This window comes from Canis lupus, chromosome 3 (genome assembly GCF_003254725.2).
Source record: "Canis lupus dingo isolate Sandy chromosome 3, ASM325472v2, whole genome shotgun sequence".
Taxonomy (NCBI): Eukaryota; Metazoa; Chordata; class Mammalia; order Carnivora; family Canidae; genus Canis; species Canis lupus.
Window position 1 is genome coordinate 62,602,759 of NC_064245.1, and position 70,719 is coordinate 62,673,477.

Sequence of the window (70,719 nt, forward strand, 5' to 3'; positions counted from 1 at the left end):
TCTGCCTTGGTTTGTGCAAATTTAAAGCAAATGCCCAGGGGAGGTTCAAGGGCCCCTTGCTGCCCCAGAGATGGGCCTGGGGGCTACACAGGGGCTTCTCTCACTCAGGCTCAGTGAGGGGACAGCTTCCCGGAGGGAGGGCCACTGGTCTGTGCCAGAGGAGCGCCTGGACAGCCAGCTGAGGCCTGGCTCAGAGGGCTCCTGAAAGGGCCAAGCGACAGGGCCTCACCACCAGGAGGGAGAGTGCCTGCCCACACTGCATTGCCCCAGTCCGGAGCCCCCTCAGGTCAAGGTCAGCCTTCCTCCTACCAGTCCCAGCCTGAGACCTCCTCCCCCACCTCCTGTCATCTACAGAGCTCTTCCTTTGGGGGGCGGGGGAAGGAGTCCCACCTGACCCGCAGTGGGGCTGAGGTATTGTGAAGCCAGGAACTGGAGGCAGAGTGAAGGTGGAGCCAGTGGGGGCACAAATCACGGGAGGAGGACGCTGTGGCCGAAGGCTGCTCCTGCGTCTGGACCACGTGTGGATGAGCACAGGGGTGCTCAGCTGGGGGAACCCCTGGCCAGGCACCCTGCTGGCGGGGGGGGTTGTCTGGGCATCACAGGGAGGGGCTGGTTTACTCACGGGTAAACCCCAGGAGGGAGGAGAACCAAGTGCCGGTGCATCAACCCCAGCTTGATCTCCCTGCTCCTCTGCCTAACCACCTCGGCACATTTAGCATTCCCCTCACCCACAATCCAGGGAAGGGAAGGGAATGGGCTGGGAAGTCTGACCTTGGTGCTTGCCTCACTTCCACCACCACTGCCACCATTACCTCCACCACCACCACCACCACCATCACCTCCACCATCCCCATCACCTCTACCACCACCATCTCTGCCACCACCATTATCACCATCAACTCCACCATCACTTCACCGCCATCCCTTCACCATCATCCCCTTCACCATCATCACCATCACCAACACCATAATGATCACCACCATCACCTCTACCATTACCACCACCAAAACCACTACCACCACCATCACTGCCATCATTACCTCCATCATCACCTCCACCATCACCTCTACCACTATCACCACCTCCACCATTACCATCACATCACCACCATTACCATTGCCATTACCAACACCACCACCTCACCATCACCACCGTCACCTCTACCATCACCTCCATCACTATCATTACTATCACCATCACCATCATCATCACTACCACCACCACAACATCATCACCAGTGGCAGCAGCACTAACCCTTATTTGGTTTCATTCCGTGCCATGTGTAGCACTTAGAGCTGCATTTTTATCATCTCATGTAATTTTCACAACCCTGAAGTTAATGTTTTCACCATCATCATTCTATAGTCAGAGAAACTGAGACAAGGAGGGATTCAGCTGGGATTTGGACTTGGGTGTTCTAGGCTGTGGATCTCCCCATCTAGGGAAGAAGGCACTCACATAAAATGTGGGAGATGAGCCTCTGCAGGAAGCTGGGTATCATCCTGAGCCTCCCCCCTAAACTGTCCCGGCTCCTGCCCCTTGCCTGGGAACAGGAGCAGATGTAGTCAGTGCCCCCCCAATAACAGTGGGATGGCCCATCTTCCCTTGAACACATCCTCAGCCCCTGGGGAGAATTCAAGATGCCGTCCTGTACCCAGCCAGCTCCTGTACAGGCAATACCTGCATCTGTTGCCCAGAAGATCCCAATCCAGACCTGCCCCCACCCTCTGTAGATGCTCCTCTTCTACACTCTTCCTCCTCCTCAACAGGTGCCCCTCCTCTGTGGGTGACCTTCCTCTATAGATGCTACTCTTCCACAGATCCTTTTCCTCTACAGACTCTGCTCTACAGATGAGCCTTCTCTATAAGTACCCCTCCTCTGCAGGTGCTCCTCTTTTGCAGGTGAGCCTCCCTCCCTATCCCTCACTGGGGATAGTGGGGTTATTATTCTGTATCTGAAGTCCTTCCCGGCACCTTGGGGGCCCAAGTTCTCAGGCACCTCAACTGCACTTGTCAATGATGAGCCAATGAGCACTGGCATGCACTCCACCATCACTTCCACCACCATCCCTGTGTGACAGCTTCCACTTCCCTGTCCCTTAGCCCTAACTCTGCCTTCCCCCTCTGATTGCCTGCAGAGGCAGCAGGCAAGGCTTCTGTCCCCATGGAGGACAGAAGGGGCCACATTTCAGCCCTGTCTAGGCCTGAAGACAACCCAAAGGTGGTCTTGGCTATCTCAATGGACTCCTACAACAATATTCCTACACCAGGGCTTTTGTTCATCCACAGATGTCTGGCCAAGGGCTTATTAAATGATCACAGCCAACCTAGTTGTAAGATGTCGATTTATGGCAAGAGACTCTGTGGGCCCCTACAGGCCACAGTGCCAGGAACACAAGGCCAGGGATGGGACCCTTACCCATACAGAGACCATCTGCAGGAACAGCCTCACCTGAGTGGTATGTTTCCTGCTGGGGTTAAAACAACCATTTCTGAGCAACTGAGCAGTGGGCTGATGGCTCTCAGAGACCCCCAAGGGGCAGGGATTTTGAGTAGCCCCTAGTCTCAGAGCTGCCCACTTTTGCCCAGGGTACACATCCAGGGAGGAAAAGGCCTGGGCTTTCTAGCTGCTGTCAGATGGAGCCTCGGCACCACCACCTTCCTGGCTCATGAGCTCAGCCCCATGGCACCCTGACCTTGCAAATGGGGATGGAGCCATCTCAGGGCTTAGGTGGCAGTGAGGACACAGCCCAGGGCTAGGAAGCCCCCATGGACCTGGCTACGGTGGACCCTTCCTGCCCCACCTGGGAGGCTGATAGTGCTTCTCTGAGAAGTGAGTGCTGTGACCGGTCAGGCTGGGCCAGGTCCTACTAGCTCCTCACACATTCACTTGCTCACTCACTCATGTGGTACTCGGTGGGCACCTTCTGGATGCTGAGGAGCCCATGATGACCGAGGCCTGAGCCCTGCCTGCTGAGAGCAGCTGTTCTGAAGGCTCTGAACTATACTCAGTGCTCACCGTGAGGCCCCGGACAGCAGCCAAGGATGGCCCCTACGTGGGACCTGGGGACCGAGGCCATGGGGCGTAGGAACGAGGGAGGCCTGGGACAGGGCATGGCCCCACACTTTGCCCCTGGCAGTGACCCGGTCAGCTGGGAAAGGACAGGGAATGCAGTGGGGTGATAAGCTGGGGAAGTGAGGGGCAGGTGGAGAGAGTCTCTGGTTCCAGGTCCAGCCCTGCTGGCTGTATCTGCCGGCTTGCTGTGTCTTGCTTGCCTTCTGGCCCTTCACAGGAGGGAGCCACTGACCTCACAGGACCCACCTTTTATTCCATCATCACTCCCTCCCCAGCAGGCCACCAGCACAGGTAGGCTGGACCCTCTTCATCTTCACCAGCCTAGCCTTGTCTCTCCTGCCACCCACCCCTCTGCCTCTCCTCCCCTCCCAGGAGCTGCCCCATGTTCCTCACCCCACTCCTGACCTTTCCCAATACCCCCAGGGGGACACTTCTCTGGTCACCATGATGGATATCCACATGCTAAGTCCCACGAACAGTTGTCAGATCCCAAGTTAAACCTCTACATGGGATCATTTCTGGGTCACTCGGCCTAACTGACCTCTTCACCTCCATGAACCTCCAGACCCAGCCTGGGGGGTCCAGTCTTGTCCCCCACATACCTTTGGACTCCCCTGCCCCCCATTGCTCTGCCTGAGGTGGGGTCATCTCTGGCTGGGATGCTCCCCATCCTTGCTCAGAGCCCTCCTGGCTCTACCCCACTGCCCAAGCCAGGCAGGGACCACCCCATGTGGAGCAGGCTCTCCAAGCCCTGTGACCTATATCCCTGCTTCCTGTTTACTGCAGTCATCTCCTGCAAGCCAAGCATTGGACTTCACTGATTTCAGGGTCCACAGGGCCACCCAAGCACTTGAGGCAGGACCACCACCCAGCGAGCACCCTCAAATCCTTGTACCCTGGGCTATGGTAGGGACTCCACGGGGCTGGGACACACAGTCCCTCCCTGGGTGATGCAGCCGTGTCTAGGGCTGAATCCTGGAACCCTATCTCAATGGTGTGCCCAAGGGGCTGAGGACATCTGGGCTGGGGCAGAGGGTGGGGGGCTAGAGTGCCCTGGCCCCACCTTTCCCCTCCAGGCTAGCCACCCTGGCCTGGGCAGTGGCACCTGCCCTCCAGTTGGCTGGGGAGGGGGCTGAGAGGCGGGGCTACCCTGAGGGCAGCCCGGAGGAGGTGGCCCAGCCAGGCCCCTGCCCAAGGCAGCATTCCTCGCAGCTGCTGATAAAGCTGGCTAATGGCTTTTTGCTAATGAGAAAAGCCCGACTGATTATGACAAATCGCTGGGAGCAGCGGGCTAAGCGGCGACACGTGCCCCACTCGCTGCCGCCAGGAGGGGCTGCTGCCCCACCCACCCCAGGCCCAGTGCCCAAACCTTGCCCTGCAGGGGAGGGCCCAGGGCCTGTGGGGGGGTGCGAGGTGCGAAGGGCCGAGGGGAAGAGCTAGGGCAGGGGACCCTCCCCAAGCTCCCCTGTACCCAACTCCCTAGCTCCCCCGGCACCTTCTGCCCCTGATACCCCAAGTCCATGACCCCCAGCACGCCCACTCAGCCCCCTCCCCGTGGTCCCCTGAGGTTGGGCTGCGGAGCAGGGGCCCAGGGGAACTGGTTGGACCTCCCCTGGCTAGGGGAGGACAGCACATGCTCTGTACCTTGTTTCCCAGGGACCCTGAGGAAAGGGGTGCATTTCTTCACTGCCGACCCCCAGAGGGTGTCTGGCTAGGGAGAAATTCAAACTGTCCTGAGTCTAGGACCTTGGTCCCCCTCGTCCCTCTGGGGCAGCCACTCTGCAACTTGGGGTCAAAGTGGGATAAGTGGCAACAAAGAATCCCAGAACATGGGGCAGGGGGGCAGCACTATCCCAGAGCACGGGGGTGGGGGGCAGCATGATCTCAGGACACGGGGTGGGCAGCACGATCCCAAGGCACCTGTGGGGGGAGGGCAGCATGATCCCAGGGTGCAGGGTGGGGGCAGCACGATCCCAGGACACAGTGGGGGGGCAGCATGATCCCAGGGCACCTGGTCAGGGGAGGGCAGCATGATCCCAGGGGGACATCATGACACCGGGGCGGGCGGGGGTGGGGAAGCATGATCCCAGGACACCGAGGGCGGGGGAACGGTCAGCATGATCCCAGGACACCAGGGCCCCAGCACGGTCCTCCCCGCCTGTCCCGGGTTGTGGGTTTTCATATGAACCTTCCCAGCCAGAGCAGATTGCTGTCCTCCTTCCACCCATCCACCTGTCTGTGTATTGAGCCTCTATGGGGCGCCAGGCACTGTCCCTCGAGCTGGGGTGAGCTTGATGCCCAGCTCCTGCTCCAGGCTCACTAGAGCGGTGTCCTGACCTGCGGCCCCCCTCCCCTCTGTCCTGTCCCTCCCCCACGGTCTTACCTGGTTGGTGACCCCCAGCGGTACCCCACCAGGTCCCTGTCCGTGGGCTGTAGGACCTGTGGACACACCTCACCGTGTCCAGCAACAGCTCTGCCACTCGACGCTTCTCTTCCCGACACCCCTTGGTCCCACCTCCAGAACCTTCTGCTGTCTTAGCTTTCTCCCCGACTGCCACGATCCGGAGTCCTCCACTCCACCTGCCCTCGGGTGCCCGCACAGGGCCGACCCCGACCCCGACCCCGACCCCAGCACCTGCGCCGGCCCCACCCCAGCCTGAGCAGCCCTGCTCCACCCACCTCTGCCCCCACGCAGGCCCGTGACCTCGGGATCTGGGGAGACCGGGAGCCACAGTGTAGCTGGCCTGTTGGGCGTTATTTAAGGGGGTTGAGGGGCCAGGGCAGCCGTGTAGAGGCTGCGTGGAGAGGTAGGAAAGGCATAATGGGATTTTCCATGTGGAACGGCCGTCTTATCTCGGCCCCGTGTGCCATCCATTACCGCTAATTACGCCGGCGGCCGAGCCCAGAGCCCTGGGCGCTCCCCCGGCCAGGCGGGCGGCTCCGTCCTCATTGTCCTCTGCCGGGCCGCCCCTCTCGCCCGGTGGGAAGGGCCCGGGGTCTCCCTATCGTCCCAGAGCAGCAGCGAACGTGGTGGGCACCCCCTTGATAGATGAAGCATGGAAATTAGTTCCAGAGTTTAACTGATAACCACGGAGCACAGCTACATTCGGTTATGGCAGCCCTAATTGATGAGCTCATTAAGTCCATTATTAGAGAAATTGATTTCAAATAGGCACTTAGAGCGGGTGCAGGAGGCAGGTGGGCGGGGGCAAAGAGGCAGAGGAAGCCACGAAAATACATAATGAGGCAAGTAATTTTATAGGTTTGTTTAATGAAAAGCCTCAACAGCGTACTCGTGGCCATGTGGGTTTTAAACACTCATTTTATGTACTAATAAAGCTCCTGGTGGTGAGATCCTTCCCAGGCCCTAGCCCACTATCCTCCGCGGCCACCCCTAATTAATTAATTAACCCTGGTGAGGCGATCAATGAGTTAGTCATGCAGAATCGACACTTGGAGGCCGCCCGCCTGGGCTCGTGGGGAGGGGAGGCCCGGCAGGTGCTTGGCTTCCCGCCCTCTAGCTTGGCCCTCTGGCCCTGCCCAGCCCGGGGCCCTGGCACTGGGGGCCATGCAGCCCCATGGCGGGGAGCTGGGGCCGCTATGGGCACTCTCCAGTGGACCAGGAGGGGCCCCGCGGGTCACCTCTATTTGTTCCAGCATGGTCCACCCCGACCCTGTCCGTGTGCCACAGGGCCGCCCCCATGACTCTAACCCTGACTTGGCCCTCAGGGCTCTCTGCCTGGCTCGGGAAAGGCTCAGTCTGGGTGATCCTTGGGATACTGACCCCAGCCTCCACCCCTGCTGCCTGCCCCCCAACCCACGTGTACCGAAACAGATGCGGACACACACATGGACATGCACAAGGGTGACGCTGACATGGTCACATGGATATATTCACATATGGATGCACACACAAAGACGTATTGCCACGGAATACATGGACTCCCACACGCAGATGCACATGCAAACACAGGCCCATGGAGACACAGTAGACACATGTAGTCCCACAGACACATGGACATGCAGTGGGCACACGGAGCCCCCGTGGACACATGGACACACAGTAGGCACAAGTAGCCCCACGGACACATGAACACGCAACAGACACATAGCCCCGTGGACACACGGACATGCAATGGACACACATAGTCCCCATGGACACATGGATACACAGTAGGCACACATAACCCCGTGGACACATGGACATGCAGTAGGCACATGTAGCCCCCACAGACACACGGACACGCAGCAGACACACAGAGCCCACAGACACACGGCATGAAGCCCCCGTGGACCCACGGTTGGGAACACACACACACACACACACACACACACACACACGACCGCCCTTCCATCTGTCCCAAGCGTGCTCGAGTGTGGATGCCCCACTCAAACTGAGGCTTCTCCACCTCTGTGGCTGCTTCTCTGGTCCTGTCGTCTGTCCTGCCTCAGCTCAGAGCCTCCTCGGGTCTCATTCCCCTGCACCCATTGTTCCTGGCTGCCCACACCTGGTCCCAGGCTCTTCACGGTGGCCCTGCCCATCTCCACCGGGGATCCAGCTTGAGTTCTCATGCCTCCCACTCCCGTTGACCGCGTGCCTCAGTGGGGAGGCCCAGCCGTCCAGGGGTGCGCTCCACGGGGTCCCTGGGCCAGCCTCCAGCCACTTCAATGTCTGCAGGAGCTCCTCCCCCACCTCTGGCCTCCGCATGTCCACCTGCGTCCCTGGTGGGGACCAGTGGTAGAGCAGAGTCCCACGGGACCAGGCTTCTTATGCCACTCTGGCCTCCACCTCCACGGCCACACCAGCACCGGCTCTGCCCCCCACTTAGGGCCTTTGCTCCTGCTGCTCCTCCACCTTGGCCCGCCCGTCCCTCCCTTCTTCCTCCGTGGTCGACAGCAGCCCGTCCTCCATCCTGTTTCTCTTTCCCTGGGGTTCCCTCTGCTAATGTGGTACGAGGGTCTCCTATAGCCTTGTCCATCCTGCCAGCACGGAGGCCCCATGAAGGGGGCTGTACCCAGCACAGGGAGTGGCCCCCGGGGCTGCTCTGCAGAGTTCCATGAATTCATGGGGTCCTCTGGGGGTTCAGGAAACACTGCTACTGAGATGCCGCAGAGGAGGAGCCTTCTTTATCAATAAGATAATTAAAATACTGATGAGCCACACGGGGAGGATGGAGGGACAGTGGCAGTAAGGCAGGGGGCTCAGTGTGGCAAACAAGACAGACATGATGCTAAAAATGAGTAATTCAAGAAACAACAGAATCAACACACATTCCACGGAAGGGATGGAAATGGTCACCTGGGTGCTGGGGGGACAGAGGGCGGGGCAGTAGGGCAGCCTCTGTCCTGGGTCTGGAGGCAGATCAGGGAGGGGGTGGCAAAGAGCCTGGCCCAGGGCTGCCGGAGGATGGGAGCGGCCCAGGAGGACGCAGGAACTAGAGCAGGCCTCAGGGGGCTCTGCTCTCCCTGCCCTGCCAGCCCGCTCTGGGTCTCAAGGCTGAATGCACCGGAGGCCAGGGCTCAGGGGGAGGCAGCCTGGGCAGAGGTCTGAGGGTACTTGAGTGTCCAGAGGTGATGGGTGAGTGGCACTGCCAGTGAGGCACCATGTCCCTCCCCAAACAGGGGATGCCCGCCGGCAATGTGGACTCCTCACAGGTGACATCGCCTGGGTGCTCTGACCCCACGGAAAAAGGAACCGTCAGCGTGGGGCGGCAGAGGTCAGTGCAGCAAACGTGTGAGCTCCCACGTCGCCCTGGGTCACTTGCACCTCCCGCCTGTGCTTCCCACGCCCTCAAGGAGCACCGTGGCCCTACTTCTCTCATGACACAGCCCTGGAATGGTGGTGGCATCTCGGGGGCCACTTCAGCTGCACGGGCAGGAGGGGGACGTCCAAAGTCCTGCAGCTGCACTTGTCTGGCCAGTGTCCTGTGAGGGCGTGACATCCTCCGACCCACAAGCTCGCCTCTTCCCTGCAGCCCTGCTGCCTTCATGGCGTGTCCTTGCTGTCCTTCTGCTGGTCCAGGAGCTGCACTCAGGGGAGCTGACAGTTTTCCTCTGGGTGTGGCCTGCCCTAATTTTACGGCCAGGTAGGACCTGGAATGGCCACAGGAGGCCGCAGGGGGCCTCGGAGTGGGGTGTCCCAGCTCATCCCCAGGTGTGCCCCTCCCCCTGCAGCCCTCCCTGTAGTTCCGAAGCCCACGTGGGGCAGACACAGGGCTGGTCTTTAGCAGGCGGCCAGAGGCTGCAGGCAAGACCAGTGTCACTGCTGGAGTGCCCAGAGAGGTCAGCCCAAACCACAGGTGCAGCCCCACTGGCCTCTGTGCACCTCTGGCCATCACTGCCTGCCCCTACCCCTATGTCTGTTCTGAGGCCTGGTGGCAGGGGGAAGGGGGATGGGGCCTCTCTGCCCACCTCCAGACCTGGATGTCGCTCCAGCCCATGCGGGGTCCTGCCCATCTGGCAGCCCTCCCACTAAGTGAGTCTGAGCGCTGGAAGGGCCCCATAGCTGCCCTTCATTCTAGGGGAGTGACTGTCTTCAGCATAGGTGCTCCCTGCTTTGATGGTCCAGTTGAGGAAGAGACCCATTAAACATATCCTTTGTCAAACAGCCCTGTGAGTTTTCTTCAGTTTTGTAGGTCTGCAAACACCCACCCCTGCTTAAAGCCCTGCGCACTGAGTCTGCGGGTGCACGGAGGTGAGCGCCCCAGCACTGGCCTGGCCCTTGTGAGGGACAAGAATTGGCCGAGGGGTTCAGTGCAGGTCGGGGGAGAGAGCCAGCTGGCAGGAGGGCTCACTCCAAGTCCCCCACTCCTGGGGACTGTGTGGACACGAGACAGATGACGGAAAAGCGATTTACAATTTGGCTGTTCTATTTCCAATTAAACCGCGACATTAGTTAATATGCAGGGCCGGGAAGCTCAGGCGGAGATAATGTGTAGATAGCTCCATAAAACTCCGCCAGGAACAAATAATTTTGCACAAATTTGCAAACAGCACGGTTTTTGTAAATAACCATCATCTTTCTACCGGCCCCACTGCCGATTATGCATTTTTCCTTCATGATAATTTAATGATGATCTAATTTACCTACTGTTGCTGGGCCTTGGGTGCAGCCAAAGCGATCGTCTGATTTAGTCCAAAATCTATCCCGATGGCGTTAATTCATATTGACCAAATGTTTACAAATTGAGCTTTTCCCCTTGTTATGCCAGACGGTGAACTCCACTCACGAGCCTGTTTGCACATGTCCAGCTGCCTGGGCCCGGGCCTGCCCATAGCTGACCAAGCTGTGGCAGCCTCTGAAACTGCAAGCACGGGTTGAGGTGCATGGCCTGGGAACTGTGGGGGGTAGAGAGAGGGGCGGACATGAGGGGCCTGCTTTCCCAGGCCAACAGAACAGGAGTCTGACAATGCCAGGAGGGGCCAGGAGGGCCCAGGAGGACATAGGAGGGCCAGGAGGAGCAGGGGGGCTTCCACCAACATCCAGAGGCCTTAGTTTCTGTAAAGGGGCCCCCGGGGGCCTGAACCGGGGTCTTGGCAAGGAATAACAGGCATCATCCCTGGGAGGGACTGGAGGCCAGCCCATCACCTGCATGTAGAGACCTCCTCCCCAACAAAACGTGGCTGCGTGGTCTTCTTGGGCACTCCACTGTATGAAGTGACTTTGTTTCTCTGTTTGCTTTTCAGATGCTGGTCTCCCTTCTAGGATGTCACTGCTCGGAACAAGTGGGGTCTGCTTTGCCCACAGGCTGGCCCAGGGCTCAGCTTAGAGCAGGTGGTAGGTTACCACGTGTCTTATTACTTTGTCACCATTGGCAGCATGTGCCTGGGCTCTGGTCACGAGCACTGCTTCCCCATGGTTGATTTCCTCTTCCAGGCTCACCAGTTTGCCAAGGGAGCGGAGGGCATACTGAAGGGTGGTGTGTCCTAGAGCTGCTGTGTAGCAAGGGGGGGGCCCATACATGGGTAATAGCGGGGAGGCAGTCACCGTGGTGGGACAGGGCCGTGCTCTGACCCAGCCCAAGCATTGGGTGATCATGGAGTAAGTGGATGGATGATCAGATGGGTAGACAGGGAGTTGATGTTGGCTAGCTGGCTGTCTGGGGTTGCTGGCTATGGGTTTCTGGTGGGTAGCTAGGTGGGTAGGTGGAAGGGTGGTCTAGGGGATGGATGGTTGGGTGTGTGTGTGGGTATGTGGGTGGCCTGCTTGGGCTGGTGGTTGGATGAACACATGGATGATGGGTGAGTGGATGGATGATTGCTGGCTGGCTGGGTGGGTGGCTGGCTGGATGTGAGGGTAGGTGGATGAATAGTTGGGTGGGCTATTATGCAGGTGAATGGTAGAGAGATTGGTGGGTAAATGAATGTGCGTGTGTGGGTTTGTGTTTCAGTGGGCAAGTGGGTGAATAGGTGGACTGTGGATGGTTTGCTGAGTGAGTTAGTATGTGGGTTGGTGGGTGAGTGAGTGAGTGGAGGTGGGTCAATGGTTGGATGGGCACTCAATTAGAAGTAGAGGAAGAGAGGAGGGGCCAGGCACCTGTGCTTGTTGATGAGTGTCTAGATTCGTAAGTGGGTACCTGCGTGATTAGGTGCGTTTCTGGGTGAGTTTAGCAGGTGAATGAGTGGGTGGATGGTGTGCACAGTGGATGGAGACCCAAGAATGCTTGCTCCCCAGAGCTTTTCCAGACGCCCATGATCAGGGAGCCTTCCTTGGCCGCCTCCACGCCAGGGCAGAGGCCACTAGGATGTGGGATTGTTGCTTCATTCATTTGTTGAACTCGGAGGAAATATTTGGAAACAAAATCACAAGGGAGAGTTGCCAGCTGCAGTAATCTGCCTGTGGGCCCCTTGGAGGACGCAGAGCCAACCACGACAGAACTTGTGGCCCTGGGGTGCCACTGTAGGGGTGGGTGGAACAGAAGGTGTGGGGACCAGCAGGTGCAGGTGGAAGCAAGGAGTCAGGTAATGTCTCAATTGCTGGTAGGGGGTCTGGGTCAGGAGCTGGTTGGGTCTGGGACTCTGGTCTGGGCCAGGGAGGGGTCCGGCAGCTGGGGGAACCGGGCTTGCCCAGGGTAAGGGAGGGCTTCCTGGAGGAGGAGGTGCTGGGTATCTATGTAAATAGAGGGCTGTGGATTGGGGGTAGGAGGAGCGTGTGTACTATCTGCCCTCCACCCCTGTGTGTCTCAGCCAGAGGGCCACGTGGACATGGATCCAGTATGAGTGGGACCAGGGGAGAAGCAGGGTAGGCACCAGGACTGGCCACCTGCGGCCCCACTGGGAGCGCAGACCATGCGGTTCTCTCCTTGTAGGAGAATCCCCAACACACAGGGACATTTGTAAACCATGCTCCCGCCTGGCTATCCTACCCCTGTCCTGGCCCTGCCTCCCTGGCCTGAGGTCCAGGGTCCTGCCTGATGGCCGGACCTCACCCTGGAGGGGCAGGGGGCCTTCCTTTCCTGGAGAGGGGGTGGGATGGGCTGCCCTAGAGAGGAATATTTACAGGTTAAGTGCTCCTCCTTCACCCTCAGCAGGCAGATGACCTGGGACCAGGCTAGTCTGTGCCTGGGGACATGCTTAGAACCGGCCGTGTCATCAACTGCTCAGGTCAGTGGTTGTAGAGAGCATTTATAGGTGCAGCCCCCTCACCCTGCTGTATAGCCATGTGGGGGGCATCATGCTCCGCCGACTGCGTCTTCTGGGCCCTGGGGGTGCTGCTCCCCCTGCCAGCTACTGGGCCGCACCAGGCCCCGAAGTCTCTGCCCTGAACCACTTCCTCCTGCTAAAAAAGCTAGATTTTTCTGCTATTTGTGCTGCTTTTAATCCATAGGAAGTGAATTTTCCACTCATATATTAGTTTATTTTATATTTTCAAATTGATTCGACTATACATTGATTTCCTGTTGTGGGTATTGTGTCCCGAGCGGGGATTACGCGTGTAGAAGTGGGGGCTCGTGGCGCATAAAGGTCGCTCTGCGCTGGAGAGCTCTTATCTTGAAAAGGGAGAGTCCAATTTTATTGAAACAGCTAAAATCCCACTTAATTGAATTTTTTTTCCTCTAAGATGTACAAGCTTAGAGACTTTTGCTTTCCAATTCAACTCAGACTCTGTGGTGTTTAAATTTCCAAACCCATAAAGACCTTTATGAAAAAGACCCTGCGAATATCGTATTTCTGAGCCGGCGCCCTGCCGCGCAGCACCAGGTGGGAGCGGTGATCACAATATCAATATTCTGTAGAACATCTTTGCATCGCGCGCCTTTCATGCCTATTTAACGCAGCCCCGAGGAAAAGGCTCCTGCCGGGCTCCCCTGATGCCCTGCCCTCAAAGGCCTGGACAGCCCGCCAAGGAGCCCAGTGGCTGTGCTGGGTCGCTCCTAGCCCCAGACTGAGTCAGAGAGGGGCACCTGACAGATGCTGGTCTCCCCATGTCTCAAAGCACCTGCCCCATGCTGCTGGCTCTCTGTGCTCCCTCTGCGCCCTTCCTGGGCTCTGCAAGGGGGCACTCACCTCATGCACACATCCTAGCAGTGGCCTGGCCATGATGTCTTCATCCCTCTAGGAGTGGCCCCGGCGTCCAGCTCGCTGCCAATCTCCCCTGGCCTTCCGCCACTTTCAGGGAGGAGAGAGGAAGATGAACAGTCTAACAGCATGCTGTGTGACTTGCAGGCCAAGTTGTTTGGAGGGCAGCCTCTTTCCCACCAGGGCTGGTCACACCTGGGGCATGTGTGCAGTGAGGAGGTATGTGGGCCCTGGGGGCCTGGCAAGGACCCTTCTGCACCTGCTGCCCTCCCATCCTGCCCTGGACCTGAGCCCCTCTCCTTCCAGCCACTGGTGGGTGCTGCAGATGGGTGCTGGGGCGTCTCCTGTGTGAGTCTGGGGGACCCTCTGTCTGGAGGCATCTGCTGGGTGAGTCTGGGGGTACCTCTGGGAGCATCTGCTGGTGAGTCTGGGGGGCCCTCTGTCTGGAGGTGTCTCCTGGGAGAGTGGGGGACCTACTATTCTGAGGAGGCCACCCCCTCGAACCTGTTCTCATTCCTGGCTACCTGTGGCCCAGCCTGGGACCACTTGCATGAGCTGACTGAGCTCAGTCTCCCACACGCTCTGCTCAGATAGCCTGTGCCTTCCCACCAGATGCCTTTGTCCTGCTCAGACCACATTTGACCCTCCTGTGTCCCCTGCTGACCCCCACCCACCTCTACCAAATTGGGCCTGAGCACCTGGGGCCCAGAGAAGCTCCCACCTGGTTTTGGAGTTCTAGAAGCTAAGCGCAGCCTCGCCCCTCGGGGACGCCTCCATTCCCCCCTGGGTTCCCAGTCCCAATGCTGCTGGACGTGGGCAGGGGAGGAGCGGCGCTGGTGCCGGAGCAGGAGGGGCCTAGGCTTGCCTCACCTGCCAGCCTCAGTATCTCCATCAGTACAGGGCCCTGCACTGCAGTGTCCTCCCCACAGGGCTGGCGATCTGAAGTCCGGCTCTGGTGGAGAGGCTCTGGGCTGGCAGCCCTGGGACCTCCCCTCGGGGCCATGGACTTGGGAGCTGACCCCCGGCTGCTGCGGGCGCCCCGCCTGTGTGCTGGCTGGACCTGCCTGTGCTCTGCACGGCCTTCAGGTGGGGCCTGGACTGTGCGTGCCGGTGTCCCGGGGGCAGCCCCGCTGCCCCGGGAGCCTGGCAGGCTGTGGGCCTCTCCCGGAGCCGCCGTGGCGGGGCGCATGCTTGGCCGACCGTTATCTGCTGCCTCTTCACGCACAGCTACTCCAGCGACAGTTGAACAGCGCTCCGGAACGGGGCTACTCTGTATCTCTATCCCGTGAAATGGCTAATGGTGATAAGGAGAGGAAAAACAAAGCGGTCCTCGGGCCTCACGATGCCCCCGCCCACCCGGCTCCTTAGCACTCGCTGGCGCTGCTGCCCGTAATTATTTCCTCAGCTCACTGGAGCTTCCAGAGAGTTCTCTGCGCCAGCGATGCTGCTGAGTGCTTGGGATAGTGCTGAGTGGGGATGGTGGTGGGGGGTGCTGGGACCCGACTCCGAGAGGCCCAGGGTTGGGTCAAGGCACAGCCAGACGTCCTGGGTGAGCCCACCGGGAGGGTGCCCATGAGGGCTGCGGCGTCATCTTGGGTGACGGTTGGGGACAGCGTGCTTCAGGATCTCCAGGTACGCAGAATTCACGCACCTTACCTTCCGGCCCAGCAGAAGGCCACAGGACCAGAGACGCCCAGGGTGGAGACGTCCGCCACCTAGTGAGGCCTGGGCAGTGTGCACCTGGCAGGACACTGGGGATGGTCTGGACTTTCATCTCTCTTAGCCACATGTTCCAGGTGAGTCCCATTCATTCCTGCCAGATGCCTCCGTGGTGACCTCGGGGACCCTGCCTGAGATGCCACCGGTATTAGAGGAGAGGGGACGGTCACACAGGCAGAGTGGCCACTCCCAGGGCTGGGGGAGCTCGGAGCTAGTAGTCAGCTCAGGGTCACTCCTGGGTAGGCAGGCTTCCTGGGCAGGTAGCCCTGGGCCTGGCCGTCCATGGGTGGCAAGCCCCAGGTTGCCTCTTCTGCTCTTCTTGTTCTCTCCAAAACTCACTTCTGGGGAATTTCCTCCTACTGCCCCTGGGAGCTCCCTCAGGCACATAGCTGTCCTGTGCTGCCGGGGACCCGGTGCTGCGCCTTTTCTGGGGTTCCCTGTCCAGCCACCCCCCCCCCCACAAGGCTGAGTTTCTACGGGAAAAGCCTTAGATTCTGGTGGGTGCCTGTTCCTGGCCTTTGCCCCCATAGGGAGGGTGCCCCCCCCAGCGCAGCCCCATGCCTTGGATAAGGTGAGATGCACCTGGGGAGCACAGGGACCCCTTAGGTCTCTCTAGCCAAAGGCCTCACTGGTGAGGTTAGTCAGCTGCCTGGCAGGGCCAGTGAGAGTGGAGGGAGCCCTGGCTTTGCCCTCCACTCGATGGTGGGGAGTTTGGGGAAGGGAAGCAGAGCCTGTTGGCTCCTATAGTGAGAAGCCTAGGAAAACCCTGGCCCTATTCTCCACCCCTGCCTCTCAGACTCCTGCTTGGGGCCCCCACCCCTACCCTGCTCCCCACACCTCCAATCTCATCTGATCATGACAGTTGGGTGCTCCCCTGAGGTGAGGGGCAGTGTGCCCCCAGGCAGCATCCTGAGGGCAGAAGGGTCCCACAAGAAGACAGGGAGTAATGACCATGAGGGCTGCTGGCCACAGGCCTGCAGTGCAGGAGGCGGATGTGGGCTCTGGTCTCTCTCCCTGCACAGCGCTGGGGCGGGGCGGCTGCAGGGTGCGGTGCATCCAGCAGGGGCAGTACGGGGGGGCAGCCACGCAGAGCCCGGCCCTGCCTGCCCAAGCTTTGCCCTCCTGGGGAACAAGTGGAGGCCCCACCGGCCAGGTGGCCAGAGCGCATTTTAATAGTGGAGCGCGATTCCAGAGCAGTGGGAAGAGAAAGGGAGAAGCCTATGAATTATTACAAACGCACTCAATCTCCGCGGCCGCGCGGCCAGCCCAGCCTGGAAAGCCTTTTCTTCTCGTGTTTAAGTTAGCGTGGAAGATGAAATAGTCACAGAGACGCACTGGCCACTCGAACCTGTTATTGCTGGCTGTGAGTGCCTATAAATACTTTTCTGATTTATAACCTCGCTCTGCTTTATAAATGGAAAACCAGAAATGCCTTCAAGAGTAGCTTTCAAAGCCCGCGCTTCTCAGCGTGTCCACTCACAGAGGTGAATGCCAACACCCGGGACACGCCCTCCACCTTCCGCCCCCACCCCACCCCCCACAACCCGTGGGCACCAGGCCTGCACCTGGGCCTGGGGCAAGTTTGGATTCTGTGTGTGTTGGCCCAGGAGGATGGGGTTCCAGGTGTGGGGTGTTCAGGGCTGGAAGTGGGGTGGATGGGTCACTTTATGGTGGCAGTGATGGAATTCAGGGATGCGCCCTCTGTTTTGGGATAAAGGGAGGTGCAAAAAACATCTATGCACTCCAGAGGGGAAGCTAATGTCCAAGCCCCCAGCCCCCTAGTCTATCCCTGCTTCCCAACACCCCTGATTGCTGTCTGTGGATAACAGGGTATTCACACCCAGCAGCCCCACCGTGGCACTCACCTGGGCCAACTGGCCTTGAAAGATGGGCAGTGAGCCAGCAGGGATTGCTCAGGAAACTTCAGCCACTGACTGCAAATACTACAGGGACCTGGTGTTATGGGGAAACCGAGTCTCACGAAGGCTAAGCCAGTTGTCCCAAGACCAGCAGGGACTTTGAGGGGGCAGGCACTTGCACCAGGATGTGGAGGGCACAGTAGTTCCCTCATGCCGACCAGGGCAGGGCCAGCAGCCCCTGGGGTGTCCTGATGTCCTGGCAGTGCCCAAAGCCACGTAGCCCCTCCCCCAAGGGCATTCTTCACCCCATCCAGGATTTGCAGGAAACCGTATTTGGGGTTAAAGAAAAGGCATTGAATGAAGCACTCAGTGTTGGATTTGCTCTGTGAATTTTTGAATCATTTAGAATATGAGCTTCTTGATGAAAAGCACGATTTTGTGTTATGAACCAGAAAGTCATGGGCGATCAGACCAGGGAGAAGGGCTGAGGCACCTCGGTGATGTCCTCGCTGCTGACACTGCTGCTTCCGAACGAGCACACAGGCCATCCACCCTGGAGAGCTGTTGGCACCCAGGCCCCGCCCCCAGGCTCCCCACATCTGCTAAGGAACGCAAGGGATGGGCAGCCCAGGAGCTGGGCGCGTTTGGTCCTGGACACAATATCCAAAAAATGGGCTCAACCTTGGCCAGAGGGGGCTGAGCCCTGCCGCCCACTGTCTGCGCCCTGAGGCCACTCTGCTCCCACCATGAATCCCCATCCCCACACACCCGGCACCACACACACACACACACACACACACACACACACACACACACACACGACTTCCTAGGCAGGGCAAGTGCTGGAGATGTTTATTGAACAGGAAGTGAGATTGTGACCACCTAGTCAGACGGAATACTCAGCGACGAGCGTAGGTTGGCCACGAAGAACCATTCCCTGGCCTCGGCCCATTGGGAAAAGCAGCCGCCGCGGAAGCAGACCCGGGGCAGGCCCCACCAGCAGCACTGGCAGCCCCAAGAGGAACCCTGGGAGCGCAAGCCCTGGAGGGGCATCATGGGGCCACACGCCCCGAGTAAATCCTCCGGAGGCAAGGGTCCCTGCCGCCCCCGCCCCCCGCCCCAGCCCTCACCCTCACCCTCACCCTCACCACCCACTTCCCGTGGCCAGAGCAGCACCCATCACGTGCTAGGATTGCTGGGCCCGGCCCATAGGAGACCTGTGTGCCCGCGGGGACAGTCTGGCAGGCCGCGGGGTGGCTGAGACCTCAGCATCTGGGCTGCTCCGGCCTGGCGCTGGGGTCAGCGATCTAGTACAGAGTGTGGTGGCCGTCTGCGCACCCACGTTCCCAGATGGCTAGAGGCTCAGGGCTTTTTTCACACCCAGGCATCTCCTGTGCATGATGAAGGGGACCATAAAAATGGACTTCTGTTTGTTACACCTGGTTCTTCCAGAGCCGCCAACTGCCCCAGCTGCCCATGGCCATCAGCATGGGGTGGGGGTTGGGGGGCTGCGGCTGGACCCTAGGATCAGCATGCTAGAGGAGGTGAGTGTATGACTAGCCACATCTGCTTTCCAGGGTCACCTGCTTGTCCTGTGGCAGCATTGTCCGCAGAACATGGGGAAGTGTATTTGACCAAGGCCCATCCACCCAGAGACAGGTGTCAGCCAAGGGCCCCTCAGTTCAGCCAGAGTCAGCAAAACACAGGTGAGTTCCAGAGCAATGCTGCCCATGGGCTCAGCGGGGAGGGTCTGGTGCTGGGAACAGGGCCTGCCTGGTGCCGCCCCAGGATGGGGTAGGCAGCTGGAGAAGCTTGCCTGGAGGGCCCACTGGCCAGATGCTGACATGGTGGACACCCCAGTCTCTAGGGCTCACGGAGGGGGCCCAGGGGTCTCACCTGGCCTTGGAAGGGAGGGGAGGGGAGGGGAGGGGAGGGGAGGGGCCCCCGAACTGCCGGCCATCTGGAAACATGGGCGCCCAGGTTGCTGCCACACTGTACTGGAACCCTGACAGCAACTCTGGGCCAGAGCAGCCCCCATGGCCACCAGCTGGTAGATGCATGAAACATCTGGTCCACGTGTGCAAGAGTGGTGTGCCGCCGTGCGAGGAGTGAGCCACATCACACCTGCAGTGTGGACAAACCTCGGAGGCAGCAGTCCAGAGACATGCCAGACACAAAGGCTCCTTCTCTGTGGTGTCCAACGACAGAGACAGAAGCAGAGGGGCAGCTGCCCCAGGACTGGCAAGGAGTGACTACTAGTGGGTGGGGGTTAGAGGAGGTTGGGGTGGGGTGGAGGTCGGGGTGGTACAACCTTGCAAAGGTGCTCAGTGTCCCTGAAATGCACAGTTTAAGATGGTTAATTTTAGTTTATGTGAATTTCACTTGAATCACAAAATAAATAAGTAAAATAAATGACTTGGACTGGAGACGATGGGAACAGGAAGTGAGCTGACAGGGAGGGAAGGTGGACAAGCCAACATCACTGTGAGGGCACTGAGGCACACTTGGGCTCCCACGGGTTTGCATGAGGCTATTTGGGCATTTGCTCTGGTCTCATGTGCCTCTCAAGAGGCAGGGCCCCAGGCTGGGGCCACTGGCTGGGGAGGCCAGGCCAGTCTGGGGCTGCCCCATGGGGCTCTGGGTGCCCTCTGTGGTCTGGACCCCCTTGGAGGAGGCGGCCTCTGGGGGGCAGACCCCCGGCCCAGCCACATTCCCAAGCACCACTCCCAGCTGACCAGCTGTCACACGCATGGAAGACACAGTCGGGGCCTCAGTGCCCTGGACCCTGGTCTGGGAAGCTGAAGCACGGCTGGGCTGCTCAGAGTCAGGAGACTGGCGTCCACACTGCAAACGCAAAGATCCCTGGTGTCTGGGGGTGGTGCCCTCAGTGCTTTGCAGGGCACAGTTGGACCTCAGGGTTACTGGCTTCAGGAAAATCCATAGGGGGGGCCCAAGTCAATCTGGGTTGTGGGAGCCAGGCTGCGTGGCTGTCTTCCTGGCCCTGGTGGGGGGCCACGGGGTGGGAGGCTTCCAGGACCCTGGGGCAGCCCCACAACCACCGTGAGGCCCAGGGTAGGGTCCTGGCAGTGGTGTCGCCTCCGTGGTCATGGACCTGCCCTTGAGCCCACGTCTGCCCCTCCTCCTCCTCATCGTCACTGCAGGGACAGTGTGGTCCCTTCCTTCTGGGTCTTGGGGCTGAGGACAGATGCCCTAGCCCTCAACCTGTGAAGGATGCCTTGCGGTGATGGCCAGGAGCAGGACTGGGAGGCTTGGGGCCACCAGGCAGTGACCTCTCAGGGGGTTTCCTCCTCTGATAAATGTAGGTTAGTGTATGTTCCCTCCTTGCAGTGGTTCCAATGGCTAAAGGGAGGGCATGAGATGGATGGGGGGCACATGTGCGTGTGCTCACCTCTGCGGCAGCGTGGGGAGAGCCAGGACCCCAGCAGCGGGTCAGGCCTGGGCTGGGTGTCATGACCCAGGGGGTGGATGCTGGGGATTTGAGCCAGCGGAGCCAGGCCCTGTGTCCGCGTCGCCCGCCCGCCCACCGCGCTCTGCGGGGACGCCTGTGAGGTAATGGCCCGCACTGAAGCCTTCCTGGGCCCCGTGGCCACTCGGCCCTCCCCGGGGTCCGCGCCGCGTGATGGAGCTCTGACGGGAGTAACCCGGGCTGAGCTAATCGAAGCTGAAAAGGCGGAATCAGCGCGCGTCGGATCCTCTTGCCGCCTTCATCAATCCAGCTAACTGGGTTTGAGCGCGCGCGGGGCAAATGTTCTGCAAAGGGAATTAATATGTAAGACATCTGAGGCCTGGCGCGGCCGTGGGTCCTCCGGCGGGCGCGGGGCTGGGCGGCCAAGGACCCGACCGGCCTGGGGAGGCGGCCGCCCACCCCGCCCGCCCCACCCTCAATTCAATTAGGAGGGGGCTGCTGCATATGCAGGCGGCGCGGAGGAGGGAGGGAGCGGGACAAAGGCGTGCGCGTTTACCCCATCATAAGCTTCATTTGGAGGAGGTTTGAAAACAATTCCCCGTCACATTTGTCCCTGTCAGATCACATTATTCACAAATGAAGTTCACAAAGTATCAATTCAATTTCAATGAGCGCCGCTGCAGGGCTCGGCGGGGTCTGGCCCAGCCCGCAGGGGGGGGTGGCTGCGGACACCGAGGCCGTCAGAGGTAATCAAAGGGAGGCGGCCACGCTAGCACTTTCCATTTCACCCCTTTTGTGCACATCTGTTCCTGGATAATCCCATTTTCTACACTTCCAAATCACTGAAGACGGCCACGGAGGGGTGGGGCCCGCGGGAGGGGGTGGCACGTCTAGCGGAGCCAGGCAGAGGCGGGGGTGGTGGCCAGGGAGCCTGCCTGGGGCCCTGCCCTCTGGGTCCAGGCCTAGCACTGCCTCAGGTTGCCGCGCGGCTGGGCCCCTGTGCTCCCCTCCTCCCCCAGTCTGTAGCCTGGGGCACATTTCTGGAGCCCACCAGCTTCGGGGCCTGGGCCTCTCCCCATGCTCTCGCAGCTCAGAAGGCCTCCGGAGCATCCAAGCATCCTGCCCACCCCACCGCCACACTGTCTCCATCCCCAGGGCCCCCTCCTCTCCTGCCTAAGGCCGGTCTGGCCCCCTCCTTGGTTTGGGCTAGAGGCTGGGGCACTCAGCTCACCCTGAGGGGCCCTGAGGCAGGTCTCAGGCTTCTCCTGGCCATCCAGGGGCTAAGGTGTCTTGGCCACCGCAGCACGGACCCACCCCTAATGGCACAGGGCAGAGTAAAACTTCCTTCTGTCCAAACCTCTCCCCTCTGTTCTGTAGCGTCCTGCTTCGCCCCAGACTTCTTCCGGCCTCTGGACCCGGACATCCCAACACCAGGCCCTCCTCCTGCCCCTTCACAGCCTCTGAGGAGGTGGGGGGCACGGGGCGGTGAACGGTCCCTGGTCACACTGGTCTGGGCTCACAGCATCCACATGTCAGGTCAGACTTTGCCCTTTCACAGCCCTCCAAGCCGAAGTGAAGTGCAGTCAGGGAGGCAAGCTCCTCTGCCCCGTATGACCAGGGCTGGGGCTCCCCACTTGTGGACTGAATGATCAGCCCCTTTCTGGTCTGGGCCTCACAAAGACTGCTGACCCCAATGAGTCCTAGAGGGCTATGGAAGCAGGTGTCAGAAGTCTGGGGGCAGAGTGGGTGGCTGGGGCCAGGCTGTCATCCTCTTGACGCCTCTGGGGCAGGATGCACACGGTGGGGCTGTCCTGGGGCTTCTGGCTGGAGGCCACACCCCAGACCCTGAGGCTCAGGGAGGAAGAAGGAACTGTGGCACACCCTGGTGTACTGTCTTGGGCATCAGGGGTGCGGCTCCCTGGGCTCTCCGGAGTGCACTGCCCCAGGCTCACACCTGCAGCTGAGGTGCATCCAAGAACACAAGGCAGGCCTGCAGGTGGGCTGTGCATATCGGGGTGCACACATGTGTACACGCAGTGGGTCTGAGGTCTTATGCTGTTGGGGCCCAAGCACCCTAGTAGGGCTGGCTGTACCATTTTTGCTCTCTCTGCAGTAGACATTAGCCTCCTGCCAGCTTCCTGCTCTAGGATCCGCTGGCACCACAGCTTTACGCGTGCAGTTCCAAGATCCTGCCAGCAGGGACGGGGTCAGGCTGCCTGCGGATGTGGGCCTCCAAGGGGCGTGGGGAGCACCCATACCTGAGCCACTGTCACCCCGTGATGAGGCCGGGCCTCCGAAATGGAAGAAAATTGCCATTTCATAACAATTGTTTGCATTTTTAAATGAATAAACTTAATTTTTTAGAGCAGTTTTAGGGTGAGGGCAACACTGAAAGGGAGGTACAGAGGTTTCCCATATGTCCCCATCCCCCCCAACCCACACCTGCACCAGAGTGGGGCATCTGTGATGGAGATGCGTCATCACCCTGAGGCCACAGACAGTGTCAGGGTGCACGCTGGGGGTGCACGCTCTGTGGGTTTGGGCGAGCGCATCCTGACAGGTGCCCACTCCCGCAGTATCCCATGGCGTGGCATCACGGCCCCCAAAGCCACTGTCTTCCACCCGTTTACCTCCCACCCCCCAGCCCCGACCACTGCTGACCCTGTCACTGTCCCCAGAGGTCTGCCTTTTCCAGAAGGTCCCATGGCGGGAATCAGAGGGCTTCTTTCCCTTAGGGATACACTCTTCAGGTTCCTCTGTGTCTTTTCACGGCTCGATAGCTTGTTTCTCGTTAGCATGAGTAATACTCCATTGTCTGGGCGGAGCACACTTAGTTTATCCGCTCACTTGCTGGAGGACGTACTGGTTGTTTTCAGGTTTGGCAATTACGAACAAAACTGCTATAAACATCTGCGAGCAGGAGTCTGTGTGGATGTAGGGATTTGGTTAATTTGGGTGAACACCAAGGCGCGTGACAGCTGGGCCACGTGGTCAGAGTAAGCTTGGTTCTGTAAGAGAGACCTGTTTCCCAGTGTCCCTGGCCACTGATGAGGCCAGGCCTTGGAAACAGGAGAAATGGCATTTCATAGCGTTTGCAGCAAAAGCCAAGCTATCTCTTAGCTGCCTCAACTGGATGCCTTGCCACACTCTGAGCCCCCAGGAGATGCTGAAACCACCCCTACCCAGGCTGGCTCTTGAGAAGTGAGCCCAGCTTGTCTGCCCTGAGCAGGTGTGGATGCGTGTTGAGCCTGGGGGTGCAGCAGCGGGCTTCCCCGATCCCGAGGGTCCCATCAGGGGCAGGAAGCCTGAGGAGGAGAGGTGCCAGGGTCTGTAGAGGTCCTCCTGTTCATGGCCTTGGCAGGACCCTACGTGCTCTCTGTAAGGCTGCAGGTGAGCGAACCCGGGATGGTAGAGGTCCCTGGGGCTCGCTGGCAGGGGTCCCAAAGTTCACAGGCAAGTGAACAGGCCTTCACTGCGCCTCCACCCCAGGGGGTCTCTGTGGCCCGGCAGGGCAGGTATGACCGGGCAGTGCCAGGAGAGGCCTTGGCCTGGGCAGCTGCCCCCCTGACAATCTGGGCCAGATGGTAACTGGTACTTAGCCCTCCTCATCTGTTGATCCCGAGGCCAGAGCATGTTGTAGAAGGTGATTGTGATGGGATTTTAAGTTAGGGCAGGTGAAGCCACAGTGACACAGAGCCAGGCCTGGCAGTTTCATTCACCGCTGCAAAGTCACCAGGCCTGGCCACAGCAGGCCCCCAGGCCCAGGACCTCAGGAGGAGGTCATCTTTTCCCACAAACAAAAGGATATTTCTTCCAGCCAGAGGAGCTCACAGCAAAGCCACCCACCCCCTGGTGGCCTCCAGCTCTGTGCACATGCTCACACATGTACACACTTGCACATGCGTGTAAAGAGCATATGCAAACACATCCCCACACTGGAGCACATGTGAACGTGTGTGTCCCTGCACATACATGCACATGCTCCGGGACCATGCAGGTGGTGAAGCTTTCCTGTCCTGCCTCAGTGGGACCTCCAGGTGCCTGTGTAGCTGGCTCATAAGTGTTGGGTTCATACCCACAGCACTATGCAGACTCGTACTACCTCCCCCTCCAGACTGGCCGGGTCCTCGTATCCAGGGCTCCCTGGTGGAGGTTCTGAGAGGCCTCCTGGCACACGTGCCTGCCAACACCAAGAACAGTCCATCCTTTTGTCAAATGTCTTCCTCTGCACGTGGCTTCGTGCCTAGCCTGGGGCTCCACAGGGGGTCCTCCGCAGCCTCTGCTGTGGAGCAGAAACCCTACCCAGGGGCAGGGACAGGACAGTCCAGGGACACGACTGAGGTGGGAGGCTCAGCCAAAAGCAGTGGGGACCCCCAGGAGGAGCTGGAAAGGCTGAGTCTGGGAGCCTTCTTGGAGGAGATAGTCCAGAGCTGACTCCTGTGCTGGCCCTGAAGGGCTAGCTATCCGCAATTGTCCCAGTCCCCAGCTGGGCTGTTTGTGGGGCCTGAAGCCTCCTCTGCTGGGGGCAGGGTCTCGGCTGCTCACCCCCATCCTTGCCCGCCGAGTGAAGCACATTCTGGCACATTCTGGAAAGTTGGGCACCTTGGCCCCATGAGGCTTGGGCTATTGGGTTACCACAAGGCAGTGGGGCTGGTGGGTCCCTAGTGCCTCTGGGCCAAGAAGCATTGCGAGCCCGGGAGCTGTCCGGGCACCAGCCAGGTGTATGGCTCTCAGGGCCTGTGCATCAGCCGGACACCCGGAACATAGAGATGTATCGAATTCAGCTTAGCAACCCAGGCATGAATGCCCGTCCTTTAAAGAGAAACTTATCTGTAATTAAAATCATGCACAAGTTTTAGAAAGAGTCTGTTTACAACTGGGAAGAAAGCTGATTGTGGAAATGAATAGGCCTCCGTTGGGGCTGGGAGTGTTTAATTCAGAAATAAATCCCCCCATAGGAGGTGCTTTGCCGGGGCTCTCTTCCCCGGTGCCTCTGGGGGGCTGGCGACGGTGCTACTGTGTGCGGTTGCGGTTGACGCGGACCTTATCGAGCCGCGATCACAGGCACGAGGGCTGGGCCGCAGGCTCCCGGGTGGCTGGAGAGCTCGCCGCAAACCGCGCTCCTCCGCTCGTGAGCAATAAATTAGCCCAGTTAAAATCAGCAGGACGCGTGCATTCAAAGTTTATGCTTCCCTGTGAGCAGATGGTGGCTTCGGCATGTGCAGAGCAGGTGGCATCAATCACCAGCCTCGGAGTTTAGGGGACGGTGACACCGGTCCTCACGGAAGAGCCGCCGCCTGGACGTGGTGGCAATGAGAACGTGATTTATGCAGCCAGGGGGCTGGCCGCCGCGGCCCTGGTGATTTAGGAGGATTGTACTGGCTGCCGCCTGTTAATTGGGGGAGCGGCTGGTGGATAATTTGGGGCACCTGCCCACGGAGCCTGGTCCACACCACATTTGCATAATCCTTCCCACTAGTCTTGTCCCAGTAGACAACCGGACAGGACAGACTGTTTTTCTGGGTATTGACTGCAATTAAGAGCATGACTATGAGCTCGAAGGCATGTGGCTTCCAGGCAAGAGCACTTGCTGGGTCTTGTTGGTGCCTTGGGGCAGGCAGGAATCTTCTTCCTTCTGCCACCGCCACTCTGATGCCGAAGAGCCTTTGCCCGAGACCCCTCAACATGAAACAAGCCTGCCCAGGAGGCAAGGAAACCTCTGGGATGAGCAGGCTGCCGGTGCACTTGCTTCTGCAGGTGCCAACGCCCCTGACAGGCCAGCCAGCCGTGCCTAGAGACCCCTGCCACCTGCCCGCTCCATGACCCACTGTGGGCAGGTAGCTTGGTGGTGGGGGCCAAATGGAATACAGGGTCACTGCACCATGGAATGGGAGGCCAGAACCCTGCCCTCGTCTCCTGCTCTGGGTTCCTCACCCGTGGGTGTGGGATGAGGCTTTCCTGAGAGCATCTCTGTGTAGCAGAACCTGGTCCCTCCAGTGGGGACACACAGGCTTGTGCCAATGACCAGGGGACAGCAGGGACCTCAGAGTCGGAGTGGGGGGCATGTAGGTGGGGGAGGCCACATGAGACATAGGGTGGTTCCCCCAGGGGCCTGGCCAAGAACCCAACTCGGACAAAGGCCACAGGCTGGACCTGGGTGGTGGGATCCCATGGATAGAGAGGGTGGCGTGAATGGGGCTGCCCTGGGAAGCTAGGGGTCACCAGGGCCTCCATCACTAAGCACATACCAGAGTTGGCTTATACCCCACTAGCTGGGGGCAGCCCCTGCCAAGGTCCTGGCCCTGCCTCGGACTTTGGTTCCTGCTCCCTCAGCTCATGGCTTTCTCCTTTGACTCCCTCTGGCCCTCAGAGCCCCATCCTGCCCATTGCTCAGCTGCCACCGCCCCCCTGCCCCACAAGGGGGGACCAGCCTGCTGCTGCTGATGTCCAGGGGGTCCTCCCCTCTGCTCCAGGGAGCAGTGTGAAGCAGCAAGATCACCAGGTGGGGGGGTGAGGGGGAAGGTGGTGCAGGTGGGAGAGACAGCAAGTGCCCCAGCTTGCTCCTGGCCCTGCCCGAACTTTCCAACACCCCAGCCACATCCAAGGCTCCTCTACTTCGTTTCCCACCATCTGACTCGCTGGGCTCAGAGCTCCCTGAGGAGAGTTACAAACAGCTAGTGTGGGGCTTCCTGTTGCCCAAAACTTAGCAGAGACGGGGGTGGGGTCTGGGCTGACACAGATACACCCTGCAGGGGCCCGGGGTTGTGGTCTCCTCGGTCCCCTCTGTGCTAGGTGGGGCCCCTGGAGGACAACAGGACTTGGACCCTGACACAGAGGCAGCCAATGGCTCCTGGGTCCACTTCCCACTTCTCCCCAGGAAATTGGGCTTTCACCAGTCGTGGTAGTGACCTGTGCCTTCCTCCTACCCACAGGCAGTGTATGGGGCATCTTGACTTCCTCCCAGGAGTTACCCCAATTGACAGTGGCTGTACTTGTTGATTTTAAGGCCAGGGAGAAAAGCACAGAGTCATATTCATATGAATTAAAGAAGAAAATGTGGGAGATGATCTCTGTGGCCCAGAGGGAGTAAAGGATTTCTTCCATTTTTTTTTTTTTTTTTTTTAAGATTTATTCATTTATTTTTAGAGAGACAGAGAGATGGTGATCATGTGAGTTGGGGGAGGCGGAGAGAGGCAGAGGGAAAAAGCACACTTTTGGCGGAACAAGGAGCCCAACTTGAATTGGGGCTTGATCTCCCAACCCTGAGATCATGAGCTGAGGCAAAACCAAAGCCAGACGCTTAACCGACTGAGCCAACCAGGCACCCCCCATTTCTTAAATAAGATCTCAGAAGCAGTAACCACCAAGGACACAGACCCCAAGCCATGGTGAGGTGGGCTCTTCATGGAGACCTGTGGGAGAGCAGGCACCCCACACCTCTGCAGAGACAAACAACCCGACACAGAAGGAGCAAGGGCAGGAGCCAGCATTCAAGGGAGGAAAGGGATGGTCAGCGGCGTGAGGACTCAGGACCACAGCCCTGCCTGACAGCAACGTCCAGGTCCAGGACAGAGAGTGTCAAGGGCACATGGCAAGGGCCACAAAACATAGTTGTGGAACTTGAGTGCCTGAGGACCAGGAACCCCTCAAAACAGGGCTCCCTGACTTTTTGTTGCTAATCACGATTTTTTGTAAACTGAAAGAGTTCTCACTCGCTGTTGTAGCTGTTTATGGCTTCTTATTTTTCTTTGACTTTCCTGCTGAGCCCTGGAAGCTGCCCCTTCTCCAGCTCCCAGGCAGGGTTTAGAGCCCACAGTCTGAGTGCCGGGGGTGCCCGGTGCTGCTGGGGTGGAGTGGCCTCTGGGCCCCGTGGTACACGGTCTAGGAGCTGTGTGTGTGTATGTATATATAAACACACCCACACATAATGAACGTTAGTGAGGCAAGTGACCAGATTTGAATATCTGTAGGTTAGATGATATTTTATTATGTTAATTTCCTGACTTTGATGATTATATTGTGGTTAAGAGAATGTCCTTATTTTTAGGAAGGACCACTGAAGTATTTAGAAGGACAACATGTCTGCAACTTACTCTCAAATGACTTAGAGAAGGAGGGCAAAATATATATATATATGTATATATATATGACAGAGAAGAAGCAAATTTTTCATCCCAGGTGAAATTAATAATAATAAAAATACTTAAAACTAGTCATATTTTTAATGATATTTTTTAATAGGTCCTGGGTCCTCCATAAACTGATATCTATATGGAAAAAGCTAAAATTGACCCCATGCAAAAAAATCTTCATGGTCTCAGGATAAGAAAATGTCTCTTAAATAGTGCAATATAATGTACTAATTGTAAACAATTTTTAGAAATTCAAAGCTTTTATTCATCAAAAACACCACTCAGACTGCAGGAGAAGATATTTGGACACATGTCATCATCAAATAGCTGTATAATCCAACACATAAAAAATTGTTACAAGCCTACGAGAAAACTTGAATAGGCACTTCACAAAAGTAGACATGATGACTAAACCCACAAAAAGTGCTCAATGGGTCATCTGTGAGTGGGAATGGTATATTAAAGCCTCATGAGATAGCACTACACACCCTTCGGGTGGCTACACAGAAAGACAGGAAACACTAGTGGCAAGGATTGGAGCAGAGACATGCTGGTCAATGTTCAACAACTCCTTTCCAGAGTGGAGGGAGCCCTGACTTGCAGTGCTAGCTAATTTCAGTGATGTAAATAGTTCTCACGTGGCTGATGGCAAGGTGCTGCTTCATGTTGCTATGGGCAGAGCTGAGAAAGATGTGTGCAAGGAGCTCTTGTGAGCCTCTGTGAGCTGGCTCCAGTCACCACTTGGGGGAAGCCAGGATTCCCACACACGGCTAGTCTCTGTGTGAATTGGTATAGGCATGCTGGAAAATGATTTGGCAATATTCACAAAAGCTAAACATATGGCACTCCTCGAAATTCCCCCCTCAGGTGCAACCCCCAACAGAAACACACACATATGTTCACCAAAAGATATGTACAAGAATGTTATTAGCAGTGCTATTTGGAACAGCACCAAACTAGCAAATACCCAGATGGTCACCAACAGTGGAATGTTGTATATCCACACAATGAAATATTCTACAAATGAGATGAATAGCCTACTGCTACTTAGAGCACCATGAATGAGTTTCCTGAACACAATGTTGATCAAAGCAGCCAGACACAAAAAGACACTCACTGCATGATTCTTCTATGTGAAGTTCCAAACAGGCAAAATGAATTTGTGGAGTTAGGAATCAGGATATGGGCCCTTCCTTCCAGTGGCAGCCATCAGCTCAAAGTAAGCCAAGATGGATGCTTACAAGTACACCTAGGAGCTATGGAGGAAAAAGCAGTTCAATGTAATGCTCTTTCTTCTCAGGATGCACTGTTGGCAGTACCACCAGCTCTCTGGGCTTCACAAGGCCCCTGCCCAACCTGCCCAATAGAGCACACAGACTTGGGTACAAGACCAAGCAAGGTTATGTCATATATTGGATTCATGTTTGTTGCAAACACCTGGTTCCTAAGGGTGCTACTTACAGCAAACCTATCCATCATTGGGTTAGCCAGTTTAAGTTTGCCCAAAATCTATAGTCTGTTGCAGAGGAGGGAGCTGGATGCCACTGTGTGGCTCTGAGAGTCTTGAATTCTTACTGGGTTGGTGAAGAATCTTTGAGGTAATCCTCATTGATCCATTCCATAAAGCCATCAAAGAAATCTTGACACCCAGTGGATCGCCAAACCAGTCACAAGCACAGGGAGATGCGAGGGCTGACATCTACAGGCCATGAGTTCCACCACACTATTGGTGGTTCTTGCCATGCAGCATGGAGAAGATGTAATACTCTCCAGCTCCACCATTACTGCTAATATAAATAATGTTTGTAAAATTCTTACCTAATAAACAATTTAGGACAATCGAAAAAATGAGGCTACTGGGTACCTATGAGGAGAACAGAAATGCTTGGGGGGGGGGGTGGCCCAGGTGGGCTGGTGATATTGTTTTTTCTTGACCTGGAGGGGGACACACAAATTTCATTTTGTGACAATTGGGTGGTAAACTCACATTCTATGTGCTTTTCTGCATGTGTACTAAACTAGATTTTAAAGCATGTGAAAAGTCATGAAGATTTTAATGCATCAACAAAGAATCCAAAAAAGAAATTAAGAAAACAATCTCATTTATAATAACATCAACATGAATAAAATATTTAGGAATAATCTTAACCAAGGAAGTGAAAGTTTTATACATTGGAAATAACAAAGCACTGCTGAAAGAAATTAACAAAGACATATTGGAAAGACATCCCATGTTCATGGATTGGCAGATGCAATATTGTTAAGATGATAATACTACCAAAAGCAATCTGCAGATAAAGTGCAGTCTCTATCAAAATATCAACAAGGCATTTGGTAGAAATAGAAAAATCCATCCTGAAATTTATGTGGACTCTCAATAGTCAAAACAATCTTGAGAAGGAAGAACAAGGCAGGAAGATTCAGAGTTCCTAAATTCAAAACTGACTACAAAGCTACACTATCAAAATAGTATGGTTCTGGTGTAGAGACATACAGAAGGACAAAAGGAATGGAATAGGGAGCCTAGATATAAACCCTCTTATGGTCAAATGACTTTTAGCTAGGGAAAAGGAAAAGACCATCTTCCAACAAACAGTGTTGGGGAAACTGCATATCCCCATGCAAAAGAATGACATCGGAGCCCTACCCTATCTTACACCATACACAAAAAAACCCTCAAAATAGATCAAAAACCTAAAGCAAGAGCTAAACTATAAAACTGTCAGAGGTAAACATAGGGGGAAAACTTCATGACTTTGGATTTGGCAATGATTTCTTTGATACAACATCAAAAGCACATACAAGAAAAAATAGATACATTGGACTTAATCAAAATAAAAAATCTTGTGTGCATCAAAGGGCACAATCCACAGAGTGGAGAGGCAGTTCGCAGAGCAAGAGAAGAGATTTGCAAATCATTTACCTGATAAGAGACTAATATCCAGAATATATAGAGAACTCCTAAAACTCCACAACAAAAAAACACAAACAACCTGATTAAAAATGACCAAAACACTTGAACAGGCGTTTCTTCAAGGACTGTCTACAGATGACCAAGAAGCCTTGAAAAGATGCTCACACGACTAAGCATTGGAGAAATGCAAATCAAAACTACAATCAGATACCACCAGCCATTAGGATGGCTACTATCAAACAAAACAAAACACCAAAATACCACATGTTGGCAAGGATGTGGGGAAATGAACCCTGCGCACTGTTGGTGGGAGTGCAAACTGGTGTAGCCACTGTGGAAACAGTATGGAGGATCCTCACAAAATTAAACAGAGAATTACCATACAACCCAGCTATTCCACATCTGAGTATGTCCAGAAGAATTGAAACCAAGGGCTGAAGGGATGCCCACACCCCCATGTTCATAGCAGCATTATTCACAACAGTTAAATTGCAGAAGCAAACCAAGTGTTCATGAATGGATGAATGGTAAGCAAAAGGCAGTCCATTCATTCAATGGAATGTTATTCAGTCTTAAAAAGGAGGAAATCCTGCCACCCCCCACCATATGGATGAATCTAGAGGACACAACGCTCAGTGAAATGAGTCAGTTGCATAAAGACAAATACTTTGCCATTCTACTTGTACTCAGATTCATAGAAATAGGAACGATAAAGATGGGGCTGGGGGAGGGGAGTGGGGTTGGTGTTTGATGGGGACAGTTTCAGATTCTAGGGATGGATGGCAATGGCTTACGACAATGTGAGTGTACTTGAATGTCACTGAAATATACACATACACAGGGTCAAGATGCTAAGTTGTATGGTATGTGTATGTCACCAGAATAAAGAACCATGAAAACAAACATGAAGAGGGTGTAGTCTGAGTCCAACCGGGAGATAGACACCCCACAGGGTCACACAGGGAGATTTCACATGAAGATTTATTGATTTTGAAAAGGAGTAACTAGGGCACCTGGGGGGCTCCATTGGTGAAGCGTCTGCCTTCGGCTCAGGTCATGATTGAGCTCAGGTCCCGGGACTGAGCCCCATGCAGGGCTCCCTGCTCAGTGGGCATCTGCTTCTCCCTCTCCCTCTGCTGTTCCCTCTGCTTGTGTTCTTTCCCTCCATCAAATAAGTAAAGAAAATATTTAAAATAAATAAGAGGAAGGGGCTCTGGTCCTCTCGGGCTGAGGGAGGGGCTACTCGGCCCTGGTTTGGCTGGGTCACACCTGGCCTGGGGTCTTAGGGCTGGCAGCATTCTGCAACGGGCAGGGAGCAGGTGGTCACCCATGGGTGGGGCCGCAGGTGGGCTGCACAGAGCTTCCAGATGCTGGTGCAGGTGGGAGGCTCCCAGTACTGGTTTCCATGTTGAGAGGGAGAAAATCTTGCCATCCGCGGGGCCAGAAGGAACTACAAGATCTGCATGACCTACAAGTGTGTGAGCAGGAAGGGCAACCTGAAGGTCAGCCCAGGGCCTCCTGGTCATCTAGCAGCGTGGCTGCCTCTTACTCAAAACGATAAGAGTTATGCTTTTGCTCTTGACTTCAGTGATTAGAGAAGTCTGTGTTGAAACATACATTTGAAAATAGGGCTGAAAGTGGGGACATTGGGCAGCCCCAGTGGCCCAGTGGTTTAGCACCGCCTTCTGCCTGGGGTGTGATCCTGGAGTTCTGGGATCTAGTCCCATGTCGGGCTCCCTGCATGGAACCTGCTTGTGTCTCTGCCTCTCTGTCTCTCTCTGTCATGAATAAATAAATGAAATATTAAAAAAAGAAAGAAAGAAAGAAAGAAAGTGGGGACATCATACTTCTAGGTTACAAAAGGCATGGGGTGGGTGGGGGCCAGCCAGATTGCTGTCAGGGCAGACAGCCAGAACCAGTCTCTCTGCTGGCAGGACAGTCAGGGGGGTGTGCAGGGGTAGGGGGCTGTGCGCAGGGACCCCCACTTTCAGGGGCTCCAAGCCCGTTTAAAAACTGACTTCAGGCGTCTACTGCAAGGACGTGGGCCAAGCACCTGCTCCCAGAGTCCCCTGAGTAGAGCAGCGGGGCAGTGGAGGGCAGAGCTCAGCTGGGGGGGGAGGTGCAGCAGGGAAGGGGGGTGGCGCTGGGAGGATAGGGGAGGGGCTGCCTACCAGGAGGAAGCCCACTCCCGCCCACTGAGTGAAGAGAGTATGCTTGTGACTTGAGGCCCTGGCCCAGCAGCCACCCCCAGCACTGTGCGAAGGGGTTCCAGGACTCTGGGCACAGCCTCCAGCCACTCCGTGGCAGCAAGAGGAGCAGGGACCAGCACTCACTGGGCACCACCCGTGGTGCAGGTTTTGGGCGAAAAAGACATCGTGGTTCTGATGCTCTAGGTTTTGGGTGCAGTCCCCTGGCTACTGGGACCACAGACAGATAGAACGTCCCTGCCCTGTGTAGGGCCGAGCCCAACACAGCTGGTGCCGGAGGGGCTGCTGAGAGATTGCTCAGGCACAGACTCCCAGCCCCACCCCTTGGGTACGACAACCTGGTGATGAACAGGGTGCCTGGCTGTCATTTTTCACTGCAGACCAGGGCGGGGAGAGCTGCACAGGGTCCAGCTGGGAGGGCTGCTGGCCGTCCATCATGGGGCCACCAGCCATGCCCAGCCCACACCGCCCTCCACTGCAACTCCAGGTGACCTTGTGACCAGGGCAGAGGTGCCTCCAGGTGGGCCAGCTGCTGGGCTGAGTGGCAGACGCTGGCGCCACGGGCTCCCACAGACATGGGCTGGCCTGTCTGCCCCAGGCCCCTGGGGTCCAGCCCTGCTGCCTCCTTACACAGCCTACACCAGCTTCCTACCCAACCTCATCCTCCCTTTCAATCCTGTGCCCTGCCCCCATCTGCGGCTCTGTCCATTGCCAAATCTCACCTCCCTCCTGTCCCCTGCTGTGGTCCTCCAGGAAGCCCTTCTGGCAGTCTCCTGTGGAACCACCCTGAGCCCCACCCCACTCTTGGCCTTGACTCACTCAGAGCAGAGAGGAAGCTCCCTGCCGGTGTCTGGCTCATGCTGGGAGTGGTTGAATAGCACCCCAGACTTCAGCTCCTCACGGGAAGCGCAGAGTTGGGGGGCTTCCAGCTTGGGGTCTGAGCCTGCACGAGGTGCCCTGGCCCAAAGCTTTTGGTGAGGGGCTGGCCCACTAGCAACTCCAGAGCCCCCGAGTGTCCCGTTGGGGGCATGAGGAGGGACAGGGAGGCCGAGGGACATGACTATGCTGGCCAGGACAAGGTGCTACAGCCAACCAAGGACAGGATGCTGGTCGTCTCTGCGTGAGAGGAGGCAGTCCCACCGTGTATCAGAACAGAACGTTTGCAGCCTGCCTTCTCCGGGTTTGCGTGTCATGTCCATCCAGGACATGCAGGAGCACAGATAGACGGAGCACAGGACAAGGGGCTTCTACATTTCCTCTGTCCCTGCCATCCTTGGGGCCTTGGGAGGTGCGGAGGGTGGAGGTATGGCTGCAGAGGTTGAACCGATCCCAGCTCTGGAGCTGCGGGCTGTGGAGCAGTGGCTGTGGGCTTGGGTGGGGACACTTGCAGCTGTGGCTGTGTGTGACTCATCACTGAGCACCGTGGCTGGCGGGACAGGGGCCATGGGGGGCGCGGGGGGCGCAGGGGGCTGGCCTCCTGGGGCCCCGACCCTTGCCGGCCTCACCTGACCTCACATGCACCCTTGGCCTCACGCAGCCCTGTAGGAGCCTGGGGAGGTCTTTTCTGCTGCAAACCAGTGCGCAGTAGGGGCTTTGGGGGGCCTCAGCCCTCCAGAGCACATTCTGGGACTGGCGTTGAACCCGTGTTAACTTTTAATTTAAAGTCTCTAGGCAAAGCACAATGGACTTTTGACATACAAATATTAAAAATTAAATTTCCCGAGTTCATTATCTGATAATTAGAACCAAATAACATCTTAACTGAGAGGCCAGCCCCACACAGATCAAGTCAGTTCCATTTAAGATTCCATTAGACCAGTGTCGGAGCGGTAAGTAATGGACCATAAAATTTAATTTGGAAATGATCTCGTGCCGTGATGGAGCGATAGCGCTCACAAAGGAGGCGGGCAGCCAGCGGCCGGCCGGGCTGCGGGCGAGCCGGCGCGATTCAAAAGGAGCCGCTGCTCTTGCCCAGAAGAACATGTGTTCAGCGCTTTCTTCTCCTTTCTAGGGCCCTGTGGTATTTAAAAGTCAGAATTGACCAGTGTAGCTCCGTGTAATTACAAAGATCCCCTTATCGGAGTCTATTTGCAGGCACAGAAGGAGAAGGCCGACCCGCGGCGTCGCACCGCTCATTTGCATGCGCAGTAATCCGCGGCGGCAATCACTCTGGGCTTCAAAGCGCTTGGGCCATCCTGTCCTGTCCTGTCCCCCGGCCACCAGCGCCGCCACCTGCACCGCCCCTGGCCTGGGCCGGGCCTTCGGCAGCCCAGTGCTCACGTGGAATGAACGGATAGAACGGTCTAGAGAGAGGGGCCCCAACCCTGCCGTGGACCCCCCCCCCCCCAAGGGGAATGAAATCTTGATTTGTCCAGCGTCCCAGACCCACAACGGCTTTGCCAAATGGGACCCAGGCATGGGGGTCTTGGCCGCCCCGCCTTGTCCTCCCAGCCCTCAGCATGCAGGGTGCGGGGCCAGTAGGCAGACCTGCCCCTCCCACCCTGCCCACCCTCAGGCACCTGCTCGGCCCCGATTTCACCATAAACACCGCTCGGCTGTCCAGTTCCCCACAGGTCCCTCTGTCATAAAGCTGAGTGTGAGTCAGGCAGAGCCTTCTAGAAGGCCCCACTCCAGGAGTACAGAATAGGGAGTCTGGTCACTCCCTAGGCCCTAGAGGGATCCAGGCTGCATCCAGGCTTGGCATAGTGTCATTGAAGATGGACCACAGACAGGGACATGCGATGTGACACTGAGAGCCCTATTGATGGGACAAAATGATGACTACCCCCCTACCCCGTCACCTTGCAGCCTCTGTCCCTGACCTTGATGACACGTGGGGCCTGACCCTGACCCCAGTGACACGTGGGCCCTGACCTTGACCCGGTGACACGTGGGCCCTGACCCTGACCCCAGTGACACATGGGCTCTGACCCTGACCCCAGTGACACGTGGGCCCTGACCTTGACCCAGTGACACATGGGCCCTGACCCTGACCCCAGTGACACATGGGCCCTGACCCTGACCCGGTGACACGTGGGGCCTGACCCTGATCCTGGTGAAGGGCTGGTGGTGCCTCTCATTCATGGAGCTCTCTTGTCCCAGCCAGCTGTATGGCTGCTCCCCTGTGACCCAGGCCAGCTCTGGGAGCCACGCACAGCATGGAGGGCAGAGGACAGTGTTGTTGAGGGGTACTGCAGGGCCATAACAGGGGTACCTTGGGGCCCACATCACTAGGAGACAGTGGAGCTAGTGCTCCCCAGCTCCACAGACCAGCGAAAACATAGCTCTACACTTTTGACATGTGGCCCTGTGTGCCACTGGAAACCTTCCCAGAACTGAGTGACCCCTCGGCTGAGGGACCCTATGCCTTTCATGGGGGTGGGGGCGGGCCTGGGCCTCCCTGCCCCTGCACGAACCCCAGCAGCACAGGGCCGACTAGTTTGGCAGACCCTGGTGCCCAGCCCTGTGACCCCTGAGGGCTGTGACCTTGGGTTTCACTTTGTCTCTGCACAGATGACATGGTTAAGCTCTGCTCCTGCAGGTGAAATGGGGGTGTCTTTGCAAAAACCCCTCCTCAGTTTCTAGGAGCCAGCCATCCTAGGCCGGGGTACCCCTAGAAATGCTGAGGAGCTGTCCCTCCTGCTGTCCCCTTCAGCCATTCTGGCCTCTGCTCTCCATCCTGACACGTATCACTTCTTGGCAATCCCCCCTCCCTACAATTGATCTCTAGGGCCTGCAGGTGCAGGCAAGCAGCTCCAGCCACGGCACAGGGCAGAGAAGAGCACTCTAACCCTTGCTCTGAACCAGCTCATTCTTATTCTGCACACATTCCTAGCACCCTGGGGATCTGCTTTTCTGTCCATCAGAAACTGGGGCCAAAGCGGGAGAAGTCGCGGTACTGGCGACCCCGGTAGTGGTGAGAAGTAGCCATTGGGGATCCGTGAGGCTTCCAGATGCCCAGTGGTACAGGGCTGCCAGCAAGGGGACGAGCAGCTTGCAGCTGTCAGCCGGTGTGGAGAGAGGGGACAACGGGGCAGGAACTCATTCATGGGGCTCACGGCCTTGGGGGCTCCCCCTCCACCCTTCACCCCTTGCCCCGCAATAGGCATGGCCGCAGCTCCCAGGGCACAAGCCCCCACCTGCCAGGCCCCAGAAAGCCTCTAAAATTAATTCCTGCTCCTGAGGCAGAGGCAGGTGACCCGCAGAGGGACTCGGCGTCCTCAGGCTCACTGCGAGCAGCCGGCTCTGCGTCTTATCTCACGGGCAGCCTCATTTGTTACTTCTCGCTGAATACACCCACTCCCATTATTTCTGTAATTCTTGGCAATAACAGCCTTTCCGCTAATGAAACCTGCATTATTGGAAGGTTGCAGTCCTGACCCAGTGGAGATTAGCTGTGTACTCTGCTATTACTACATATGTAATTGTATAATTGATTTTAAAATTTACTTCTGTGTCCTCACATCATAAAGTAAGCAGCCCATTAGGGGAAGAAATATAATTAATATATCTCTAACCACTCCTACCCCAAGGACAAGGGCATCAGGGGAGGGGGCCCACCAGGCCGGGGGTTGGGGTGCCCGTCGCTTCTGTGTCTGGAAGCCTCATCCATGTCTTGGGTTTGGGGTGGGCTCTGCATGGACTTCCCCTCCCTTGTCCTCAGAGATCGCTCCCAGGCTGTCCGCTCCGGACCTCCAGAGTGGGGGAGAGCCACACCTCCTTCCAGGGGGCAGGTTGTCCTCACCTGAGGTCATGCCCCACGGCTGGCAGCCCTCAGCGAGGGCAAGGGCAGGGATAGCCATCCCAGGGGCGGGTGGTACTCGAGTAGACCCACTGGCCTGCAACCAAGTAGGGGGAGTGAGGGGTCCATGTGGGAGGCTCACGAGTCCGGGGGCCAGAGTCTGGAGCCAGGTTGGGGATTACCGGGGCCAGCCCACCCTGCTGTAGTTTGCGCAGAGCCAGGTCTCTGCCTGCATGGCCCCTCACAGGTACCACGGATGCCCTGGGCTGGCTACTTGCCACTTGCCCTACCGACTCCACACTCCACGGAGAAGGCCACAGCCCCCAGCCCAGACCTGGCCCCCTGGGGCTTCACAGTAGACTCAGGCAAGGAGGTACCCGAGGGCTGGATGCCCACCAGGATGTGGGAGCTGGAGCCCAGGCCCCAGGCCGAGTGGGTGGTGGTGGTGGGGACTCATCCAGCTCCAGGTTGAGGGCCCACCACGCTATTGCCTGAATGTTTCTTTCAGCCCCAAATTTCATTCTTTTCCATTTAAACAGCTTTGTTGAGCGATAACTCACATACCATTTAAAGTCTGAGATTCAATGTCTCTTCAGTACATTCAGATGGTCATGCTCTCCAGCTGGCACCCCCAGTGTCTCCTCCTCAGGATCTGAGCACCACTAACTCACCTTCTGTTTCCACAGATTTGCCTTTTCTGGACACACTGCATGGCACTCGTCCCTCTGTGTCTGGCTATTCCACTTAGCGTCACATTCTCTGGCTTGTCCACATTGTCACGTGTGCTGACATTTCATGTCTGCATAACTCTGCATGAGTTTCGGCGTGCATGGCACCACATTTTGCTCGTCCGTTCATCCACCAACAGACATTAGGCTGGTTTTCGCCTTTGGCCGCCCTGGCAGCTCCCACTGTCTGTTGGTATGAAGAAGCACACACTCCTGGTGCCTGTACACGCTTGCTCCCTAGCAGATGCATGTGCCTGCATGCACAGATGTGCACACTCAGGCAGGGGCTTGGATGATGGTGAGGGGTAGGGGCAAGGAGGCAGAACTGGAGCCCCGCCCCTCATACCTGGAGGCAGGAAGAGAGGCAAAGATGCCTCACCTGCGGCTGGTGACCACCGCTTCCCAGACAGATAGAATGAGGTGCACGGCCTGGGAAGGCTGATCTTGCTGTCTGCTAGCCCCAGGCCATCAGGCAGGACCGCAGGGCTGGTCAGGGGGGCCTGGGGGACTGGCCTGCTCAGCGTCCGCAATGCAGCCTCCCATGTCTGGTCTTCAGGAAGCTCTGCATGACCTCCCGGCTGGTGTCACCTGGTGTATGATCTGTACCAGGGGACCTGGATTGATCTCAGAGCACTCACATCCCTCCTGGGAAACGGTTCCTGGAGTCATCCCTGACAACGGGCCAGGGCTTGGGGGCTGACTTTAAGGAGTGTGCACAGCACATGCAGCAGCCCTGGGAGAGGGTCTGGGAGCCCATCATGCAGGTGCAGCAGGGAGACAAGTTTCGTCATGGCCACTTGAACTACAGGGAAAAATCAATGACCCAATTATAAGCAGTAGGTGTCCCTGTGACCTGGCTGAAGCTCTGGAGGGAGTAGCCTTGCACCCAAGGGACCCCAATTGCCCACTGGCCCTCAGGGCCACTGAGTCATGAAGCTGTGGGGGGCACCTCTGCCAGATGCCCAGGATAGTCCTCTGCATGGCCAAGGTGCCCCGACACCCCCTGGCTCTGTTGGCCACTACTTGCCGTGGTTTCCTGATGGATGGGGAAGGATCTGCTTCTGGCCCTGCTCCAGGACCGTTGCCACCATCCGAGGCCTGCATGGCACTGAGCTGTGCTGTCCCCCCTGGATGGGAGATGCCGGCTTCCTCTCCCACCTAGCCAAGGTCCAGATTCCCTGATGGGTGGCTAGAAGCTGGGGAGACGAGAGAAGGGAGAAAGCCAACGTGGGCACCAAAAACAGTGGATCTTATCCCCACACGCTCTGAACTCCACCCAGCCTCCCCATCCGGGAGGGTTTGTGGAGATACAAAGTCACCCCAGGTGGCCTGCTCTTCTGCCCCCGCCCCCTGGCTCCTGGCAGGGAGGAGCCGCCCAGGCAGGCCACCCCATCCTTCACCTTATCACGCAGGCTGAGCCTGTCACCAGCTCCAGGGAGGGATTCATCAGATAACCCCGTAAATCACACATCAAAACAGCGTTTTTTAAGGGAGGCCCTTACAGAGAAGGCGCTTTCTCAGCCTGGTTAAAACGCATATAACAAAATACATGTAAGAAAGTCGGCTACTTAATCATGGAGACGAAGAGCCACCGTGAGAGATTGTTCTGCTTAAAAAATGTGGTGGCAACTTGCAAATATGTTTTTAGAAGCAATTTTATTACAAACTGTCCCATCGGGCAAGCGCCTCGGAAATTATGGGATACTGTGTTCATTCCTCAGAGACCCGGCTGCCGCAGGAGGTTGCTAGGGGAGAATTTATCCCCGGGGGGCTGGTCCCAGTGAGGAGCCAGGGCAGGCTGACCTGACGGACTGGGCCCCACCAGCCCCTGCTCCGGGCTGTGCCCAGGAGCAGCCTGTGCCCACCGCCACCCCCAGGGAACAGGGACTGCACAAATGCACAGATTGCACCTGGCATCAGGACTGCTACGTCGAGCACCCACGAGCTGGCCCTGTGGATTCTCGGGGCCTCTGCTGTTCCTTCTTCCAGTGGGCAGCTGGGACCTTCAGCCAGGAGACCCTGGCTCTGGTTTTATGCAGAGTCAAAAGAGAAGAGGTCATTGTCCACAACTCCCAGAACATTTCAGAGGAACTCTGGCCTGTGCAGTAAGAGGCAAATCGTAAGAACCCAGGTGTCTGGTGCAAAATATTCCTCTTTGTAAGGAAGGTACAAGTCCTGGATCCGCAGATACTGTCTGGCCTCACATGCCTTCCTCCTGATTGGAGGGGCCACAGTGGGCAGATACCCTTGGCTTCTCCTTCTTAGCCCTTGCACCACATCCTGTGGGATCCCTCCCCATGGGGCTGGACCTGGTGACCTGTCTCCAAGTGGTGTAACAGAAGGAGTAGAATGCCACTGCTGAGATGAGGTTATAAAAACGACAGTGGCTTCTGTCTTGGTTGCTTATCCTCTCCCTCCCTTCTCTTCCTGCCCCATCTCTCTTTGGCCATTTGCTCTAGGGGAAGCCAGCTGCCCGGTTGTACCAAGAGTCAATGAGGATCCAAGGCCTGCCAAAAGCCTGGGGTAAACTTGGAAGCAAACCCACTTCCAACCAAGCTTTGAGATGCCTACAATCCTGGCTGACAGTTTGCAGCCTCGTGAGAAACTGTGAGCCAGAACTGCTCAGCTAAGCCTGTCAGAGTCCTGGCTTTCAGAAACTGAAACACTATGTTTGTTCTTCTCATCCACCATCACCGTCACGCCATCATCACTATCACCATCATCACCACAATCCTCACCATCACCTTCATCATCACTACCATCATCCTCACCATTACCACCATCACCACCATCACCACCATCATCACCATCACTTCCTCCTGGTCCATAGCACTTTGCACATCTGTTCTCTTAATCAGAATAATGCCTGAAGATAACACTGGGACTCAGAGAGAATAGGAGCCACAGGTCAGTGCTAACTAGCTGATAGATGGCAAAGATGAGGCTGGAGGCCACATGTAACTCCAAATGCATGCTGAGTCCCCCTCCAAGCCCTAGGACAGGGCCACCAGCCCTCTTCCTTAAAGGACTCTTTGGCCCAAAGGGGAAGGGAATGGCCAAAGCTGGGCCCAGCAAAGAGAAGTGGGAAAGGTGGGGGTGGTCAGGGGAGGACTCCTCTCCAGCCCGATCCTCTGGTCCTTGAGTCCTTGAGCACTGCTTCCCTGAGATTGTGCTCCAGCAGCCCTACTTCTCACCGCCATGCTCCAGTCTCCACAGGCAGGGCTGGGAGACAGAGCCTGAGCCCACAGTGGTGCCCACGGCAGATCATCATCACAGCATCCCAGTTCTAACATGTTCAATGCCTAATGATGCTGAAGGTGACAGTGCCACTGTGAGAGAAGAGACTGGTGGGGGCGGGGTGGGAGGCAGGGATCTGGAGAAGTGGGACCATCCAGGCCCTCAGCAAGCCAACCTCGCCCTGCTCCGTGGGAAGCCCCTACCTGGCTCCTCTCAGGATCCCTGCAGCTCAGGGTGATCAGGGCCCTCCTCACTCACATCCCTGCTTCTGTGGGATGGTTCTCCTGCCCTCAGCGATGAGTGATGTCTACAGTTTAGAGGGGAGGAGTGTGTCCTTCCCAAGGGCTAGACTCCCAGGCTGCAAGCCCATTCCTAGGCTCCATGGGCCAGGCTTGAGGTCTGGGGCTGGTAGTGGACCCAGCTGCATTTAATCCCCATGGAGAGCCCCCTGGATGGCATGAGGGGTCAGGTGACCCAGTGACAGTTTGTGTGTGGGGGTGCTAAGGTCCCCTTCATTGTCCCACATCACTAAGCCCAGCCCTGGTCCCACCTTGGTGGTTCCCCTCTGCACAGCACACCCTGCGCTGCCCTCAGACCCCTGCTTTCTCAGGGAGAGTAAGTCTGGCATCGAGGTAATGCTGGCTCCCCACCAGGCCCTGCAGGCCTGATATTGCCTGTGAAAGTGACTCACACAGTGTCCCCTTTAACCAGAGCCATTAATTGATAACACTTAATTAATCTGCCCAGGAGAGAGATCAAATGAAGATTGTGTCCCACAGCAGCCACGAGTATCGACTTTGTTATTCCAATTAACCGCTGGCCAGAGGGGCGCTCTGGTGAGGTCTGCACCCCAGAGTCACCCTGCCGCTGCTCAGCCTGCTGCGGCACTTTCTTTACGCCAGGCTGCCGGGCCCTCCCGCCTGGGCGGTGGCCTTCTCAGGACTCCACACGTGTGCTCACCTCAAGGCTGATGACGCTGCCCATTAGAGAAGCTGCGTGCTTGCAATTAACTGCTTTATTTAGAGCATTTTCTCCCCTTCAAAGAGCAATTAGATTTCTGCAGCCTTTGGAAAAAGCAAACGACCTGGAGCAAGACACCCTATAAATCAGGCCCCAGGGTGGGCAAATCCCTGCTCTGGCAGGAGCCTAGTGGGAATGCTGCCTGTGTGTGTAGGGGGGTCTGTGCCCTGCAGAGAAGCCCCTGACACCCCTCTGGGCTTCTCCAGGTGGAAGCCATCAGACTCTGCTCTGGGAGGGAGGACTGTGCCTTGTTCCCCGGGTTTGGAGCAGCAGTGCACCACCCCTCCCCCTCACTTTACTCCCTCCTTCCCCCCACCCCTGGCATCTCCCATCTCACCCTCCCTTCCCCCTACCACCCTTCCCCTCCCCCAGTCCCCTCCTCCTCCATCCACATCCCCCTCCCCACTCTCCCCACTCTCAAAGCTCCTTTCTGCAGCATCAGCCCTACTGACTGTCCTCCATAACTACCTTGTGAGTGGGCTCGTGCCCCTGTGTTTGCTCCAGGCAAACGTTTTCCCAGCAGAAGCAGGAGGTGGGAACAAGGCCACACCCCAGCCCCAAGGTCTGGACCCCCAGGACACTCACACGCTGGGGTGGCGAGGAAGACAGGCAGGGCAGTCCATCCACTGTATGGATGTTAGAACCGCAGACCCATTGGCGGGGTGGACACCTGAGCAGGTGCCAAGCTGGGGGTGTGTGACTGCCAGTGGGGACAGGTTTCCCTTTGGGGTGATGAAAGTGTCCTGGAAGCAGGTACTGCTGATAGCTGTACCACCTTGTGAATACACTTTAAAAAACCACAGGATTGTACACTTTCAAATGGTGAATTTTATGTTACATGAATTATATCTCAATTTTTAAAAACAGGGGAAAAAAGATCTCTTACAACTTAATGCTAAGAAGACAAACAACCCAATTAAAAACGAGCAAAAGATTTGAGCAGACATTTTTTTTTTTTTTTACCGAAGAAGAGGATGGCAAATGAGCACATGAAAAGACGCTCTACTCGCAGTTCCTCAGGAAATGCACATTAGCGCCACAGTCGCCACCGCCAGGATGGGCTACAGCTGAAGAGCCAGGAGGCCCAGGGTGCTGGCAGGAGGGGCTCCCCTGCAGCTGGAGCTGAAAGCCGCCTTGGGTCAGAAACGACCTGGCCTCTCTTAAAAAGTTTAAAGATGCACCAGCAGCCACCAGCTCTGACACCCTGAGTCGCTTGCCAGAGAAATGCAGGCGTGCGTCCACGTGCAGACCTGCACTCGAGTGTCTGCAGCGGCTTCCTCTGCAGCAGCACAAACTGGAACCTGCCCAATGTCCATGAGCAGCTGAGCGGATGGGGGCTCACAGCAGCCCACGCACACTGGGAGCTGCCCCTCAGCAGCAGGAGGGACACCCTATTGTCATACATGGCACCCCAGTGGCATCTCAAGACAACGCTGGGCAGGAGCCAGAGAAAAAAGGTACATTCATAGAAAATTCTAGAAGGATAAAAGGAATTGGTGGTGACAAAAGGATCTGTGGTCACCAGAATGGGGTGAGGAAGGTAGGGTTGGGAGCGGCAGAGACGGCTTTGGGGGGTGGGTATGTTTGATATCCAGGTCCTTGGCATACACACCTGTCGAGACCTAACAAATTACACACTTTCACAATGTGGAGTTGTTGTACATCAGTTATACTCGGATAAAACTGTTTTATAAAGTGACACTGCCCCCCCACCCTGGGGCTGTCCTGCCTTCCCGGTCACATGCCTGCGCTCCCTGAGTGGGGCAGCAGGTGGACAGCTGGAGGTACCCCCAGCCCTGGGAAGGCCTGAGCCCTCTTCCTGCCCCTTGCATGGACGTGGGGGAGTGTGCAGGTGCCAAGATCAAGGGCTCCCTGCCGGCCAAGTGTGGGCAGTAAACAGCAGGGGAGACCAGGTAGGAGCCATGAAGGCCACAGAAATGCAGAACGCAGGGACAAGGGGCCTGGGCAGGTGGCTCTGGTCCTGAGCACGGTCACAGCCCTCCCACTGTTTGCCCCCAGATCCTTGACACTGTTAACCTGCCTTCCCATCTCCTCCTCCAGGGGACGAGGATCCAGGCCAGGGCTGGCTCTGAGCCTAAGCTCTGCTATGAGCCCTGAGGGAGGCCTCACTTTTCCCACCTGTAAAATGGGCCCTATGTGCTACCCTCCCTGTTCCTGACCAATGGGGGCAGGGAGCCGCCTAGAGGAACATGTCCTGCTGGACCTCATGGTGCTCCCAGGACCTGCTCCCCCAACCAAGTGGGGTCAGAGGAAGACCTTGAAGCCCCAGTGCCATCTCAGGGTGAGGCCTAGGTCTGGAGGGTGAAGGGAGGGAGAGAAGCACTCCTTCCTCCCCTCCTGCACCTGCTCTGCCCAGAGCCCACCCCCTAGGAAAGCAGGCAGTAGCAGGAGCCGATCTACCTGCAGTCCAGGTGCCCAGTCCATCCATCCCCAGGTCTGGCCCCAAGACTGGCCCAGCCTGGGCCCCTGCCTGTCCACAGAGGGCCTGTCAGGTGTGCCTGTCTGCATATACAACGCTGAACTTTTGCAGCTGCCAACCCGCCACGGCCCAGGGAAACAGGATTGCCCCAGACAGAGAACAGGGACAAGTGTGAAGAATTGGGCTGACAGCGCCGCGCTGATAGCTTGTTGAATGAGTGAGCGCGACTCGGAGGGAAATTTACATTTATATAGTGCATTTCACCAGGGCCTGGCCAGGGCCAGCCCGCCCAAGTCCCACCCCTGCCCGGCCCTGGGCGCAGCTGTGAGCCCCATAGGACCCAGGTCAGCAGAGCTGGAGCCAGAGCTCCAGGCTGCTGGGGGGGACAGTGGAGTGACCCCCCCACCCCACGGCCTCACCCCCTGGCCTCACCCCCTGCCTGGTGGCACAGGGGAGGCACATCTGCAGGCCAAGGAGGGAGGCCTCAGGAGAAGGCCAGCACCGCCCCCCCCCCCCCTCCCCGGGCTCCCTGATCTTAGACTTTCAGCCTCAGGACCATAAGGAAATGAATTCTGTTGTTCGGTCGCCTGGTCTGTGCTACTTTGTCACGGTGGCTGGAGTGACTGAGACACCCATCAGGGTTGAGAACCAAGGAGAAATGACCCTTTATTTATAGCCAATGTGGCCGTATCCCGTGAAGAATCAGCTTAAACCACCTCCAGCGATAACTCTCTCCAGCAAGCACTGGAAGCAGAGAGAACACGCCTGCGTGGACGAGCCTGGCAGCCGTAAGGCACACGGTCCTGCGCAGACAAAGCTTCCCACGGAGGGGTGAGGAGGACAGGAAGAAGGCCCGTCTCAGGACCGAGGGCTGAAAATGCACCGGACTTGTCTGCCGCCAACATCTGCCCCTGGAAACAGCCAGCCAGGCTTGGTGCGACAGGCTGGTTCCCACACAGTTCCCTTCCTGGTTCCCAGCAAGTCCGTGGGCAGCAACCTGGCAGCAGCACCAGGCACGGCCGGAGGAGGAAGGCAGCAGGAAGCACCCCCAGCAGGCACTGGCCACACCCATGGCCACGACAGAGCCATGGGGCTCGGGCACACCCACACACTCGGCCTGCTGCACATGAGACCTCTCAGGGTGGGAGCAAAAGATGGGGCAAGCTCATGAAAGGGGCAGCTGCCAGTGAGCACCCCTCACTCTTCAGATGAAGATAAGCTATGTTCCTATGTTCTTTTTTTTTTTTTTTAAGATCTTATTTATTCATGAGAGACACAGAGAGAGAGGCAGAGACACAGGCAGAGGGAGAAGCAGGCTCCCCGTGGGGAACCCGATGCGGGACTCCATCCCAGGACCCGGGATCACGACCTGAGCCGAAGGCACACGCTCAACCACTGAACCACGCAGGCATCCCCCCTCCTGTGTCCTTAAAACACAATCTCAGGGGAGAGAGAACTTTAAACTATGTAAAATCAAGTGTTTCTAAATGGCAAAAATTGTCCCTTCCAAAAAGAAAAATGGGGTGCAGAGTAGAGTCACATGCAGCACATCTGAGATGGACGGCGAACGTCCCAGGAAGAAGGAGCGGCTGTGTCACAGGAACGGAGCCAGGGCCACGGGTGGGGGGGGGGACGCCCCCTCCCCAGCGGCCCCTGGGCTGTCCGGCCTCCTGAGGCGGCCGCGCACACTGGCCTGCCAACTCTGCCAGGCGCTCACGCGGGCCCTGCCCCCAAGAGGACCTACCGTGCTTGCTTTCATGCTCTGCTGCTACCATCTCGGAATCCCGCAAATCCCGCCGATGTTCCTGGCTGTCTGGAGCTCGCCTGCCCTGGGAAACCCTGAGATCCTTGCTCCACTGAGTCTGCGCCCCAGGCACCGAAAGCCCTGGTGTTCAGGACAAAGGCTGTCTGTCACTTCAGCCATGGAGCCCTCCTGACCCCCTTCCTGACACCCAGCGGGCGTCCTCTGCGCCCTGAGCCCTCTGAGGCTGCGGCACATGGCCGGTGGCAGGGAGCCCAGTTCCACGGCAGGGACCATCTGCCCGCTGGGAGCCCATCCTTCCCGTGGCGCCCCCAGCCCAGGGCCACCCAGTCTGCTGCCCCTCTGCTCTTGGGTGTGGACCCTGGGGCACTGGCTCTCTCCAGTCCCGGAGTCAGGCACCACACCCTGTCCCCACTGCTCAGCAGATGCTCTTGGGGCCTCCGGAGGCTGGGTCCTGGGGGCAACAGCCACCCCACAGCTGAGAGTGTGCTGGGCAGCGGGGCCACCATCCAGGCCAGGCTTCCTGGAAGACAGAGCAGCCAGGGCCTCTGCTTCTGGAGGGAGATGCAGGGGGTCTTTGGCCAGGGAAACCTGTCCTGCTTCCGGGGACGAGGACCTCCTCCCGTCCTGTGGGGGAGGCCCTGGCTGGCTTCACAAGCTCTGTGGGCATTTAAAATACAACTCACTTTGTTGTTTTTGGGTTTTTTTTTTTTTTTAAGATTTTTAATTTAGGGATGCCTGGGTGGCTCAGCAGTTGAGCGTCTGTTTTCAGCTCAGAGCCTGATTCTGGGTCTGGGGTTCAAGTCCCGCATCAGGCTCCCCACGAGGATTCCACTTCTCCTGTGTCTGTGTCTCTGCCTCTCTCTCTGTATATTCATGAGAGACACACAGAGAGAGGCAGAGACACAGACAGAGGGAGAAGCAGCCTCCCTGCGGGGAGCCTGATGCAGGATTTGATCCTGGCCCAGAATCACATCCTGGCTAAAGGCAGATGCCCATCCCCTGAGCCACCCAGGTGCCCCTCACTTTGTGTGATGACCTGAGCACAGAGGGAGCTTCGGCACCTCCCAAGGTGAGTCCATCACCCCCAGAGGGCAAGGGAGCTGCTCCATCACGCTGGTCACAATGACATGGTATTTCCATATTTTGTACTAGGAGGGGATGGGGGTGGGGTGGGGTGGGTGGAGGGCAGGTCATGGCCCCAGAGACCATGGCCAGGTGGATGCTGCACGTGGGGGAGCTGGGGTCCACCCAGCACAGATAGTCCACCTGGGGCCCCAGTTGGAGACGAAAGGAGAGGAGGGATTGCTCTAACACATAGCCTGCCAGAGGCTCTCTCCCTGCAGCGTCCTCCTTGGTGGCCTGCTAGAGGAGGACCCTGGGACCCCCTGCCGTACTAGCCCCCTGACTTGTTGGGACCTGATCTGACCCTCCTGACCTCTTGCTGCCTCTGAGGGGGCCCAGGTCATGTGCACACACCCACTTGCACTCTGGCCAGGGTCATGACCTGCCTTTGACTTGGACCACAGAGCCTGGCTGCACTTCCAGCTGCCCCCACCGATGGCCTTTCAGTCTAGATAGAAAGAGGACATGGGGAGGGCACTGAGCAGGGGTGTCGGGAGGGCCAGAAGCCCCATACTTAAGCACTGTCCCCTGTGAAGCAGGACAGGTGTCAGGTCCAGTTCAGGACAGGTCCTCATCAAACCCTCACTACCCAGGTCCCTTCCAGCCACTCCTGTATGTGGCTGCTCCTAGGAGGTCAGGGGCAGAAAGGGCAGGGGGAGGGAGGGTAAGGGGTAGGGAGGGCAGGAGAGGGAGGGTGAGGGCAGGATGGGCAGGGGGCAGGGAGAACCGGATCCATGACGGTGGGAGAAGAGGCTCCAGGTCAGCCTCAGGAGCTGGAAGGACAGCTCTGCTACAGAAAGGGCCCTGAGTGGCCCTGGTCTAAGGCAGGGCTCCGTGCTGGCCGGGGCATTGGGCGGCCTGGTCACACGTGATGAGAGCCTGGATGGCCGAAGACCTAGTGTCAGGTCGTAGGCCAGAGGCATGAGGTGGGTGAGCATGGCCAATGTGCAGGCAGGGTCAGGGACACAGGCCCTGCAGGGGACCGCCCGCAGCCCCGTGTCCTACAGCTCTGCTCTGCGCCAGGCTGGAGTGAGCTGCCCCTCTGCAGCTGTGTGTGAGGCATGGCGGGTGGCAGCCGGGAGGGCCGCCTTCCTGGCAGGGGTGAGTGAGGAGCCCTGGGCGAGGCCAGCTCAGATCAGGGCCAGAGCCAAGGGCGCTGTGGCCACAGTGGGTCTTTGGCAGAGGGGCCAGGTCTCCCGAGGGACTCTGGAGAGAAACATTCCTGGGACACGGGCTCCCCAAGCGGGCTGTGGCTTGATTTTTTATGCCGCCTGTGAGTTATCAATCTCCGCTCCCTCCAAGACAAATGCCGCGTCAGGCTGGCCGCCTGGACCCCCTATTTATCACCATTTAATATATATTAAAGTGCTCTCACCTCTGATTGCAAAAACAAACAAAAAAAACTGCATCAATCACGGAGCAGCAACAGGCGGGAGGTGGGTGGTGTGTGGGGGCTGAGGGCAGGCCGGCCCAGCGTGCAGGGGGTATGACCTCTAGGTAGACCCGCGCTCCCCACCCCGTAACCCCACAGCCATCCCCGGCACAGGGAGGGAAATGGATGCAGAGTCCCGTGGCCACAGGTGTCCCGCCAGGAAGATGCTCACGCCAAGGGTCACCCCGCAGGCCCACTCTTGGCAGACCTGAGCCCGAGGAACCCGCCCTCGCCAGCCCGGCACCACCTGCTGAGCCGTCTGGGCACCGGGGTCAGGGTTCACCGAGCCCCGGCTCGGGACAGCCAGACCCGCTCAGCACAGCACAGCCTCCGGCTAGGGCGCAATGAGGCCCGGCCTTGAAGGGGCTGCACTGGCCCCAGGGCCCCTGCCCACTGCTCACAGGGCCAACTCCTCCCCGGGGACAAACGGACCCCATTCCAGGGAAACAAGGAAACGCAAGCACAAGTTCCAGCTGGAGACAGCACCGAGAGGACAGAGCCCTTCCTGCCCAGCCCGCCGGCCACCCTTGACTTACTAATGTGGCCAACGGAGCCAAGGCCCAGCCGGCACAGCGCCCCCTACAGACGGGTGCCAGGGCGGGGGCGGGGGGGGGCACCAACAGGCACTGGCCCCCACCAGGCCCAGGGTCCCAGCACCCCCCCATGCCCCTGCCCCCCGGGGGCCACTGGCCGCTCTCCCTCCCATCCATTATCAGTGGGCCCGTCGGGTGGAGCTCGGTGGCAGCCCCCAGTGAGGGGGGAGGGGCAAGGCGCGGGCCACTAAATCAGTCCACGCCTGTCACCAGCTCGGGGCCGCAGGAGCCGCCCGAGCGGAAATAACAAATGGCTGTCATTGTGCAGCCAAAAACCTGTGATTATAATTATCACATCCTCGGTGACCTTGCGTAAACTTTAATCCCTCTCCAATGGAGCATTTAAATAGCCTTCAGTGCGCACCGCAGAACCCCCGGCCCGCCCGCCGCGCCCCCAGCCCCGGTGGCTCCCAGGGGATGGGGACGCCTCTGGAACTGCAGCGCCGGCCCCCCGGCGCGTGCTCGCTGGGCACTGAGCTGGGGCTGCCTGTGACCTGCCCCGATCCCTCCCACCACCCCCGCCACTCAGAAGCAAGCACAGGACGTGAGTCCCGGGCCCTGTGACCTACCCTGTGTCCTGTGGTCCTGTCCTGGCCGAGGACAGTGGAGGTGGATGTCAGAGGGCCTCCTGAGGTGGGGGACACCAGGAGAGCCTGAGGTGGGGCCCCTCAGACCAGGGCTTCACGCTGAGTTCTGCAGAAGTGGGGAGAAGTCAGTGGGGCTGCGGAGAGCCAGGCAGTGGCAGGAGAGACGAGAAGGCACATCCACAAAGCCCTTGGGGCAGGAGGGGGCAAGAGAGGCCTCAGCCCGCCTTCAGCACCCCCAGTGCCATGAGGCGACAATCATGGGGATGCCCACTCACACATGTACACAGGGGAACACAATTGGAGCACACTTGAACACACGCACACACAATGCACACGTACACGTGCATGTACCTGCATTCTTACCCATGCACAAGCATGCACTCCAGTGCACAGACACAGGCACACCTGTACACAGGTCCACAGCTGTACGTGTGAACACACGTGAGCACAAGCTCATGAACGCATGCATGAGCACACGGCTATGCTCACCTGTGTTCAAGCACGTACACTCACACCCACCTGTGTGCACACATGGTCATGCTGGTATTGCTGAGTCCTAGGGGGTAAATCAGAGGCTGACAACTCTGGGTTCTGGGATGAGCAACAGTGTCTGACTCCGAGGCAGGGAGCATCATGGGGATGTGCTGGGGCTGCGGGGCCTATGCCTGCCCCATGCAAAGGGCTGGGGGCTGCCTGGTGGGGGTGATGGCTGGGGTGGGGGCCGGGGTTCTGGGGTAGCAGCTGAGCCTGCAATGGGGAAGAAGGTGAGACAGTGAAGGGGGCCAGGGACCTGGGACTGAGCCTTGTGGAACCCCAACATGAGGAGGCAGAGGAGGCCAGCCCAGGAGAGGCCAAGGAAGAAAGCCAAGCAGACGGAGGCCAGGAGGACAGCGTCCTCTGAGTGAAGAGGGCCTGGTCCAGAAGGAGCACATGGCCCCAGGGGCTGGAGGGCACAGGATAAGGTGCCCCAGGGGGTGGTACAAGAGGTGTTAGAGGCCAGGCCTGAGCCATGACCTAGGATGGGGTGCCCTGGTGGCCAGCAGGGTGGAGGCAGCAAGTGGAGACCACCCTTTCTTCCTTTCTTTCTTCTACTTCTTCTTTTTTTTTTTTTAAGATTTTATTTATTTATTCATGAGATATACAGAGAGAGAGAGGCAGAGACATAGGCAGAGGGAGAATCAGGCTCCCTGCAGGGAGCTGGATGTGGGACTCGATCCCAGGACCCCAGGATCATGCCCTGAGCCAAAGGCAGATGCTCAACTGACAAGCCAGCCAGGCACCCCAAGACTGCCCTTTCAAGGAAGCCAGGCTCTGATGGGTGACCCCCACAGAAGGGTCACATCTCATTCTCCAACACAACCAGGGTCAACCACCTGTGGCCCCTCGGGAGGTGGGGTGGGTGACTGCCCAATTTCAGACCGAGGCCATGAGCCCTCTCCAGCAGGGGAGGCCTCAGGGGGCTGCGTGGGCTTCAGATGACCTCGGCCACACAGGTCCCAAGGTCACAGCAGGTCACACCAGGTCACACCTCCTGGAGATTCCATGCTATCAGGTGGGTAAGGCTTCCGCAGCTCAGAGAACAGAGCTGGGCTGGGCCCTCCATTTCCCAATCAGCCCTAGCTGAGGGCAGAGCCAGGGTCCCCAAGACAGGGAGGGACTCTCTGGAGCCCGTGGCACGTCGTGGGCTGGGGCTGCCACAGTGGCAGGGACACACCCGTCGCGCGGGGCCAGGACCTCAATTACCGCCCGCAGACGCGCAAATGTCAGCAGCGCCTCCTGCACCCCCGGCCGCTGAGTTTGGGCCTGAAGCAGCCGCAGCCCTGGCCTGGCCTGGAATGAGGCGCTCGGAACTCATAATTGCCGGCTGCCATGCAGTCACCCTTGACGGGCCGTCTCCACCCACCCAGGTGACACGCAGCCCTCAGCCTCCACGCATCCCCGCCCCACGGGATCCTTGCTGCTGTGGCAGGATGTCTGGGGGCAGCAGGGCAACGCGACTGATTCCCTCCTCCGGCGGGGGCAGGTGGGTGCCCCCTCCTGTGACCCGGAGACTTGTGCACACTGGGAGCTCTGTACTCCATCCTCCTGAACAGTCCTGGACCCCCTGAAACTTCCCCACAGAGAAACCGAGGGTGCGAGAGAGACAGGAGGGAGGCTTGCTATGGGGGTGCTGACCCCCCCTCTCTGAAGAGCAGAGATCCCTGTGCCTGTGGCAGGAGCATGTGTGCACGGGGTGGGGAGAGAACCTAAAGAATGACCACCATGGGGACACGCTTACAAAGCCAGAGCGATGCTCCTAGAGGTGTGACGGGGGCTGTGTCCCCATCTTCATGGCCTGCCCCCACCCCTCGGCACCACACAAATGGAAGCGTGCAAGCACACCCAGGCACACCCTTTGCCTCCGGTACTCAGCCTGTGCCTGAAGCTCATGGTTGCCAGTGATCAGCACCCCCTTTCAGGGACCGGCCTCCACCTGCTCTCGGCTGCGAGAGACAGATGTGGCCAGGAAATTGGCCAGCAGTGGGCAAGGAATAGAGGACGCCCTAACCCAAGTTGTGGGGCCCCAGATCATAGGTTGGGGGAGCAGGGACAACTGCAGCTCATTCCAGACAGGGGCTATCTATCCTTCCATCGCCCTACCGGCCCATGCCTCGTCCTCCCTCCCTTACCCACTGCTTACTCACACGTCCACCAATTCATCCCTCCTCCATTCATCCATTCAAGCACAGATTTATCTATCCATTCATTAATTAGCCCATCAATACCTTGATGCACCCGTCTGTCCAGCCCTCCACCCACCAGGCCCCATCCATCTCCATATATCTATATATCCATCCACCGACCATTCATCAATCCATCAACCTATTCATGCATCTGTTCTTCCTGACAGTCAGTTGACCCATCTGTTTGGAGTCTGATGCCCAAGAGCAGATGCCGACCTTCCCTAGGAGCACAGCTGGACACCTGTGTCCAGATGGAAGCAGGTATGCAGGTGGTTGTACAGGTGGTGATGGTAAGATGGGGAAGTTTTTATTTAGATTATCCTAGTTTCTCAGTGAATGAAGTAAGGACGGCAGCTGAGATTGAGGAGTAAGGAGTGTGGGCAATTTATGGAAAAAAGAGAATGGGGGAAGGTGTCTCTGAAAGCAAGACTTTGTGAGTGAGAAAGAAAAATTAGGTAGGTTTGCTAGGCAGTGCTTAGTACTCCTTGAGGCTATGGCTGTAAGTTTACAGAGTGGTCAGAATGGTTGTGGGTTTGTGTGCAGCAATGTTCACATTCAACCAGGTGCTATCCATTCCCCATCCATCCATCCATCCACCCATCCACCCATCCATCCCACCTCCATCTATCCATCAATTCATCCCTCATCCATCCATCCATTCATCCATCCATCCATCCCTCATCCATCCCCCCTCCATCATCCATCATCTTTCATCATCCATCCATCCATCCATCCATCCATCCCCATCCATCCATCCCTCATCCATTCACCATCCCTCATCCATCCATCCTGTCTCCATCCAACCATCACCCATCCATCCATGCCCCATCCATCCATCCATGCCCCATCCATCCATCTCTCATCTACCCATCCTCCATCCATCCTTCTATATATCCATCCACCTATCCATTCATCCCCATCCCTCTATTCATCCATTCATCCTTCCTTCCTTCCTTCCTTCCTTCCTTCCTTCCTTCCTTCCTTCCTTCCTTCCTTCCATGCTTCCTCACTACCAACCATCCATCCCCTCTCCCATTCATCATACATGTCTTATCCTTCCTCCATTCCAGAGAATGGTATGGGGGACAGGATACTACACCTGCCTGCAAAGAGGATTGAAGTTCAGGGTGGATAGTGGGGGTGAATGAGTGGGCTGGAGAGGTAAGGCCCACAGCCACTGTGGGATGGGGCAGTCCGTTGTCCTTCTGTGGTTGCTACAGGCCTGAGACCTTGTTTCTCACCCTTCTGCTGCACCTGGGAATATATGTGTCTTGGCTCAAAAATGATGTCACAGGCAAGCTGTGAGCTGGGGCAGTACACGGGACCCCCTTTGCCCTGCCTGCTCACTGAGCTTCTAGTGTCTTCTACCCTTTCAGCCCAGGCTTGACCCCAAAGCCCATGTGTCCTATAATCTATAAAAAAAGCAAGGGAACATGGGATCCCTGGGTGGCACAGCGGTTTGGCGCCTGCCTTTGGCCCAGGGCGCGATCCTGGAGACCCGGGATCGAATCCCACATCGGGCTCCCAGTGCATGGAGCCTGCTTCTCCCTCTGCCTGTGTCTCTGCCTCTCTCTCTCTCTCTCTCTGTGACTATCATAGATAAATAAATTGAAAAGAAAAAAAAAAAAGCAAGGGAACATGAAAACTGTTCAAGTCCTTGACATGACTCCAGATTCTGCCCACTATGGGCTGCAGGCAGGGGTGGGCTGGGGCTGGGGTCCACAGTACCCTCCAGTGGTGCACACTGGCAGCAGTCACTGGACCTCAGGGGGCACGGTGTCACTCCGCTGCCTCCGGACCCAGGAGGCTGCAGCTACCCTCCAAGCAGCAAGCCTAAAGCTGCCTCAAGGGCTCCCCACGGTCTGGCCAGATTTTTCTGCAATGGCTTCACAAGGGATGTTTGGCAGGATAGCAGAGCAGCCCCCAAGGGCCAGGCACACAGAATTACTCAACACAGAGCTAGGGACTGACACACCAGCTCAGTCAGCCAGCCGGGTGTGTGCACCCCCAGGGGTGGAAGCAGAGATGGCTGTGGGTGAGGGGTCTTCCCTGGAAGCTGCAGCGTAGCCCTCAGGATAGGTGATGATGGCCCACCTGCCACATGCTGAGCACTGCCCCACACCTGCACCTGCCCTCACCCAGCCAGGTACACATGACACCACTCTGTGGTGTGACCTCAGTGTGACCTCGCCTGTGTCCCTCCTCCATGGGACATGCAAGCAGGCTCCGGGAGCAGGGGTGGCTGCAGCTGGGTTCTCTACCCTGCTCTGGTGGGGAGCGGCACCTTCCACCTGCTTGGCATCACAACTCCCTCTGCCCTGACCCAGCACCCCATGGGCCCACTGCCCATGTGGCCCCAGCCTCACTCTGAAAGCCTCTTCTTGCATGGTGACCTTGAACTGCAGAAGTCCCAAGTGATGGAGTCAGGAGAATGTGCTCCATGTACACTTCACGCTCTTCAAAATGACATTGGTTTGTTGCCAGGCCCCCTCAGCTGCTCTGTCAGGTGCCCACATGCACATCGCCCTCACCCCTGCCCGAAATAACCTAAACCTCCAAAATTTCCATTGCCCCCACGCCTTCTTAGGAGCGTTCAGCATCTCAATCTAATGAGGCTCGTGATTCATGTGTCTCTTCTCCCAGCAGATGAAATGGGACCTCGAAATCATCAGGCCATGACTCCAACATGGACTCAGAGGAGAGGGTTCCAGAGGGAGTCCTGGGGGCCAGTGGGGCAGCCTCCCAGCCAGGGAGCCAGGGGACGGGCTTGCACATCCAGGCCTCAGTCCCCTTGCTCTCCCCTCACGGCACAGTGGAGATCCGGTCCGCGGAGAGGGCCTTGTCCGTCCGCAGGAACAGAAAGAAAGCCAGTACTCAGAAGGCTCCGTCAAGGCCTGCCAGAGTGACTTTCTACAGCCACGGGGTCCCTGCCTGCCCCCCCCCACCCCGCCCACTGCTCTGACCTGCCCTGCACACCCTGTCCCCTCACTCTTCCCACCACAGGCTGACAGCCACACAGTGGAATGAGCCTCCTGGCTGGCCCTCAGCCTGCCAACATCCCCTGACTGCCACAGAGCCTCTATGTGGGGCCCAGGACCACTCTCAGCTTTGGGGACAGCGGAGGGCAAGGCTGGGAAGTCACCCCTGCAGGCACTCAGGAATGGGCTGCAGACCCCAAATGTGAACATGAACAATGGACAGACTGGTGGTCTGCACCTGTCTCCCTCCTGGACGCTGGGTCACTCCTTCCTGCTTGCCTCCTGCACCCACTACCCAGTGCCCCTTGACTGGGTGCTGGCCAGGGAGACCCTCGCGTTCTCAGCTGCTGCCCACTGGCTGCGGGGAACTCACCTTGGCTGGGAGGGGCTGGTCGGGCTACCAGACTGGCAGAGTAGAGTCACTTCCCCTTGAGCCTGAGGCCAGTGGAGGCAGGAGCTGCCCACCGCCCGCAGTAGCCCTGCTGCCCCACACAGGGGCCCACTGGGGGACCAGGGTGGAAGCCCTCTGCTTTGGGTCCCAGGCTCCCCACAGGCAGGACCCTGGGGCTCCAGGCCACCTGGCCACCTGCAGCCCTGACACGCCGTCTCACAGCGTCCACTTGGCAGGTCCCCATGCGGCACAGGCTGCATGGCTAGATTGTCTCCTGATATAAATTTCTGGTGGTCCTGGGGCCTCTCCCTTCTGCAAAACCCACCCTGCCTCTGAGGGCTGCAGAGAGGGTGGGCGAGAAGCCAGCCAGTCCCACCCAGCCAGAAGAAAGCAGCTCAGGACCCCTTCCCAAGATGTGTCACTCTCCCAGGCCCGGCAGGTGCCCTCCAAGGACCCAGGACGCGCCCCACCTGGCCCTAACCACGGCCACTCATGCCACCCTGCATGGCAAGCACCATGTACTACGTGCGTGAGGGGACTTCATGGGTGATGATGATGGGGCAGAGCCAACCGGCCCCTGGGAATCCATGCCCCCCCTGCAACCCCAGCAGGGAAGGGCCTGGTCAGGTCAGGGACATGTCTGAGAGCTACACTTGACACTGTCCCCTCCTTGGTCTGCGCAAGGTTCTGCATGGTGGGACTGCACCCATCTTACAGATGTGGACACTGAGATGGAAAGAGGAATCGGCAGCCCACATGCTGTCTTCTCAACTCACCAGACCCTCCCAGTCACCCCCACTCAACCTTGGCCACGTGGGCCCTGGCTTCCTTCTTCCGACAAGGGTTGGACACCAGACCCCAAAGGGGCCACCTTCTGCCCCTTCCGGATAGTGAGCAGCCAGTGGGGTAAGCCTGGGCCAGGAGGTGCAGAGGCCACTGCACTGAGAGGCAGAGGATGTGGCCCAACCCGCCCGGTCCTGGGGAGGCGACCTCGCACTGACCATGACATCCTTCCCTGACCCTAGTGCTGGGTCTACTGGGGACAGAGGGCCAGAGGCATCTGGATACAGGGGGCTGCCATCAGGACGCCGGCCACGCCTCCTCCCCAGAGAACCCGCCCATCCTCAGCCAGCTGGGTGCAGAGCGGCCTCCAGGGGAACACATGTGCTGTGCATGAGGAGAAGGTCTCCTGGGGAATGTGAGCCCCAGGCAGGCCATGGTCAGGGGGGAGAGCCAGGGAGGTGTCCAGAGCCCTGGGGAGCCCCTGAGCAGAGGGGGCCTAGGCGGGGTGAGGGGTCCTCGTGTCCTCTGCTGACCCCTCAGGAAGCTCCAAGGGTGAACATGGTGGGCCCTGAGCTGGGTCCAGGGATGCCCCGCTCCCATGGCCATCACTACCACCTGCCTGGGCAGCCCTCTTGTCCCAGGGCCATGGTCCCCCAAGCAGAAGCCCCTAGGCCAGGCCACAGCCCCCAGCTCACTCCACCCACACTGAAGGACGCCAGCCACCAAGGCAGAGGAGAGCTGGACCTTCATGCTGCCCAGCCAAGACACCCCTCAGCCCCCAGTGCTGGTCTGCAGGGCACCCCCAGCACCCCTTAGCTTTCTTTGACCTGGCTAGGGCAGCGCGAGGTCACGGAGAGTGGTTGCTCCCCCGCTAGACACTGAAGTAGGGTAACCCCTTGCTCCCTTGCTCCTACTGCCCTTCCCTGAGGTTCTGTCCCTGCGGAGGGCCCCCATGCCTGCCTTTCATCACAGCCCCTGGAGGGGGGCTTCTCTATAGCCTAGCAAAATAGGAGAAGCAAGGACCAATCCTGGGAGTGAGGAGATGGAGGAGCCGGAAGGCAGCCTGGGGGTGGGGGTCAAGGAAGGCTTCCTGGAAGAAGCAGCTTCCTAGCAGGTAGGGGGAGTCAGCCAGGAGGAGCAAGGAGAGCTCATTCTTCAGCCCCTATGCCCTCTGCCCTGTGCCATCATAGGGCTTTCTCTTCTAGCAGAGCCCTAGCCTCTCTGGGATTGGGTGGGGGTCTCCCGGTGTCCACTGGGCAGCAACCTTGCCTTTCTCCCTGGGGAAGGATCCTGTCACTCCCCTTGCCTTGAACAGGCACCATCCAGGGCCGGGTGGTGGCCAAGGTGGGCAGAATCCAGGAAGACCAGTGTAGGAGGCCCCGTGAGAGACCCTGCAAGGACCCCCCCTTCCAGGCCCTGGTGTGGAGGGACAGCGGCCAAGCAGGCCTAGGACGTGGGACAGCAGGGGCAGGAGGGCTGGGGTTACACTGAGGCCCAGGCTCCAGGAGGGGACACTCAGTAGTCCAGGACCATGGCCGCCGCAGGGAGGGGTGGTGTGGCCACTTGACAAAGCACAAGACAAATCCTTAATAAAATCACCTCACATATGCAGTAAGGGGGCCGATCACCCTGTGCCCACACCCTGCACGCACGCGACCCCTGCAGTATGGCAGCCTCAGCAGCCACTATGCAGGGTCTAGGAAGCAAACAAGTCTGCCCAGAGCAAAGTCTGCTGGCTGCTAGCTACTCCACCACTGCCCACAGGGCCTCCCCAGCACCTGATAAGGCCTGCTGATAAGGCGAGTGCTTGTGGGCCAGCTCCAGGGGCAGGTTGGATAGGGAGGTTGATGGAATAAAAGAAGTAGGTTCAGATCTTGACTCGACACGGACCCTAGATGCCACTTCATCTGATGTCACCCCTTCCTGTAGGAGGTACCACAGGAGCCTGCCCTGCCACTCCCACCCAGCCAGGCCCAGGTGGGGCCAGTCATATTCTTGCTCCCAGGAGTGGTGGTAGGACCTTGAACAGAGACGCCTGTGTCCCAGGAAGAGAGTGAGCAGCCAGCGAGTTTCCAGAATGGGACAGAAGGCACTGCCAGGGCTCTCACGGTGCAAGTGACAGGGACCCCAGCTCACAAAGTAGCTTGAAGAACTCTGTCTCCAATAAGCAAGTGGGCCAAGGATCCTGCTTCAGGTAAGGTTTGATCCAGCAGGCCAAAGGCTGTCCACAAAGAGCTTCCTGTGGGAGGGCCAGGGCTGTGACTGGCTCAGGGAGGGCCAAGGTGCTGAGATCCTGCTCACAAGCAGGTTGCTGGGGCTGAGATGGGCCCTGCCGTGGAGGACTGGGTCATTCATGCTGGAGCCTGGGAGTAAATGGTGGCTGGGATGGGCACTAGCCCCCGGGAGGAGGGCAGGAAGGAGGCCGAAGAGGCCCATGGGAGACACCGTCCTGTGGTAATGTGGCTGATCCTCCCTATGTCTGGCATGCATGAGGCTACACACCCACCACATGACGGGAGGCTGCCCTTCAGGAGTCCCCCTGGCCTCAGGGGTCCCGTGAGGCCTTGGCCCTGCCGCCAGATCTCTGGAGGAGCAGAAGTTGGTGTGCAGGTGGGCAACAGGCCCCGCCTCCATGGTTGCCCGCCCCTGGTGACCACAGTCGCAGAGCCTCCCCGAGGAGCATCAGCTCCCCCATCTGGGGGGGGAGGGTGCCCAAGGTGAGGGCATTGCGGTGAATCACAAGTGTGAGCGCCTTGGGACCATCAGGGGCTCTGGGTCAGCAAGGAAGGGTGGGCAGTGCTGCCCCTGTGCCCAGCCACCCTGGTCGGTGGGGAGGGGTACCCTGGGCCGGCGACGGCTCTGCGGGGAAGGCTTTGGCCGGGCCCTCCGCACAGCCCGCGGAGCAGCAGGCCGGCCGTGTGCCCCTGGCTCTGTCCACTGGGCCGGACGGGGCCACCGAGGGGAGGGCCCCAGGCTGTCCCCGCAGCCCGGTCCCCCACCGCAGCCGAGGGCATCTGCCGGAGCCGCACGTCCAGACCCCAGCTCGGGAACCCGTGTGCCGGGAGTAAGTAAGTTCGTTACCGCCTACAACGTGATAAGCCCGTCCTGATGGCTGCGTCAAGGGGCAGAACCGCAAGATTATAAATTACAGGATGTGCTCACGTGTCTGTCTCTCCAGGGCCAGGCGGGACGAGTTCGTTATTTCCATAGGTCCAGATAGGGCACAGTCGATCAGGATGCCCGGCCGGGGTCCGAGCCAGCAGCAGGCCCGCCCCGCCCAGCCCTGTGAGGAGCACCCGGCGCCCGGCCTCCCCACGCGGCTTCCCACGCGGTCTCCACGGAGGAACAGGTTAATGGGCGCCTCCGGCTTCTTATTATTCCTGCCTGCGGAAAGGACTGAGCCGGGCCCAGCTCTCTGAGTGGCCGGCGGGACCATCAGCCTCCCTGAAGGATACTCAGCAATCTTTTTTTTCTCCCAATTGCCCACCACAGCCTATATTACAAATACATAAATCATAATGTTTCAACAAAAGCAAAATTTAATTTTCTCCTTTCAGCCGTTATCTGGGCCGGGTGGTATATGGCAGGCTGCGCCTGGCTCATTTATTACACCCACTGAATGGATAATGGCAGGCCCGGTCGATTGTCGCCAGCTTTGTTAGGGCTCTGAATGTGCCGCGCAGCCTGTGGTGGCCCAATCTCTCCACATCTGTAATAGATACACAGGACTCTATTATTCCTTGCCAGAGCAAAATTAAATAGTTGTGTGTGTGTGTGCCGGGGCGGGGGCCGGGCTCCTGGGAGGCGGAGGGAGAGCGCAGGGAGCAGGCATGTGGGCCGCCAAGCCCGCCCCCACCCCAGCGCCCTCTCGGGCCAGCCCTGAGCCCGGGCAGGAGCCCCTGGTTTTCTGGGGAAGCCCTCCACAGCCAGGCAAGGGGACTGGGAGGGCTGGAGGGGCAGGAGCTGCCCTTTTGAACAGCAGATGTAGCCTGGAGGTGGTGGCCCGGCAGTCAGGAACCGCCTCTCACCCCAGCCTCGAGGGCCTTTTGATCTGCCCATACCCATCTTTGTACAGCAGACCCATTTCACCACCCAGAAGCTGAGGTCTGCGAGGCCTAGGCCTGCCTGGGCAAGTGCAGGATCCAGCACTGATCCCAGGGACTGGGGCGTCAGAGGCTCCACAGCCTCAGCCCGTGCAGAAGTCCTGCCAGACCCTAGGGCTCGGATCCCAGGGTCAGTGTGAGTGGGGATGGCAGCTGCACCTCTGACCTGCAGAGAGAGGGAGCGCATGACCCCACTCAGCGATGATCAGCCCCGGCACCTCCCTGCCCAGTGGAGCCCCTGCAGCACATGCCGATCCCCTGCAGGTGCGCCCCCAGCTCGCATCCACTGGCAGCTCCAAGAGCTGGTGTCCAGCAGTGTGCTCACTTCCCATAGTGAGCAGAGCAGGGCCCTGGCCCTGGGCCCCAATTGGAAGACGTTGGCTGGCACCTTGCTCCATGAGCCAGTAGGGAGACCGCATCCCTGCCTGGCCTAGGGTCCAGGGCTCCTGGAATCCCAGTGCCCAGTTCCTTCCTGAGAGTCCCGGGGGTGGAGGCAAGCAGGGGACCCAACCATGAACCAAGAGGGATTCCTAGGACCCTCTCTGAATGCATGGCTGTGGCCCTGGGACCAGTGGCTGTGGCTCCCCGCCACAGGGGTGGGAGACCCCCTGGGATGCCCAGTGGGGCCACGGGACAAGAGACATGCAGCTGGACAGGCAGCCCCATTCACTCTGGGGGATCCGCCCCGGGGAGGCGGGAGGTGGAGGTTCACTATGGAAGTGTGGATGCTCTGACGTGTGTGCCGAAGGTTACTTCCTGCCGTGTTTCTCCGTGCGTATCTGCAAACACGCTCCAACAAAATGGAGATGAAGTGTCAGTGGGGCTGCAGCCCATCTTTCATTTAACCTTTATAAAGCACCTTCCCCATGTCAGCAGAGGCTTTCTGAGGATGCTGCCCAGCCCTCCGCTCAAGGAGCTGCCCTGGCTTGTGTCTCTGGCACAGCCATGGGCATCAAGGAGGCCAGCACCCCATGGACACCAGAGGCTGAGGACCCTGGGCTCCTGGGGTACAGCCAACCTGACCTGGCACCCAGAGCTCCACAGCCAAGCTTCCCCCAACCCCAGGGCCTGGCCTCTGCTATCGCTGTGTCGCCCTCACTGTGTGACTCACAGCAGACCATCAGCTCTGGCCATGGCCGTATGGAGAGCAGGGGGCCCAGGGGGCCTCACATGCCATGGAGCTGCCCATCCCAGGAGCCTCCATTCTTCGGGGCTGTCCTGTGTCCAGGCCAGGCAGGTGCTGAGTCTACGGTCCAGTCCCAGGTTCAAAGGCAATAACATGGGGCCCCTGTGGTTGCAGTTCCAGCTGATACAGCCCTGAGGTCAGCAGGGCAGAGGAAAGAGTGCGCTTGTGGGTGTGGGGTCAGGTACACAAGCCAACTCTGCTTTTTCTCCCGGTCACTTCCAAAAGATTGTTGGTCCCTTAATGACTCTTGAGCACATTTCTTAAGTTTCTGGTTACATCTGGCTATTAAAACTCAGTCTGGTTTAAGACTGGCCACAAACCCGATTCTGGTTGGTTTCCCTAACTCCGTAAGAGCAGATGTGGAAAAGGCTGAGGTCGCTCAGATCAGGGCTCGGACAGTCAGCTCTGCCTCTACTTTGTCTCTCCTTAGCATCCAGTGAACATTTGCTGAGCACCTACTGTATGCCAGGCATGGCACTGAGCATGAGGGCAGGGAAGCTGAGATGAGGATCCCTGTCCTCGGGCTGGTGTCCCAGGACAGAGACCTTCAACAAACATGGTAAGTCAGGGATCCTAAGGTTACAAAGTGACGACCACTATGGGAAGTAAAGGCTGGGGGTGAGGGGGTGGGGAGTGGAGGCCCACTGGCTATTTTCAACAGGGTGGTCAGGGTGAGTGACAGTGACCTGAAGGAGGTGAGGGAGGGAACAGCATTCCCAGCAGATGGAAGAGCCACTGCAAAGGACCTGAGGCCAAACCTGCCTGACCTGCTCAGGACATGACAGAGGATGGAGCAGCTGGCAGAGGGTTGAAGGGATGGGGCCCAGGCACTCACCAAGCAGCACACGCAGGATCTGGAGACAGGCTCTAACCCATCTGTGGGGGAAGGGAGGTATGACAAACCTTCAGAGGGGAAAGAGAGGACATGAGGTGTGGTTTTAAATGACACCCCCAACAGCGTGTGGAGAAGAGACCACAGGATCCCAGATGCGCAGGGAGAAGGGTTGGAATCCACATCAGTGACTCTGCTGAGAGATGATGGGTGCCTGGACTGGGAGCAGCAGGAGGGTCAGACTCAGGACATATTTTGAAAATAGGGGACAGGATAGGATTTGTTAGGGGACAGTTTGCTGGGCGAGTGAAAGAGCGGGGTCAGAGGTGAATCAGATTTGGACCTGTAGCAGCTGCCCTCACCTGAGATGGGGGAGGAAGGGGGCTGGCATTGGATATGTCCAGGCTGACGTCTGCCCAAGCAGAGATGCTGAGCAGCGGTCGGATTTGTGAATGTCAAGCTGGGAAAGAACTGTGGTCTAGAAGTAGAATGTGGGTGTCGCTGTGGACAGACGGGCATGTGACCCAGAGGGTCGGTGTCAGAGAAGAGGGAGGGGTTCAGCCTGAGCCCTGAGTGCACCATCATTGAGGGTCAGAGGGGAGGAGAGAAGATGATTGGAGGGACAGGAGAGGGAGTCATCTGGACGCCACAGGAGGAAAGTATCCCCAGGAGGAGGGAGAAATGGTGGAGGGCAGGGCGCATAGGTAAGGACAAGAACAGTCCCCTTGGTTGTAACACGCAGAAGCACCTGTGACCCTGACGAAGGCAAGCTCAGCACAGAAGAGGAAGAGAGCCTGACTGAGCAGATTCAAAAAGAACGAGGAAGCGTCACTCATGGCCAAGATGGAAGAAAACCTCTGTTTGCCCTCGCACCTGAAGCCAGTTAGAAACTAGGAAAGATATGTGGCTCCACAGCTTTGAAGACACTGGACATCAGGTAGTGACAATGGAGACCAGAGCACAAACAAGGTGAGCCCGGATCTCCCCGTTTTGCTGCCCTCGGAAGCGTCCAGGCCACGGTGCAGAGGCGGGAGGCACAGAGGAAGCAGGTGCAGCATCAAGAAATATGCATGACTGGAGCTCTCAAACGGGGAGGGGAGACAGGAAAGATATTTCAACAGTGACGGAAACTTCCAGTTTTGATGAAAACTATAAACCCACAGGTCCAAGAAGCTCAACAAACCCCAAGCACAATCCATTAAAACCCGTGATAAAGGGAAGTCTTCCAAGCAGCAGAGGAAGACAGCACATTATGTGCAAAGACACAAAGACAGGTGACAGCAGATTTCTCACTGGAAAAAGTGTGAGCCAGGAGATGATAGAGCATCAGTGAAGGAAGAGAGATACACATGCCAACCCAGAATTCTTCACATGATGAAAATATCTTTCAAACACAAAGGCAGAATAAAGACTTTTTCAGACATGAGAAAAAAGCTGAAAGAATTCATCAGCAGAAGAACCACACAATGCAGAAGGGTAAAGGACATTCTTCAAGTGGAAGGAAGATGATGCCTGATGGAAAACTGTATCTATGCAAAAGAATAAAGAGCACCAAAAATGGTAACTGTGGTAATTGTCTCAAGCAAAAAAATAAAACACAACATGTGACATTTATAACATGTGTAAAAGTGAGTGTATGACAATAGCAGCACAGAGACCAGGAAAGAAGACATGGCTGGTCCACACCACCCTCCCAGTCATGCTGCACCACACAACAGCAGACTGAGATAAATTAGAGGTGCAAGCTAGAAGCCAAAAAGCAGCCCTTGAAATAACAGACCAAAAAATTATAGCTCGTACGCCAACAAAAGAGATAAAGTCATAAGAAATACTCAATCCAAAAGAACACAGAAAAAGAGGGGAAAGGGACAAAGGACAGATGGGACAAATGACCAACAAAACGATGACAGATATAAATCCCACACGTTAGTGTTACAGTCCATGTAGCTGCCCAGGGACGCCACCAAGAGGCAGAGGTTATCTGCTCAGATGAAAGCACCAAGACCCATCTTGGTAGCTGCAAGAAACCCAATGTAAATATAAAATCAAAATGATGACAAGTAAGAGGATGGGGAAAAGATAAAGTATGCTAACAGTGATTAGAAGAGAGCTGGAGTGTCTACATTACATCAGAGTAGATTTCAGGATGAAAGCATTACCAGGAATAAAGAGGGCTATGTCAAAAGGACAGAGGGCTAATTCATCAAGACGACACCACAATTCCATGGGGGCACCGGAGTGGCTCAGTCAGTCAAAGGTCCAAGGCTTGATCTCAGCTCAGGTCTTGATCTGGGGGTCCTGAGTTCAAGCTCTGAGTTGGGCTCCACACTGGGCATGGAGCCTACTTGAAAAGAGGACACAACAATTCTAAATGCTTATGTACCTAACCACAGAATTTCAGAACACAGGAAGCAAAAACAGAAAAACAGAAGAAGCACAGATAAATCCACAACCATCCTCAGAGATCGCAGCACCCCTCTGTCGATGCTGATAGGCTAGCTAGAGAAGGGATCATCAGCAAGACCACTGAACACCAGCAACCAAGCCGACCGAACTGCTACAGAAAATGCTCTGCCCAGAACAGGGCATTCCTATTCTCAAGTGCAAAAGGAACACCTACCAAGAAAGTGCGTACATTGGGCCAGAAAACAGGTCTTGGTGAATCTGAGAATCATTACATCATACAAAGTATGTTCTGACCACATTAACCTAGAAATCAGTGACAGAAAGGTAGCTGGAAAATCCCTAAGTATTTGGAAGCTAAAAAACACACCTCTAAGCAACCTGGAGTTCAAAGAAGTCAAAAGGGAAATGAGAGAGTATTTTGAATTGAATGAAAATGCAAACACAACATATTAAAAAGTTCAAGATGCAGCTTATGCAGAACAGGGAGGGACATTTGTAGCTCTAAGCATCTATATTGGAAAAAAACAAAGATCCTAAATCAGTGGACTCAAAAAGTATCAGAGTGAAAATTGATGAGCTAGAAAATAGAAAAAGATAGACTCTGGGAAGTGAACAAGGGGTAGTGGAAAGGGAGGTGGGTGAGGGGTTGGGGTGACTGGGTGATGGGCACTTGGCGGGATGAGCACTGGGTGTTATGCTATATGTTGGCAAATTGAACTCCAATAAAAAAACATAAATTAAAAAATTAAAAAAAAAGAAAACAATAGAGAAAAATCAATGAAACCAAAAGCTGGTTCTATGAGAAGGTGAATAAAATTGAGAAGCTGCACTAACCAGGAAAAAAAAAAAGAGAGAGAGAGAGAGAGAGAGAAGGTACAAATTACTCATTCCAACAACAGGGAAGCTGACATCACTACAGACTCTACAGAGGCTGAGTGGATAACACAGGAATACTGCACACAGTTTATACCCATGAATTGGACAAAAGTCACAAACTATCAAAACCCATTCAAAAAGAAATAGAAAATCTGCATAGTCTTAGAGCTACTGAAGATTAAATTTGTAGTTAAAACCCTTCTCAAAAAGAAAACTCTATGCCTAAATAGATTGTAAAGAAAAAAATATCATTTCTACATAAACCCTTCCAGAAACCGAAGAGAACAAATACTTTCCAACTCATCCTTTGAGCCAAACATTTACCCTGACACCAAAACCACGCAATGAAATTAAAGAAAAGTCAACCACAGACCAAGATCCATTATGAACCTGCATGCAAAAATTCTTCACATCTAGCAAATAAAACCCAACAATATTTTAAGATAATTATGACCAGGTGATTTATCTAAGGAATGCAAACTTTCAAAAATAAAAAAATGGTTTAGTTTTCAAGAATAAAAAAAATGTAACTTACTATATTACATATTAACAGACTTGAAAAATCTTATGACTAATAGATACACAAAAATCATTTGACAAAATCCAACAGTTGTTTCTGATTTAAAAAAAAAAAAAGAAAGCAGATCCTCAGTAAAATAGAAAAGAACCTCCTCATCTTGAGAAAGGGCATCTCTGGAAAACTCACAGCTAGTGTCACAATTAGTGGTGGAAGACTGGGTACTTTCTCCCTATGATTAGGAAAAAGCCCTGGGTGTCTTTTCCCAACCCTCGTGTTCAACATTGCATTGGGCATTCTTTTTTTTTTAAATTTTTTTTTAAATTTTTTTTATTTATTTATGATAGGCACACAGTGAGAGAGAGAGGCAGAGACACAGGCAGAGGGAGAAGCAGGCTCCATGCACCGGGAGCCCGATGTGGGATTCGATCCCGGGTCTCCAGGATCGCGCCCTGGGCCAAAGGCAGGCGCCAAACCGCTGCGCCACCCAGGGATCCCCTGCATTGGGCATTCTAGTTACTGCAATAAGGCAAAACTTAAAAGCACCCAGATTGGAAAGAAAAGAGTAATACTATATTCCTCGGCCATATGAGAAAATTTTATGGAATCCATAAAAAGGCTAACAGAACTAATACTTCCAAGCGAGTTTAGCAAGGTTGCAGGATACAAGAACAGTCTACAAAAGCCCGTTCTATTTCTGGATGCCAGCAACAATTAAACATTTAAAACAGTATCTGAAAAAAAAAAAAACAGTATCTGCAATGCCATAAAAATATGCAATACACAGGGATAAGTCTGCATAATATGTGCAAGACCTGTATACTGAAAAATGCGAAATATCACTGAGAAATTTAAAAAGCACTAAATAGGGAGAGATACACCATATACATGATGAGAAGATGCAACATTGTCACAATGTCTGTATTAGAGTGCACTGTGTCCCACCTGGCTGGGTCCATGGGGGAACAAGGCTGGGAGGTCCCCCCAGTGATTGGGGCCACCAGGGAAGACGTGAGATGAGCAGATGTGACACAAATAATTCAGAAGCTGAAGAAACTACTAACATGGTGGTCAAAGAAAGCCTGGAGGTCAACTTGTTCAAGGGTCAGAGAGGACCCTGCCTTCACCCCCCTGGGCTGATATTGTCACTCACTGACCAGGTGGACCAGCTGCATGAGAACCCAGCAACCCCGGATCACCATATGGTGGGCTATCGCTGTGTTGGAAGTTGGCACGACCCCTAGCCCCAGGAAGACCCCTACTCAGGGTGCTTCTGGGCTGCCCAGCACAGGAGGAGTGACCCCCCGCCCAGGGACTCTAGACTGGGAACTAGCATCACTGGAGCACAGCTTTGGGAGACCATAGTCTCCCCGGCTGCTGGGACCCCGGGACTTGCTGGCATATGCAAGGTGCTAGCAGCTCCCCATTAGGAAGGACACCACCCTTCAGGGACCTGGGAGATTGGCTGTTTGTGGTCTGTCGACTCCACTCTGCTCTCTACCACACGGGATAGTGATCACGTCTGCAGATGCTACTAAGGAGCAGAAAGGCACTGTGCCCAGCCTGGGGTCTGATAGAGCAAGTCACATGAGCGGTCGTGAGTAGCCTACCCCTGCCCACTTGTCCCCAGCAGGCCCTAAGCCTTATGTGGAGGAGGAAGCTGAAAGTGGGGCTGGTGACGACGTCAGAGACAGGCATGGGGCCTCGCCTTGTGGAGGGAGAGGCACAGCCTAGAAGCGCAGGGCAGAGGGTGTTTGGGAGGGACCGGCCGGCAGGCTGGGCAGCACCCCTCCCCATCACCACCTCTGCTTTGGGCCCTGCTAGGGTTCTTGCCTCCCTGCTATCTGGGTGTGGGCGCTGCCCACCGGCATCGCCCCCTCTAGGCCTGAGAGCTGGGCTCACTGTGGGGTCTTTGGCGCCGGGTACAGAGCAAGTGCCCATGAGTATGTGAGTCAGTATCTAGGGTGGGAGCAGCAGAATGGGATGGAAAAGAGGGACGTGCACCCAGCTCAGGTGTCTGCACTCCACAGGAACCTGCAGTGTACAATTCCCCCTCCTCGTGGCAACCCTGCCATGCCTTCGGCCCCCAGGCTCCCCCTCACTGAGCCTCCCTACCTGTCTCTACAGCACAATCATGGAAAGAGTCTAGCTAAGCCCCTCCCCCCCCATCTACACTCTCCTTGGAACTGGCTACAGGTTGAGAGAAAGTAGAGCAGACTGGCTTGCCCCCGTCACAGGGCAAGCTGCCTGAAGGCAGCAGGGACCTCCTGCTGTGGCCCTGAAGCCCCTGGAAGAGCAGGGTGAATGGTCGGGATGGGTCCTAGTGTCATGGGGGTGACCCTGCCTTCATGCTGCTTGTTCAAGCTCTGGCACTTGGAGAAGCAGAACTTCCCCCTTGCTGCACCA

At 57.1% G+C, this 70,719-nt stretch overlaps 1 long non-coding RNA gene and 1 pseudogene across 2 annotated transcripts; both read left to right on the plus strand.

Annotated features, from left to right (window-relative positions):
* The first annotated feature begins 8,695 nt into the window (after nt 1–8,695).
* LOC112654080 (uncharacterized) lies at nt 8,696–19,433 on the plus strand. 2 transcript variants are annotated; one of them, XR_003132724.3, is made up of 8 exons: nt 8,696–8,794; nt 10,764–10,854; nt 12,605–12,680; nt 13,636–13,814; nt 13,902–13,982; nt 15,267–15,391; nt 18,751–18,879; nt 19,154–19,433. It is a non-coding gene; the product is annotated as an uncharacterized LOC112654080 (long non-coding RNA). The 2 variants fall into 2 exon arrangements; XR_003132725.3 differs by having other exon boundaries at nt 19,186–19,433.
* Nucleotides 19,434–29,961: 10,528 nt separating this feature from the next.
* Nucleotides 29,962–30,523, plus strand: LOC112653959 (60S ribosomal protein L15-like; annotated as a pseudogene).
* The last annotated feature ends 40,196 nt before the right edge of the window (nt 30,524–70,719 follow it).